This window comes from Sturnira hondurensis, unplaced genomic scaffold (genome assembly GCF_014824575.4).
Source record: "Sturnira hondurensis isolate 20B ecotype Veracruz unplaced genomic scaffold, ASM1482457v3 Scaffold0010276, whole genome shotgun sequence".
Classification (NCBI taxonomy): Eukaryota; Metazoa; Chordata; class Mammalia; order Chiroptera; family Phyllostomidae; genus Sturnira; species Sturnira hondurensis.
In genome coordinates this window covers 1-57,207 of record NW_028082907.1, presented here as the reverse complement: position 1 = coordinate 57,207, position 57,207 = coordinate 1, and the positions used below count along the sequence as shown (strand labels likewise).

General features: G+C 40.3%; 2 protein-coding genes across 2 annotated transcripts; both read left to right on the top strand.

The window, feature by feature from the left end:
* The first annotated feature begins 9,456 nt into the window (after nucleotides 1–9,456).
* LOC118995685 (spermatogenesis-associated protein 22-like) lies at nucleotides 9,457–28,689 on the top strand. The gene is made up of 7 exons (XM_037058805.1): nucleotides 9,457–9,572; nucleotides 17,185–17,245; nucleotides 17,376–17,471; nucleotides 20,603–20,945; nucleotides 23,003–23,132; nucleotides 25,291–25,388; nucleotides 28,444–28,689. The coding sequence occupies exons 1-7, from the start codon at nucleotides 9,530–9,532 to the stop codon at nucleotides 28,633–28,635; spliced, it is 963 nt and encodes a 320-aa protein (XP_036914700.1). The 5' UTR covers nucleotides 9,457–9,529; the 3' UTR covers nucleotides 28,636–28,689.
* Nucleotides 28,690–46,593: 17,904 nt separating this feature from the next.
* Nucleotides 46,594–47,586, top strand: LOC118995684 (olfactory receptor-like protein DTMT). The gene has a single exon (XM_037058803.1). It carries the CDS (start codon nucleotides 46,635–46,637, stop codon nucleotides 47,577–47,579), a length of 945 nt encoding a protein of 314 aa, XP_036914698.1. The 5' UTR covers nucleotides 46,594–46,634; the 3' UTR covers nucleotides 47,580–47,586.
* The last annotated feature ends 9,621 nt before the right edge of the window (nucleotides 47,587–57,207 follow it).

The window sequence follows — 57,207 nt, the reverse complement described above, 5'->3', positions numbered from 1 at the left end:
TACAAAGCTTTTAAGGAAGAGCTAAGCCCCATTCTTCACAGACTATTCCAAAATATCCAAACGGAGGAAAAACTCCCCAGCTCTTTTTATGAAGCCAGCATCACCCTAATTCCAAAGCCAGATAGAGACAAAACAAAGAAAGAAAACTAAAGGCCAGTATCACTGATGAACATAGATGCTAAAATCCTCAATAAAATATTGGCAAATCGCATGCAACAATACATCAAAAAGATCATACACCACCACCAAGTGGGATTCATCCCAGGGATGCAAGGATGGTTCAATATACACAAATCAATAAATGTAATACACCACATAAACAAAAGCAAACACAAAAACCACATGGTCATATCAATAGATGCGGAAAAACCTTTTGATAAGGTTCAACGCCCATTTATGATAAAGGTACTCAGCAAAGTGGGAATAGAGGGAGCATTCCTCAACATAATAAAGGCCATATATGAAAGACCTACAGCCAACATCATACTCAATGGACAAAAACTAAAAGCTTTTCCACTACTATCAGGAACCAGACAAGGTTGCCCACTTTCACCACTTCTATTTAACATAGTATTAGAAGTTCTAGCTATAGCAATCAGACAAGAAAAGGAAATAAAAGGCATCCAAATTGGAAAGGAGGAAACAAAACTGGCACTGTTTTCAGATGGCATGATAGTGTACATGGAAGAGCCTATAGCCTCTACCAAAAAACTGCTGGAACTAATAAATGAATTTGGCGTAACAGCGGGATACAAAGTCAATATCCAGAAATCAAAGGCATTTTTGTATACCAACAATGAAGCAGCAGAAGCAGAAATCAAGAAAAAAATCCCATTCACTATAGCAAAAACAAAAATAAAATATCTGGGAATAAACCTAACCAAGGAGGTAAAATTTCTGTATGCGGAAAACTACACAACACTGAAGAAAGAAATCAAGGAAGATACAAATAAATGGAAACATATACCGTTTTCATAGATTGGAAGAATAAACATCATAAAAATGTCCATACTACCCAAAGCAATTTACAGATTCAATGCATTATCTATTAAAGTACCAATGGCATATTTCACAGACATAGAACAAACACTTCAAACATTTATATGGAACCAGAAAAGACCCTGAATATAAGTTGCAATTTTGAAAAAGAAGAACAAAGTAGGAGGGATCACAATACCTGATATCAAACTGTATTACAAGGCCACTGTAATCAAAACAGCCTGGTACTGGCACAAAAACAGGCACATAGACCAGTGGAATAGAACAGAGAGCCCAGAAATAAACCCAACTCTCAATTAATATTCGACAAAGGGGGCAATAACATAAACTGGAGTAAAGACAGCCTTTTCAACAAATGGTGTTGGGAGAACTGGATAGCTACATGCAAAAAAATGAAACCTGAGCACCAACTTACACCATAAACGAAAATAAATTCAACGTGGATAAAAAACTTAAGTATAAGCTGTGAAACCATTAAAGCCCTAGAGGAGAACATTGGCAGGAAAATCTCAGATATTCCACGCAGCAAGATTTTTACTGATACATCCTCTAGAGCAAGGGATATAAAGGAAAGAAGAAACAAATGGGATCTCATCAAAATTAAGAGCTTCTGCATGGCTAGGGAAAACAGTATCAAGATAAAAAGACAACCAACTGTATGGGAAAACATATTTGTTAATGATACCTCAGATAAGGGTTTAATCTCCAAAATATACAAAGAACTCACTAGACTCCACTCAAAGAAGACAAGCAACCCGATCAAAAAATGGGCAGAGGACTTGAACAGACATTTCTCCAAGGAGGACATACAGAGGATCCAGAGTCACATGAAAAGATGCTTGATATCGCTATCAGAGAGATGCAAATTAAAACCACAATGAGATACCACTTAACGCCAGTCAGAATGGCTATCATAAACAAAGAAACAAATAACAAGTGCAGGAGAGGTTGTGGGGAAGACGGGGCCCTAGTTCACTGTTGGTGGGATTGCAGACTGGTACAATCATTATGGAAAACAGTATGGAATTTTCTAAGAAAACTAAAAATCAATGTGCCTTTTGACCCAGCAATTCCACTGTTAGGAGTATATCCTAAGAACCCTGAATTACCAATCCAAAAGAACCTATGCACCTCGATGTTCATAGCAGCACAATTTATGATAGGCAAGAGTTGGAAGCAACCTAGATGCCCCTCAGTAAATGAATGGATCAAAAAAACTATGGTATATTTACACAATGGAATTCTATGCTGGAGAAGGGAAGAAGGAGCTCCTACCCTTTGCAACATCATGGATGGAACTGGAAAGCATTATGCTGAGTGAAATAAGCCAGGCAGTGAAAGACAAATAACATATGATATCACCTTTAACAGGAATCTAAACAACAAAACAAACAAGCAAGCAAAATATGACCAAAGACACTCAAATAGAGAACAGGCTGATAGGATCCAGAGGGGAGAGGGGAGAGAATCATAGGGGAAAAGGAAATGGACTCACACGAACAAGTATAAAGGACACATGTACAATAAGTAAGGTGCGGGGCAGAAATGGGTGGGAGGTGGGGAGCGCTGGGCGGGGGGCAGGGCTGGGAATATAAGACAGAAAACTCTACTTGAACAAGAATTAAATTTAAAAAAATTTTTAAAGGGGGGTGTTATTAGGGGAAACTAGCCAGAACATTAGGATGATTATATTCCTTTAGAGAAATGATTCTGAACCAAATCTGATTTGATTTCATGCACAATTGCTCAGAAAGTCAAATATGTACCAGTGCTGGAAACATTTTATGTACTAATCACAAAAGATTTTTTGGTACTGCTACAACAAGAGTAATTGATGACTGCATAGTAGTTTTATCCACAACGTTTTTCTGCACCTGTTATCTCAGTTGATTCACATATCCACTTTATAAGATAGGGTGTGTCAGGTATTGACATCCCCATTAGAGTGGTAAAGGAAAGTAACTTGATTAAGGTTTCTTAGCTATCAGGAGAAAAACTTCACCCTGGACCCAAGTTTTCCAATTTTAAGTTCAGTGTTTTTTACAGAACAATAGGGTGATCTGTTAATTTTCACCTTCCCCAAATTTCTAATTTTGCTCATTTAGAGTTCACATAATATCCCTACACAGCGTGCCCAAGAAACAAACAAGTATATGAAAGGTTTCCTTAGGCTCTGCTGAGGAGGAAATGCCAATCAGCCAAAAAGTTAGACAGTATAGAGCTTTATTGGGGTCTGTGCACCTGGGTGAGGTTCTCTGGTCCGCAGAGTGGGGCTGGGGAAGTCACAACCAAGCAGGGAATGTGGCGGGGTTTTATTTTGGTTGGCTCTCTTCATGGGAGCTGGGGATTGGTCCCCTTTGAACAAAGCGGCAATATATCATTGGTGGTTCTCCTCAAGCTCAGGTTGCTATGAGGATAAAGCCCAACCTTCCAGCTCTCTGGTTTGACGTCAGCTGTCTTTTCTGGGTTGTAATTCAACCACCATTTTGTCCTACCCCAACCATCCTAATATTCCAACCCCTTTGATAGGATAAGGGGTGTTGTGTTCAATCAGCCTACTTCCTGCTGTCAGGGGAGTCATAGAGGGGAAGGGCTAGAGGTTGGCCATTCCTGGTCTAGGAGGTGAGGAGGGTGATGATGGGCTGTAATCCGTTTAAGTTTGCATGGGAGATAGAAAATTGGAGTCAGGATGGGAAAATGTTGGGCTGTTTTAGGCGGATGACGACCAGGGGGCGATGAGAAGCCACTTTTGGGATAGAAGTGTCCCATGCTTTTGGGTTGACAAGAGAAGGAGAAATGGGCAGAGCTGGAGGAGGAATTAGATTTTCTAACAGCGGGAGGATAAGGGAGGAGGAAGGGGTCTGGTTTTGTGTGGTCTGAAGAGTGGCGCCTAATAATTGGAGAACATCCCGTCCTAGAAGTGGAATAGGGCAGAAGGGTATGACAAGGAATGAATGGGAAAAGGGAAAGCCATCCGAACTGCAGCTAAGCAGGGGGGCTCACCACAGGTGAGACAGGGTCCCATCAACCCCCATGACCAAGATCTGGGAAGTAGTAAAAGGTCCTGAAAAAGATGGTAAAACAAAGTAGGTAGCCCCCATGTCCACTAGGAAAGAGATAGACTTACACGCTACCTGCAGAGTTACCCTGGGCTCAGCGAGGGTGACGGGGGTCTTTGAGTTTGGGCTGCTTCAATCACCTAGGAGTCTGAGAAGTTCTGGTGCTGCTAGGGAAGAGTCCACACCTTGATCGGCTGGTCCCCCGTGTAAAGGTGCAGGGGATGAGCCTCTAAGAGGACAGGCATCCCTTCAGTGGCCAAGCTGTTGGCAATCTGGGCAAAGCTTCGTTGTTGGTCAAGGTTGAGGACACTGCAGGGCCCAGTCCCCTTCTTTGCCACACTTGAAACAGTTCCCCAGTGGGGTGTTCTTTGGCCCAGACTTAGGCTTCGCCCCCGGTGCCAGTGTTTTCCACCAGCCGCAGGGCCGCTAGCATGGCCTAGGTTTGCAGGGCTACCTTGTGCTGTAGGCAAGCCTGGTGGGCAGCCTCAGCCTCTGCTTCCTGGTCATTGAAAACCTTAAATGTACAATAGCCAAGAGTTGGAAGCAACCTAGGTGCCCATCAGTAAATGAATGGATCAAAAACTATGGTACATATACACAATGGAATTTTATGCTGCAGAAAGAAAGAAAGAGCTCCTACCTTTTGCAACATCATGGATGGAACTGGAAAGCATTATGCTGAGTGAAATAAGCCAGGTGTTGAAGGACAAATACCATACGATCTCACCTTTAACAGGAAGCTAAACAACAAAACAAACAAGCAAGCAAAATATAACCAAAGACACTGAAATAGAGAACAGGCTGACAGTGACCAGAGGGGAGAGGGGAGGGAATTTCAGGGGAAATAGGGGAGGGATTTAGAGGAACCTATATAAAGGATACATGGACAACAACTGAGAAGGGTGGAAATGGGAGGGAGGGGGGAGCACGGGGGGTGGGATGGGATGGGAGTAATAGACAGGAAACTGTACTTGAAAAATAATTAAATAAAAAAAATGGGAAAAAAAAGAAAACCTTAAATGCCATATTAACCAGATCTCAGATGGGGATTTGGGGGCCATCCTCAGTCTTTTTCAGTTTCCTTCTAATATCTGGGGCTGACTGGGAGATAAAGTGAGTAGCTAAGACAGTGGCCCCAGCATTAGAAGCCGGGTCAAAGCGGGTATGGAGCACCATTGCCTCCTTTAGTCTGTTGAGAAACAGCGCCAGATTTTCTCCAGGGCCTTGGGTGACCTCTCCGAGCTTATCATAATTGACTGCTTTCTGGGCAGATTTCTGCTATCAGACACTCGCCCATTTGGTCACGGCACCTCCGACCCGCCTATCCTACCTGGTAGTCCCAGTCTGGTTCCACCCCTGGCATGGCTTTAGCCCCTATTGGCATGAGGGGATTGGTGGCATGGGTTTGGTCTGCATGAACCCTAGCTGCAGTCCGGAAGCAGTTGCACTCGTCCGGGGTCATGGTGGAAGTTAAAATGATGTGCAGGTCATGCCATGTGAGGTCATAAGCCTGGACTAGGTACCAGAGTTCCCTGATAAAATTGGTAGGGTTAGTGGAAAACGAGCCTAGGCATTTTTCAATTGAAGAGAGGTCAGTTAGTGAAAAAGGGACATGGACCTGAACAACACCTTCTGCTCCTGCCACTTATGGGGGTGGGGGGCAAACACAGGAGTCTAGGGGCTCTAGATTCAGGCAGGAGAGAGTATGTGAGCTAACCAGGGAAGAAAGGTCTTCAGAGGGAGGGGGAGAATCCAGTTGAGAGGGAAGGGCCAGGGCTGGAGTAGCTGTTGGCAGGAGCTGATAAGGAGGAGGAGGTCTTCAGGGGAATCAGAGGAGGAGGGAGGTTCTGGGGCAGTAGGCTTAGGAGGCTGGACAGGTTCAGGGTTCCCTTGGGCGAGGAGAACTTGGGCTGTGGAGCATTGGGCCCACAGATCCAGGCAGGAGTGCAAGGCCCAAAAACCCTGAAAGTAGGGGAACTCAGACCATTTGCCAGTCCATCTGCAAAAATTATTTAGGTCAGTAAGGGTAATGAAATCAAAAGTGCTTTTAGGAGGCCAGGTTTCATGATTATTGAGCTGATATAATAGCCAGGCCATAGTAGATAGAAAAATCAGCTGTTTTTGCTTGAGGCCAAGATCAATTGTTGGCAAATTTTTCAGGAGGCACCCTAGAGGTGACTTAGGGTCTGGTTTGGACTCCTGCCCCCCCCCCCATTCCTGGTCCCACAAGGAGCAACAGATGGGAATCAGCATCCCTCAACCCAATCTACTGATGGGAATCAGCATCCCTCAACCCAATCTACTGATCTGGTCTGGTAAAAATGAGGATCTAGGCCCAGGGACATCTCCTCCAGTGCCTAGAGCCTCTCAGTGGAGGGAGAGCAGTCTCTCCTAGAAGGGTCACCCTGACGCAGCACTTCAGTTTGGTGGAGAGCAGTCTCTCCCAGCAGACAGGTGCCCAGAATCAGTGTTCGGGGACCAGCAACTTAAGGGCAACAGCACTTACGCTGGCTCTTTGTCCGAAATGGTGGGATGGCCACAAGGCCTCCTCGGGAGTAGGGAGAGGAGTGGTCTACAGCAAACTCCTCCTGGGTTTCGGCACCAAGTGAAAGGTTTTCTTTGGCTCTGCTGAGGAAGAAATGCCAATTAGTCACAAAGTTAGGCAGTATAGAGCTTTATTGGGGTTGGCGCATCCCTCAGAGTGGGGCCAGAGAAGTCGCGCCCAAGCAGAAAATGTGGCGGGGCTTTATTTTGGTAGGCTCTCTTTGTGGAGCTGGGGATTGTCCCCTTGAACAAAGCGGCAATATATCATTGGTGGTTCTCCTCGGGCTCAGGTTGCTATGCGGATAAAGCCCGCCTTTTCAGCTCTCTGGTTTGACGTCAGCCGTCTTTTCCGGGTTGTAGTTCAGCTGCCATTTTGTCCTACCATGCCCATCTTAACAGTATACAAACAAAATGCATGATAGAAATGGAAAATGTAAATACTTCAAAACATTTAATAAATCCATTCCTATGTTCTTCCTTTAAAAGATTATAATGTGTAGATAGAGAAAGCAATTAATAAAATCTAAATTTACATTAAAGTGACTGTCCTAAGTAAAAGCCCCAGTAGCCTTTGATTTTCTACCCACACGATGAACACTTGAACACTTCAGTGTAGAGACACTGAAAATGAGCATAAATACAAACAAACGATAGTCACATTGTTCAGGTACTTTGGTTTTAAGAGCAGTAACGATGGTGAATTATTAACACTTGATTATATTTTGTCTGCTGTTTTCCATCAATCTGTGGTTAGTCCTGTCCTTTGCCCCAGTCTTTCTGGAAATGCTGCTTCAGTTATTTACTCATAGCTGGCACAGATGGCTCGGATTTTGAAACTTGTTTTATGGAATTGTAACAGATCAGCACTTTGAAGCACATTTAACATTTGTAAGTAGTTTCCCTTAAATGCAAAGTAACTTTTTTGAGACCTAATAAATACCAGTAAATCTGTCCCATACTTACCTTTTTAAAATTGACCTGTGACCTGGTCTGTGAGGACTGTGACCCCTTTTAGGCATACTCGGATTGTCATCAGCCTCTTACAGACTGTTTAGAACCTAAGAAATGACCTCAGAGTGTGGATACGAGGTGGGCGACCATCTCTGGCACCCTTTTCTGACAAATCTGTGACAGAAAACGGCTGGACAGATCTGTCATCGCCTTGGCAGGGACAAGAACAGGATCTTCCTTCTCTGGGCAGAACTCAAGAGGTAGATCCATCTCTGTGCCTTGTATATCACAGTGTGAGGACACAAGAGGGAGGTGTTAACGTTAGGGGTCACGGGTAGTTCCCTTGTCAGCAGCAGAAGGAAGGTCATTGCGCCCTCTTCTTTGCGCCCATTTTACAAGGCGGTGGCCTCTGCGCCTGCGTGCTGGGTGGAGAGTTGGGGGCGTGGTTTGGTAGCATAGTCTGAAGCACGCCTGCCCAGGTTTAAGGCACGCCTGCGCACAGCTTGACTTCCCGCACTTTTTACGAGGTCCGCCATAACTGACTGGGCAGTCTCCTCCGTCGTTGACAGGCGGACTGTGGACTGAGGCGTGGGAATCTGAGAGTAAAAGTAGCATTATGGGGTTCATAGGAAAGCCAAGAAAGGAAAGACTATGCTGTTGCTAGTTCCCAAACTGGCCCATTCCCTGGGTGAGGAGAGAATCTTGGAAGAGAGGGAGAGCCCCAACCAGAACCCCCCACCTCTCCAAAAGTGGGCAAAATAGCCCCTCTAGGCCTCCACTTGAGGAGGTTGTGTTCGGGGGCGCTGTGTGTGCGTGTGCGCGTATGCGTGTGCGTGCGCGAGCGCTTGGATTTGTAAACTGAGCAAACTTTTGGCATCTTGACGGCGTCAACGACTACTTTAATGCCATTTGGGTCCAGAAGCAGGGCTGAGGGTCAACTCAGTTCCTGCCCCGGGGACAGTGGTGCAGGGGGAGGATGTCGCACTTTTGTGTGTTTTGTTTGCGTGATGCACAGAAACTTAATAGCCCTTGCAAGCTACTCCCATCCTCTGGGTTTAGGATGTGAGTTGCATTGGTATTTCTGTGCGGAGAGAAAGTATGAACCTCTGTTTCGGTTCCTAGAATGGCACGAAGAGTATTTTCTAACGGACCTACTAGATGCACCTTCAAGCCCAAGATATGAGACCGAGCAGAGGCAATCTTGGCAACTATTTGATAGAAATGGTTGTATTTCTTTCAAAGATACATGAAAATCAGTATTTACCTCAGTATGATTTGCATTGTTAACTTAGGTGTGTTCACGTCTATTGTAAAAGAAGAAAAAACAACAGGAATACTTGTTTCACTTGTAGAGGTTGTAGACCGTGAGTGGAAACATCATCTCCATTATTCTGGGTGTTAGGCGAGACCGTAGTCTTTGGCATCGCATGACCCAGAGATCTCAGACTAAGGGCTCCACAGACGACCTGCGCAGTGTCTTAAAGGGAGAGGCCGTGAGCTCTTGTGTGCTAGTCGGAGGTGCCCGTCGCCTGCGGGCCTTCGGAGCATGCAGGTTTGCCAGTGCTGTGGTGCCTCACCCTCTGCCTGCATGTGGGGTCTGGGTCGGAGCTGTTCTCCGTGTGTGGGTGGGGGGGGGCGCTAGTTCGAAGACAGATTACCTACATAGACCGTGTGAACTTCCCGCATGTTCAGGAGGCAGGGCCACAGCCACCCAGTCTCCTCAGCTTGTTTTGAAAAGAGCTGACAGTTTGTGTTGTTAGTTCTTACTCAGAAACGAGAGACTCTGCACCGTGTTAACATGATCACATTTGAAATTGTACTTTTAAATCTTGATTTCAGTAATTACTAGGCTCAGAATTTGATCTTGCTCAAGAGCAAATTCTTGAACAAGAATTCTCTTAAGATTTAGTCAGATGACTTCACGTTGTAAATTTGGAGTGTTGCAGAAAAAGTTATAGACTCTGATTTTGAAGGAAATGAAGAGAAATCTAAATGAAAGTTCAACTCGAAGTACAGCAGGTATTGTGCACCTTTTATTTTTAAATTTTCTATATTTTGTATATACCATGTAAAGCTTATTAAACTTACAGATAAAGCATTTTGGAAGGAATATTTGAAAAGATTGAACATGTAGTCTAGCCTCTTTACTATTTAGGTCCAAGGACATAAAATAACTGAAGACAAAACATTTAGTGGCAGAGGTGGGATTAAAACCAAACCTCTGGATTTATGAGTGTTCTTCCTACAAACCCTATGTGCTTGAGTTGTTCTGTGCTTTTAGGCTGAAAAGAAAAAAATGATTTATTTTTTATTTGTATTTGAGCCTTATTTAAAGTATTTTCAGATTCAATTCTGTCTCCCAAACACCTCCCTCTACCATTTCTGCTTCCCAGCTTATTGGTTAGAGGGCAAGATTGAAGAGAACCAGGGAAATGATGACCATGGACAATTAAGATAATAATAGTTATTATTTATGGTGGATGTACTATATTCTAGACATTTAATTATATGCAGCAATATATTTAATCCTTACACTGACCCTTTGAGATAGGCGTTATTATTGTTATCATCCTTGTCTTCCAGGTGAAAAACTAAGACACAAAGAGGTTGTTAAGTAAGTAACTTATGAAGTGGCAGAACCAAGATTTGAACCTAGGACTGTGTCTCTAGAGTCCAGACTCTTAATCACTGTATTACCCTGCCTCTTGGGATATGTCATACTGGCCCAATTAGTTTAAAGAAGTTGTTCAGGTTTATAATTTGAAGTTGTATGTAACTCAACCCTATTTTGAAGTTGTACTCCAAACTCAGGAAGTCTGACTCCAGAGACCACATCATTTCATCAGACAGTTGCCACAGACTCTACATTCTCCTATAGCACAGAAGTTTTAATGGACCAGCAGGAGTATGGCATAGTGGCAAGATATCTAAACTGAGATTTAGGAAGCTTGGGTCCTACCTAGCTTCTTCCACTGTAGCAGTGGAAAAGCTTTTAGGAACTTTTTTCCTCTGAGGTCCCTTCTAGTCTAATAAATTCTTATTTTTGGCTTGACTTGAGATCCCAGGTATCTTACCTAAAGGATATAGAGTAGTACATATTCTCATTTGAATTGGATATTATCACTCTAAGGCATTATCAAAGTCACTGAAAATATGCATTACAGATACCTGAAGTATCTGTAAAATTGCTTGTTAAAATTGCATTTTTGGCTTCCAAACCAAATCTATTGAAATCAAATCTGTAACAGTGGGGTCTAGGAACTGGCATGTTAAGCACAATTCCAGTTAAATCTTAGTCAAACTAAAGTTTGAGAACCATGGCCCTATAGGGTGTGCCAACATAGACCAAAGAGTGTTCAGGGTTTTGGAAAGGATGGGTCAAAGTCTGGTTCTCCCTCACCTCTTTTGTATGTGAAGGGTCCTCTCTAGTTGACATGATAATAGGAAAATATAGGTGGGAAATAAGGAAAACGAAAAGTAGATTTAGAAAGGGTTGGGGGATGAGGGAGGAGCTAGGAATTACTTCCCAACGAGAGGAATTAAGGCAGTGTTAAAATAGAACAAGAAAAGAATTCTTACAAAATAGAAACAGACATAAATACAGATAACAGATTGATGGTTGGCAGAGAGGAGGGGTTTTGGGGGGACTGGGTAAAAAGGTGAAGGTATTAAGAAGTACCAATTGGTGGTTACAAAATAGTCCCAGAGATGTAAAGTACAGCATAGGGAATATAGTCAGTAATATTGTAATTACTATGTATGGTGCCAGGTGGGTTCTTGAAATACCAGGGGGATCACTGTGTAAAGTATATGGTTGTTTAACCACCATGCTGTATGTTGCATCCACCAACCGCGAGAACAAATGTCGGAGACTTTCAGTGTTTCAAAGATGTTGCTTTATTGGCCAAGTTTAACCTGCACAGGGGTGAACTCTCAAAGTGTCCGGAGACACGGTGCCCACGGCTGCAGATGAGAGTCACGCACAGCACTTACAGCTAAGTCCTTATATAGAGGCAAGCAAGCAAGCATTACACAGAAGCAGATGTGGCGGTTAGCTATTGGCTTACAGAGCCCATGTGTGGGAACAGGGTGGGGTCTGACTCAACTGAAAGGAAAATTTTTAAACTAAACAGATGGCAGTCAACTTACAGGATGTTTGCTAGGGACACAGGCTCCTTGGAGCTGAGACTATTTTTCTTGTTCCCAACATTCCCCTGTTTTCTTGGGGGGAATGCCAAACCCTTGACTCTTCTTCATTTGGGATGATCAGGGGTCCTAGGACAAGGGCTAGGAAAGAGAGAAGAGTGTCCTGCCACTAGGAGGATGCTCCTGTCCTGGCCCTGGGCCATAGTCTGTCTTTAAGTCTATTTAAGTTTTCTTCAACTAAGCCACTTTCATTAACAAAATAGTCCTTTTTTCCTTCTGGAATCATATAAAGGACAATGGACGAAGGTCTCATCTTCTTATAACTACTTCAGGCTGGACATGGACGTCGTCCTACCTACCCTTGGGTCAGGGGTACCCTGAAAGAGGAGGAGGTGGGTGCAGCACAGAGGGAGTCCTTCCTGCAAGGGGTAGGACCTTACAGGGTCCTGGTCAGTTGGCTGTCACCAGGAAGTCGCAGGCTTGGTTTCCAAAGGCTGGCATTACTGGACTGTTGGCCTTCTGGTCAGGTCATATTCTGGAGGTGACAGATTAAGCAGGTCATAGGCATATGGCCTATGTAAACAGAAGAACACACAAGTTAATTCACACAATAATCCCAAACCAGTTGCTGTGCCTGTGAGACTGTGTTTTGGGATGACATTCCATTGCAAGATCCTTCCTGAAATGACATTTAACAGTGGCAATTTGACAGGTCCTTTGCACCTGTAAATTGTATATCTTTGGTGACATCACAAACCAGGTTTCAACTCTTAAATGAAAATAAGACAGTTTTAAGACAGTTAGCTGCGCCATTCTGATATGTAATACTGAGCATAGTGATTTTCCTAGAACTATAATTTTTTCTCCTTAAGATCACCTTCACTGTTATTACAGGGACTACTTTAGGTCTCACTTTTGATTTTGACTGTTCATTTGCATAAACACACCAAAAGCAGCCTGGATCACTTATGATCTTCAAGTCCGCTTTGCTGGAACTCACACAGGGAACCTTCAGATCGACTTCTCAGTCCACCCCTAGGGGCACAGAAGCAGAGCCACACATCTGCCATCTGGCTTCACCTGTACCAGTCATTTTACTCAAATCCTTGAGCCTCCATTGTGCCTATAGGTTCCTTTTAGCCATCTTTCAGGAAGGCAACCTTCATTCCTTCCCCAGAAAGACTGGCACGAATCGCACAACCAACCATCCAAAGTACCAGGCTTTTCTCATGGGCTTTTGCCAGCTTCACAGGTCAATCCCAGTTCCTCTGAGCTCTCTGGTAACGACCAGAACCCATACATGCCTCCTTCAGGTGTGACATTCTAGTCAAAGTCTTGGTTAACAAAACTACTATTAATGACTGATCTTATTGGTTTTATGCAAAGAAACCTTACGTTATCATTCATTCCTTCAGAATGCCAAATTCTGGAGGGATCAGGTAGGGAGAAAAACACAAAGCTTGAAGGAAAATCTTTCTCCTTCTAATACCCATCAAGATGCATCTCCATGCCTTATACCTTCTGTTACTAATACTACATAATTTCTTTCCATAACTTTCACATTTCCATTTATTTTTATAACTTCCCACAGACTTTCTACAGTATTCATAAACCTTCTATAGCCTTTTTACCTATCCAGATTTATCCATAATTCTCTTTTAATCCCTGTTCCTCTCCCACACTGGGAAGGACTATACTTTTAAACTCAGTATCTGGCAGCTAAAAGTCCCTAGATTTGCAGGGACATTTTTTCACCTTTCTGAAGCTTAAACCGTGCAAACACCCTATAAATCAGATGGTCAGCCTTGGACCTCAGTTTATGACCTTCAAAACCAGAGCTATTCCCATCAGAACCAGTTACACAGAGAATCTGACTGCTGCAGTGTCCGCACAGCAGCAGCACACAGCTAAGCAGGTTTACAGAAGCAAGAAAGCAGGGCTACTGATAAGGTAATGTTCTTTTGTTCTTACTTCTTAGTTACTTAGTTGTTTACTCCTCCTTATCTTAGTGGCTCAGCAAACGGACCCAGTCCCTCTGACTTGTCTGGGCTTGTCTAAACAGGTCTCTTGCTACATCTCCCCCCTTTATCTATTCTGAGGATAGGAGGAGGTCTCCTGAAGATTTAGGGGCATTCCTAATTCTAAGCAGTGCCAGCGGCAGCAAATCAGTCCAAGGTCATCCAGTCTCCTTCTCAGTGAATGATTTTAGATCTCTGGCCAGGGCCTCTCCGAGGGCCTCTCCGAGTGGGGGAGTTTCTGAAGCACTGTGGCAGTCTGGTCTGGGTCTAAGCCAGCTAGGCTGAGGACTGTAGGCACCTGTAACCCTGGTCTTTGTTGCCTGCAAGTGGGCTTTTTCTTTTTCCTTTTCAGAGCAGATACAGAACACCGATACAGATACAGAACACCACAGATACAGAACTCCGAGGTGCCCACGGAGGAGCATCTGGCACCGGCGTCGCTTCCCGGAGAGGCAAAATGGCAGCGCCTCCCATCCCTCCAGCAAGGGGGGCGGGTGTCACTCTTGCTCCATACGTTTTTCACCCGCGGAGCCACAAGCACAGTCACTCTTACAAATTCACAGACAAACATTCAAACAAATAACACAGTTCCACCAACACATGGACCATCAGATGCACCTGGCATACTATACTGAAACTAAACGCAACTCAGCGTGGTGCGGGGAAAGGAAAACCTAACATGACCGGTCACAATCCAAATTACCAAAACCAAATTTCAGAGGGCGGCGTCCCGCCTCTGAAAGTCCCTGGGTAGGTCACAGGTGGTGTCCCACCTAGTACCTCAGGGGTTATTGGCTCCAGAGCACCAAAACCGAAAGAGGATCCCCACCAAATACTTATTCAGCCCCGGCTGCTGTTCGGTCTCCGATCCGAAGCTCCGCCAAGGGAGAGCTTGCTGGGGCCTCCAAATGTTGCATTCACCAACCGCAAGAACAAATATCGGAGACTTTCAGGATTTCAAAGATGTTGCTTTATTGGCCAAGTTTAACCTTCGCAGAGGCGAACTCTCAAAGTGTCCAGAGACATGGTGCCCACAGGGGATGCAAAGGAGAGTCGTGCGCAACACTTACAGCTAAGTCCTTATATAGAGGCAAGCAAGCAAGCATTGCACAGAAGCAGATGTGGCGGTTAGCTATTGGCTTACAGAGCCCATGTGTGGGAACAGGGTGGGGTCTGACTCAACTGAAAGGAAAATTTTTAAACTAAACAGATGGCAATCAACTTACAGGATGTTTGCTAGGGATGCAGGCTCCTTGGGGCTGAGACTATTTTTCTTGTTCCCAACACTGTACACCTACACCTGAAACTTAGACAAGCTAGTGTTGAATATAAACTATAAATGAAAAATAAAAAATTTTAAAAAGAAAGGAGTATTTAGAGAAGCAAATGAGACTATTTAGGATCTTAAAAAGAATGTAAGAATCAATACAAAGATATAGAAGTATATTTATATTAAATATAAAATTAACATTTAGAAGTAGGCAAATTATTCTATAACTAGATCTATTTTCCTATTATATACTAATTCATTGGAACATTCAATTTAGGCTGTTTGCCTCTACTATTGTTCAATCAGAAAAAGAGGACTAGACAGCCATTAATTTCCAATCCACTTTAAAATGATCCAGGTATCAGTACTACTTCCGACAATTGTGATTTTCCTCCTCTACCAACAGGTAAGAAAATAAGGTGAAAACTTTGAGAAAATAGGAACTAAGATTATAGAAAATTACCATTTCTCTTTTATTATAATGGATATAAAAAGTTTGTTTTTCTTCTTTCCATTATCCATATATAGAGATTACTTGGCTCCTTCTGAACATTCCAGGACAGTAGTTTGAGTTTTCTTGTCTATAAGGGTGGTTTAGCATTTTAAATGGAGTTTCTTATCTGGGGCCTTTGTTCTAAGGAAGTGATAACCTGCATTGTAAAGAATTGTTGTCTTTTTCAAGATACATATTGATATTGTGACTTAGATATTTGGTGCTAAAAAATGAAGAAACTCAAGTTGTCTCAAAAATAAGTGTGCATGGGAACACAGGAAAAATGGAAAAAATAGATCTTAGGAAGATTAGAAGCTCAGTAATTTCTAGCATTTGACCTTAGTCTTTTTTCTCATATAGCATTTTTGCCTGTCTTTATTTGTTGGCTCTTTACTCCCTTATCCAGTTGGCTTTCTTATACTTTCACCTAGCAAATGCACTAAATTGCCCTTGATGGGAGTTAACTTAACCTTTTAGTTCTAGCTCTCAGAGCACATTATTGACTGACCTCTATATCTCCTGACTCAAATTCTAGAAAGAGAGAGTCTCTGATTCAGTTCATCTGTTTAAATGGGGTTATGAAAATAATGGTTTTATGTTTTAGTCCTCTTAGCTGTGGTAGTGGATGCTGGGAGATCTTAAAGTTTATTGACTTTTTACTTATCTTGGAAGAAGGCACGAACAGTAAGACATTCTGAAATATACTCAGTACATGCTAGTTATATACATTTGCAATTTTCTGGGCACATTTAAAAAATCTTTAATAGGATTTTTTTCCTCTCAATACTTGTATTGTTAAATTTATCCAGCATTTAACCACAGACCTTAATTTATTCCTAAATTTATACTTACTTTGTTTTCTTCAACATTTGAGGAATTTGAAGTAAAAATTTTCTCTCATTCCCATTTTTATGAATAAAAATTCACATGGATGTGCATAAATGGGCATTTTCTGGTCGCCTTCTGCCATTTAAAAAATTCTCCACCAGCTAAAATATTTTTATATGTAGCATAATGTTGACCTTGAAAAATAATAATTTGAGCTGCTCCAGAGAGAAATGTGCATCCTTCTGAACTACTGATTTCTATAGGCTCTGACTAGGATAACTGTCTGTCAAAATTATGATAAGATTCTTATATTGGGTAAGAGATAAGACTAGATCAGTATTTTTGAAATTTTGAGAGCTAGGTTGGGAAACAACCAATCTTAAAAAAAGGAAAAGAAACACAAGAGATCAAAGTAGAATAAAATAGAAAATATCAGACTATATTGCACACAGTAAGAATAAAAATTAATGGCAAAATTATATGTTTTTTCTTCCCCTCCCACAACACACATGCACACCACACATTTATATGTTCTACGTTATGATGTATTTCTTGCTGTAGGTTGGGATCAAAAAGTTAAGAAACATTGATTACACTTAATTCATATTACAGAGTACAAGGTATTATACTAGGATTGATTGTGGAAAAGAAATACAGATGAAACTATTACCTTTGCTTAAAACCCAGTGAGGAAGAAAGACATCTATAAAAATTAATGAGGCAGGCTGGGAGAAATTCCACAACAAAGTGCTATTGAAGAACAAGTCCATACCTTTAAATTCTTCAGGCTTTCAACTATCAAATTAAATATTTATGAAATACTGTTTTTTTAAAGTGCTACATTTTACTTTTTTCTCTACTACTTTATCTTTTGATATTGGGCCTGGGGAGCAGTGAATCCAGAGTTGCCTCCTTCGACGATGACAGTGAACCCAGGGTATGTGAAAAAATATACATTAATAAATGTGTGTCTGTTACTGACTGATGTTTTATCTTCTGTGTACATTTTACATTTCTGAACTTGGAAACAAACTATTAATACTTAATAGGATATGTTTCCTCAAAAGGCAAATACCACGTTCTGTTTCTCTTCCTTTGAGAAGTCAAGATTCTGTGTTTAAGTCTACTCAGTTGAGTACTGAGGGGAGCAAGAGTGGTTGGAGGTGAGTCTACTTAAGATTTCTTTCTTCTCCTTTCCGTCTCTTTCCCCTTCTCTTCTCCTCCATCTCCTTCTCCTTTCTTAGACAGAATTACATTTAGGAAATTTCTATAGTTGATAACAACTATATCCATATTAGCTACATTTAATAAAAGAAGTTAAGAGGACATTAGATAAATTTAGCAGTGATTATGTTTCCAAAGAACTCTCCATGTTAATGAAATTTCTGCCAATATTTATTATGATGAATTTATGATTTTGCTGTGGATTATTAATGATCTAACTGATAATAGGCAAAGAGTCAGGAATAACTGTGTCGTAAAGTTGGATATATTTAGAAATTGAGAACTAAATAGAATGCTCCATCTTATCCTACCTAGTAAGACAGTCTGTTCCAAGGTAAATGGAATGGGAATAAGAAAGAAAGATGGAAACAAATATTGAATACACACGCATTTGCAGTGGTAGGAGCTCAAGAAATGAAGAGGACTATCAAGGAAGATGGTGAGGGTACTTCTGGGTCATTGCCACAAGGATCTGAGTGTAAAGCCTAAATATTATGAAAAAATTGATAGAAAAAGGGACATGGATTTTTTTAGGTTGGATTTTAGTATTCTTGGTTAAGTGACAACTACTGAAGGGAATAGTTTGGGAACAAAATATTGGAAAAACAGCACCAAACATGTGTCATATATTTGTCATTGTTTAGTGCTTCAATATGTTATTTTAATAATCCTTATAATAACCCTGTGATGTTAATATTACCTTAACTTTCATTAAAGGTACCATATTTTTAAGGGGGGGAAATTTCAATAAAGTGGTTAATAAATTCATCAAAACAATATTTTTATTTTTAAAAAATAAATTTGGTTTTATTACTCTTGCTAGTTTCCTTAGGACCAGTCAGTTGCTTTTTTCAGGACCAGAGCTTGAAACTAAGCCTATTGATGGTTTTAAGGTGGTTTGTGGAGGTTTAGTTCCACCTGCAGGTACTAGGAGGAAACCTGTTCTGATAGGCATCAGACAGAGACTTAGGTAGCAGATTGTAATATGGACAGCCACCCTCTATTAGAGTCTAATTTGAAATAATAATCTGTTATGACAATTGGAAGATAACAACAGAAAACCCAGGAACAGAAAACATTTGGAAACCCAAGTAGGCAGTCTGTAATCTGCTGAAGATCTTTTGCCTGGTTCTATGCTTAGGTTCAGAATCTAGGCTTTTCCTTTACATACATCTGCCTCCAACAAGAGCCTGTTGGTGGGGTATCTTGTTGACCACCTGGACTCCATCTTTGTACCAAAGGAGAAGAATCTGAGTGGGACACTGCTCCCTGCCCTGCTCAGGGGTCACTACAGCTTAGGCCTCATGGTCTAGTTGGGAGAGCTGGATTGGCTGAAGCAGCACTGTGTGTGGGCATGATGTTCCAAAGCTTGTCCAGGGTAGGAGCACCTCCTGAGCAAAAAACTATTGGAGGAAATTGCAGATGTGCTGTTACCAGTAAGGAGTTGTGAAACTGAAAGAAACTTTTCTAAACTGAATAATAAAAGTAATTTCCACAGTCATGAGAGAGGGAAGACAAAATTTCTATTGTTTCTCTTGAAAATAAAATCACTGTTATACAAAGAGATGATCAGTGTACAAAAATATCTTAAAGAGGAGTATCAGACAGCGTAATTAATAATACTAATAATACTTTCTAGGATATTGTGATTTTTACTGACTCTCAAAGTTTTGAAATTATTTTGTATTTTTTCTCATTATTTTAATATATAATTGTATACCTAATTTACTTAAGAAGGCTCCCCAAAGTATACAAGCTTCAGGCCCCATACAATTTGTATTTGTTTCTGATCACTAGGGAACCTAGATCTTTTATTTTGGGGATTATTTTCTCTAACAAGGGATGAATTGTATTGCTTGCTCTTCTGTGACATTTTCAGGGAAATTATTCAGAAATAAGAATTTGTGACTTGCACTAGTTTTTCTCTGTGGTAGCCTTAATTAGAACGATCAGAAATTATACTTTCAATTTTGGCCTCATTACTACTATGTTCTGATCAGCTGATACAATTTGGCTTAATGTAGATAATAAAATGTTGCAACTGATTCATCAGTAGGGCTTTTAAGCTATGTAGTTAAAGTACAAAATTTCTAAGCAAATTTCTAGCTAACTTGCTTATATTTATTCTTGTGATTTAAAATCACTGACATGCAATTAGTTTAACTTAAAATTTTACTTAGTAGAAAATTTAAAAGTAAATGTATAAAGAAGTATGTGGAAGTTCTCGAGATCTTACTCTCATTCACATAAGAGAGTAACCACTGTTATGTGAAGGCTTGTATAGTTTAAAAATATGCTTTATATGGGAGACGAGGATTCTCTGTGTTCTGTATTGTCAGTAACTTTCTATTTGACTTTAGACAAGTTACTTCCTCCCTAAGGCTCAGTTTCCTCACCTGAAAAGAGAGGTATAGCATGTTGGACTCTCATTGTGATGTTGTATTTAGAATTTCTAACTAGACAGTATAAACCACAAATTGCCATATAAATACAAATTTTGATGATTAATTTTTTAATTAAGAAAAAGTATCCCGGTGTTCGTAGCAGCATTATTTACAATAGCCAAGTGCTGGAAATAGCCTAAGTGCCCATTAGTAAATGAGTGGATTGAAAAACTGTCGTACTTTTACACTATGGAATACTACGAAGCAGAAAGAAAGGAGCTCCTACCCTTCAGGACAGCATGGATGGAACTGGAGAACATTATGCTAAATGAAGTAAGCCAGATGGTGAAAGACAAATACCATAGGATCTCACCTCTAAGTGTAACCTAATCAACAATACAAATGAGCAAAAGAGTACCAGAGACTTGCAAATAAAGAACAAACTGACAGTGACCAGAGAGGTGGGGGGAAGGTAATAAAGGGAGAAAAAAGGGAAAGGGGCAAGTCAAGGAACATGAATAGAAGACTCATGGGCATAGACAGTGTGGGGGATTGACTGTAGGAGTTAGAGGGATGAGGTTGGGGTGAGCAAGGGGGAAAAAGACAGGACAACTGTAACTGAACAACAATAAATTAAGAAGTATATAGAAACAAAATCTAATACTAATTATTAAAAACGATTACAGCTACAGATATGGCAACAAAAATACCAGCTTGAAAACTTGGAATAGAAATGGTTTTAGGCCTCAGTACAGAAGAACCAACCTAGTGGCAAATGATGGAGTAAATTCTCATCCAGTGAACTTGGAAGTGCAAGAACAGAAACAATTAAGAGTATCTCAGCCTCCTAACTTACCTCACCAAAGACAAAGTGAAGTACTCAGACAAACACATTTGTCAGAAACATCTGGCTCCACAATGAGAGGTCTAGACAAAGACGGTGCATCACAGTCATTTATGTCCATTTTCCAACAAAATCAATTTAAGAAAAAAAAGTTAGATGATATTCCAGAAGAAAACTCTCTCAAGGTAAACTTTTAAATATGAATATTTGCATTTTTATGTTTAAGTGTAAGAAATGAGATAAGTATTCAGAAAATTATGAAGATAAGAACATTTGAAGTCAATCCCATGGCATGCATTACTTAATTAGCACAAATATTCAGGTCCATTTTTGACTGGGTGAATGTTAGTTTCCAAAATACTTCCCTAAAGGCTTGAATGGTTTCTCCTTTTAATAGTTGCTTTAGAGTGGCCTGCTGGGTTCTGAATTTCACTGTTTACTAATAATTGATGACAGTTTATCCATTGCTTAACAGAAATTCTCCAAGCTCTTCACATGTCAGTCTAAACTTTTTGTAACAAAGGTCAGCAAACTTTTTCTGATAAGGGCCAGATAGTAAATATTTTTGGCTTTATGGGCTACTATGTGGTCTCTCTTGCAACTAACTATTCAACTATACCACCCAACTCTGTCATTGTAGCTTAAATGCAGCCTTAGACAGTACATTAATGGATGGGTGTGGCATGCACCAGTAAAAGTTTACAAAAACAGAGCAGGTTAGATTTGGACCACAGGCTACCCTTTGCTGACCTTTGCTGTATAATCTGGTCTTATTTTACCTTTATAGCCTCATGTTCTATAGTCCACTAATTTTTTAATGCATTTACCATATTCAGACTATTCACAATTCTGTAAACATAACATGCATTCTAATATGATTCTGCTTCAGCTTGTATTTTTTCCTATATCTGTACTTCTTTCAGCCTCACTTCCTCTTTCCACTCCTCACTGTAATTGGTTTTTTTTTTTTTAAAAGTCTTGTATATAATATGCGTGCTGGTTGTTTGCTTAATCTCCCCTCCCTTGCCACCTGGCCCAATAGCTTGTTTATACTTTGCCCTTCTCTGTGCTCTGGGAGGCTGAATTGTGCTACACAGTGCATCATCCCTTAGCTGACTTCTGCTAGGAGTCAGCCAGTGGGAGTCACTGGCACGACATCAAAGGCTGGGCAGAGGGGTTGGGTTTTCCTGTGTCTTCCCTGTTTAATGTAGTGTCACAGGCAGTAGCTTCGAGTCCAGCTTCCACAGGTTTGGTACTTATTTCTTCCCTTTGTCCTTTCAACCTAGGAGTGGTAGAAGTTTCATATTGTCAGTTTTTGAGTGCTTAGGTGCCATAATATTTGTTCTGCCCAGGTCTGTAAGCAGTCTTTCCAGTAAGCCATCTGAGGTAAATTCTATTTTTTTCCTAGAAATCTGACTACAATAGCATGTTTCACAGTTGTTCTCAACCGTACATTTTCTTGTACATAAGGATGATGTGACATAGTCATCTTAATAACCGTGGCTCATTATGGCAGTTAGCTGTGCCTGCCTCAGTGGGAGGCATTCATATCTTGGTTAGGAGTGGGGAGAGGGAGGAAAGGTAATTATAGTTGGAAAACAATGTCCCAACAAGTGTCCTTAGATATGTCCTGCCTTCACAAAGGAAAGTGCCACCAGTACTCCCTAAAAATTAGTATCTTAAACACATTGTGTTTTCAGTTGATCTTTAAAAATGCCAAACACATTCCCATCTCAGGGCTTTTATACTTGCTGTTCCCTCAGTCCTCACTCAACAACCTGTTAGAAATAACTATTTCTGTGTCTCTTTATCCTCTTATCCTGTTTTTTAAATGCATAAGATATATCAATTCCTGACATTCTATTATATATGTTTGTTCATTTTCTGAATCCCCCATCGGATGGCAAAATCTGTGGGGGTATCTTGCCTGTTTTTCTCACTATTATTTCCTCCTTAGCTATGTTTAGCTCATGGTAGGTGGCTATAAGTACTTTTGGAATGAATGAATGAATGTGTCTGACTCTCCTAGAATATCGAGCGCATTAAGGAAAGGAATTCTGTTTTATTCACCTGTATTTATCACAGGTTTGGCACACAATACTTAAAATTTTTAATAGTTCTTTTACATATTTTACCCATGTGCCTATTATAAGGACCTGTATTTTTTACAAAGAATGTGGAAGAGTGTGATAAGAAATCTGAGGGTCTTTCCAATGCTATTATTTTATTTTTTCCAAAAAAGAATAACTCATTGTACCAGTTAAAGTTTAAGGAAAAAGAGAATTCTTTAAGAATTATATTTGCAGTTATCGAAAGCATGAAGTACTGGCGTGAACATGCCCCCAAAACTGTACTCCTTTTTCAAATTCTGGGTAGGTATAATACTTCAAAAATACTTAAGTAATACTATTTGGACAATAGTTTTGAATGTCAATGAGAAAATCTAAGAGATCTTAAAGAATAATAAAATTGTGCAAAAGGAGATTACAGTTAATTAGGATTTTCTTTAATTTCTGGGTCTGTCATTGATTTGTGTGACTTGAGATGTATTTGGTTATTTATAGTAGTACTCTTCTGGTTTGTAATGTTAAAACTGGAAAGATTCTTACAAAAAATCTAACTGAGCCCTTGAGTTATGTGAGAAAATGGGGCAAATAATTAAAATGGACTTGACTAAAATCACAAAACTAGTTAGCAGCAAAAATTGGTGTAGAATCTAAGTTCTTTAATCTCAATCTAGTGTTTTTCTACTATATTCAACTAAACCCAGTAGTAATTTTGTATATAAATTAAGTCATATTTAAGTACTCTGAAAGAACATTTGTAAGGAATCCTTTACTAATATGAGCACCCTACAATTAGTGTTTTCTAAACTAATATTTAGAAGGAGGAGAGTTTGTAGAATGTTTGTGGAATTTGATTTTACCTAACATGAAGAGATCAGTAAAAGTAGAGATTCAAAACATACTTTTTTCAGTAATTTAAGTAAAATAAATATTTAATTTAATTTAAATTAAGAAATACTCTAAACATACCAAAATATATTGAGAATTTAACATACACATACCCATGTTATAGGTGTCTTTGAAACCCTCATCCATTTATTTTCTCTAGAGATAATCACTGTGGTATCTTTCTTATCCATTCTTTTATAATTTTACTATATACATCTGACTTCATAAATGTATGTGGACTTTTAATGGTTTTTTGTGTTTTAAAATAACAGCTTGCATTTTCACTGACTATTATGTTTTTGAGGTTTACCCATTTTCTGTCCTGCCACAATATTGTCTTCATCCTGAAACTCCAACTGTGGTCTGCCCAGCAGCTTCTGACTCTTCCCTTTGGGTATTAAGATGGTTGTCAAAGTTCTCTATACCCACCCATCCTTGTACCACAATGTCACATTCTTTGATGGTTTCTTTTGATTGTTCTTTTCCAGAGGCTAGCAAATGACCCCTTGCATATCATTTCTGATTGGTTAATAAGTCCACCACCCAAACCCTGCCTGCATGCTGTAACTGGGGAATGGGATACACTAACTGGTTTAAGTCAATTTCAGGACACTCCTGCACCTGGGAGGTGGGAGAGATACAATTTCCCTTCAAATCTTATGGCTAAGAATGACATAGGAGAGGTTTTCTAAAGGAAAATTTGGGTATTATTAGGAGAAATGGAGGCTGACCTCAAAAAATAACAAATGCTCACTATCAGTACTCAGTAGATGGTATTTGAAGAAATAAGTAATGCTCTCATTTGGTAGTAATTTCTAGAAAAAAACATGAATTGTTATTTGCATTTTATAGATGAGACAGATTTGAAAGAGAAACAATTTGCTCAGTTTAGTAAGTTAAAGAACTAGAACTCAAATGCATAATTCAATGTTTATTTTTTTTCATTAAACCATGATGCTTATTAGTTGTTAGTTATATATGTTTATTTTATTATTATAAAGTAATAATAAATCCCCAGGGGTTGGGGATTTAACCACTCTATAGAATAAATTCTAAGAAAAAGGTTCAATGGTCAACTATTGTCTAGTGTATGAACTTGGGCATATAACTTGTTCCCAAGTTGGAGAGGGCCAGAAATTTTGTTTCCCTTAGTATAAAACAGTTTCAGAAATATCTTTCCCTCTTTGTTTTATTTTAATTAATTATTTATTTATTTTAAAAATCCTGACCTGAGGACATGGTTATTGATTTTAGAGAGAGAGAAAGAAGCATCAATGTGAGAAACATCTATCGGTTGCCTTTTGCATGTGCCCTGACTGGGGACTGAACCACAACCTAGGTATATTCCCTGACTGGGAATTGAACCTGTGGCCTTTGGTTTGCAGGATGATGCCCAACCAGCTGAGTCATGCTGGCCAGGGCTCTTTCCCTGTTTAGATGTCTTTTTATTAATGTGTAAATAAAACTATCAGAGAAACTTGTGTGGGAATAGTTGTTTAAATATCAGCTTCTCTTTATTACATTTCATTTGCATTTTACCAGCACTGATTTTTCCTTCTATTTTGATGTTGCTTAGCTGTCCTCGATTCAGCTGTTACATCTGGGCCATATTATTCTAAGACTTTTCTTGTGAGAGATGGGAAAAATACTCTGCCTTTTATATTCTATGAAATAGTAAGTATTTGTCTAAGTATTCTTTGCAAAGCCTATGCCAGCAAAACACAAATGCCGACTGTAATTTCATTGTAGTAGAAATTCTGTTTAACACTTTGGTAGTACTTTGAACATTTTGTTTGCTTTTAGTTTAATATTAAAGTTATCTGTTCAACTAATGTGGAGAACCTACTCTGTGCCAGGTGCTATGCAGTGGATACAAATTGAAATATAAACATGGCTCTCTCAAAGAGTTTATAATCTCAGGTAGAAAGAGAGTTGCATAAATGTCACATTGTCATATGATAAATTGTCTGATAGAGGTATGTACAGGGTGCTAGAGAGGTAGATAGGAAGGTCAGGGAAAGATCTGAAGAGTTGTAGTTACCTATCTTGTTTTAGATATTTAAGGATTAATAAACCAATTTGCGTGGGAGGGATGGGAAGCGGTAAGGAGGAATGCACGCTAAATTGAGAGAGCAGCATATTTAAAGACATGAAGCTAAGAGAGAGCCTGGATTGTGTAGGAAAATGCAGGTAGTTTATAATGACCAGAGTATAGAATTAGTAAGTGATGGGGGTAAGGATAGTGGTGCTGAAGTTGGGGGAAGGCATAGATGGAGATGGACTGTGATATAAGGAAGAGGCTTGATGATGAAGAGGGTTGGAGCCGACGCAGGAGGCTGGATGTCCCAAGGAAGTGTGGAGACCTTACAAGATTTACATACTTTGTAAAAGAATTTGGGATTAATTCTGAAATTGGCCATCATTCTGAAATCAGACATGGATTCTGGTTTTTATTCCACTATTTAATACCTTTATGACTTTGAGTTAGCTGTTTAAACTTTCTGAGCTTCAGGGTTTTTTTCTGTAAAATAGGGAGACTCCTACTTTGAAAGGTTGTTTGGAGATTAAAAAATAAAACATGAATGTACAGTGTCTGACACATAGTAGATGATCAAGAAATAGTTATTGTCAAGTTACTAATTTCTAAAATATCTTAATTGCTTATTTTTCTCTAGTCTTAAGACTTTTTAAAATAAAACACTTTACACAGCAAAGTGCATAAGTCATAACTGTATAATTCTGTGAAATATCACCCAGTGAACATTATCACAGTTAAGAACTAGAACATTGCTATTACTTTGTACATTCTTGTGCCTCCTCCCATTCACTATCTCCTGTCTCCTACCTAAAAGTAAACACTATTCTGACTTTTAATATCATAAATTAATTCTGCCTCTTTTTAAACTTTATATAAATGTTATCATATGGTATATTTTTTAGGTCTGATTCATTCAACACAATGTAAAATTCATCTGTGTTGTTGCATGTAGGTATAGTATTTATTTATATTTCTATATACAATTTTCTGTTGTCTGAATATATTTTACTATAGTTTAGTTTTCTAACCTGCTATTTGTGGGCATCTGGGTTATTTTTAGGTATTTTGCTATTACAAATAATGGTCTATGGATATTTTTACATGTGTCTCAGGCATATGCATGCAATTCTATTGGGTATATACCTAGAAGTAAAACTGCTGCATGCATGGTGCATGCATATGTTCTAATACAGTAGTTATTGCTCAATTTTCCAAAGAGTTGTACCAGTTCACACACACACACAGTCAGGATAGGTGAATATTTTTCTCTATGTTCTTATCAACACTCAGTACTGTCAGTGCTGTTATTTTAGCTCTTCTAAGTGGGTGTTTAGTGCTTCTCATTTCTCTACAGTTCCCTGGTTACTAATGAGATTGAGCACCTTATATGCATACTGGCCATTTAGATAACTTGTTTTGTAAAGTCTGTTCAGGCTTCATGTTATTTTTTCTATTATTGAATTATTTGTTTTTTTGTTATTGATTTATAGGAGGTTTTTAAAAAACTATTGTAGGTACAAGTTCTCTGTACATTATATGTATTGTAAATATTTTCTCATACTTCATGAGTTGCTTTTTGAGTTTTAATGGTGGCTCTTAAGGAACAAAAATTCTTCACTTTGACATAGTACTTTTAGCAATAGTCAATATTTTACCTTATAGTTAATGCTTTTTATGACCCTTTAGTGAAAGCAATCCCAAAATAATTTAAATTTGCTCATGATTGAGATCATTTGATACTGGCTGATCTTTTCCTGGTTTACTAGTCCCATTAGGGCATAGCCCTTTTGGGTCCCAATCCTGAGGCTGGGGTGGTGGATGGGGTGGTTACCAGAATCTTTTTCTTAGGGGCCTGTGATTCTTTTTCCCCTTCCAACTCTCTGAGCCTGTCAAAAGCTCTGCTCATTTTCTTTAGACTCTCAGCTACTTTGACTGTAACTGACAGATACCTCAGGGTGAAGCACCCCCAAATGTCAGGCCCCATTCTGGACTCCTCCTCTTTCTCAGACGGGGTCTCTGTAATTCCTCACTGCCTTGGTGTCTCTGAAATCTATGAGGAGATTTTTAAGTATTTCATCCAGCTATTCCAATTGTTCTTAGTTGGAGATTTGGTATGAAATACTTTTCTGCCATCTACTGAAAGAGGAACTCGGGCAGTTACAGAAGTGCCATTACACAAGTAGTCAACCTTTTAAGGCGCAGCAGCTTGCTAGCCTATAAGAAGCCTTTCCCAAGTGAAGGTCTTTCCTGTGTGACAGGGCACCCATATTTGCCTAGCTGTCATGGTCTGGTCAGCAGTGGGGGCCCTGAATCAGGTAAGGGAGTTACAGTATTTTGGAGTGATTCATATTTACTTGATCATATAATTAGTTTCAGAACATTGAAATTTAGATGAAGTAATGAATGGTTTTATTAATATTATTTTTTTAAAAAACAGGATCGTGAACTTCCAAGACCACTATNCTAGCCTATAAGAAGCCTTTCCCAAGTGAAGGTCTTTCCTGTGTGACAGGGCACCCATATTTGCCTAGCTGTCATGGTCTGGTCAGCAGTGGGGGCCCTGAATCAGGTAAGGGAGTTACAGTATTTTGGAGTGATTCATATTTACTTGATCATATAATTAGTTTCAGAACATTGACATTTAGATGAAGTAATGAATGGTTTTATTAATATTATTTTTTTAAAAAACAGGATCGTGAACTTCCAAGACTAATTAGAGATGGAGTTTATAGGTGTGTTGGAAACTATGACCAGAAAAAGAATATTTGCAAATGTGTTTCTGTTAGATCAGCATCTGTTTCTGAACAAAAAACTTTCCAAGCATTTGTCAAAATTGTAGATACTGAGATGAAGTATTATACCAATATAATGAATGAAATGTAAATAGTGATAAGTTTAAACACTATAACTTAAAGCATTAATTCTGTTATTGTTTAAATTACTATCTCCATGGTTTTCTGACTTTTGCTTTTCTGTATTTCACTTGCTGAACTAAAATATTTAAATTATTTTCAGTGTGTAAAGAATTTTTGAAAAATAATTTTACTGTCTGTATAAAAATGGTACATTTGCTAAAATTCAACCATTTCAAATAAAAATGCTCAATGTAATGGAGGTAGACCTTTATTTAACATGAGACAATAATACAAAGTATGAAAATCTCTGAACTTATGAAATTTATATTCTAGGGTCCAGAGAGACATTAGATAAAAGAAACATTTGAGGTATAAGGATTATTGCGTTGGCAGATGATATAATTGTATACATGGAAAACCTGAGAAAATTAACTGAGAAATTACTGCAAAAATGAGATAATTTAGTAAGATACTAGAATAGAAAACTTAATATGCAGAAATCATTAGTAGATGGTATTGAAATGACTCACAACCATTAGAATGTAAAATGGATAAAGATACCACTTAAAATAGAAAAAAACCTAGTAGAAATCAAGGCTAAATGATAAATAGAGAAAATATGTGAATGAAACCTTAAAATACTAATGAAATGTTAAAAAGAAGACTTGGACCAATCATTTTCTTGGATAGGAAAATAAAGATGTTGATTTTTCTCTAATTTGTAGCGTGTAATTTTTCTTTCTCTGTATACATGCACACACACCACCAAGCTGATACTAAAGGTTATGTAAAAAAATGAGAATTGTCAAGAAAACTAAAAAAAGGAACAATAGACCACAAATTCATTATACTCTTTATTATAAAGATTTTATAACATATAATAAAACTTTTGTATATTATATATTATGAAACTATATATGATATATTTTATATATCATATATAATAAAGCTATTGTGTATCCTAAAACTTTTTTTCCAATTTTTTTATTTTATTATTTTTCAAGTACAGTTTTCTGTCTATTACTCCCATACCATCCCACAGCCGTGCTCCCTCCTCCCTCGCATTTCCACCCTTCTCAGTTGTTGTCCATGTATCCTTTATATTTCTCCCTCTAAATCCCTCCCCTATTTCCGCTGAAATTCCCTCCCCTCTCCTCCCTGGTCACTGTCAGCCTGTTCTCTATTTCAGTGTCTTTGGTTATATTTTGCCTGCTTGTTCATTTTGTTGTTTAGCTTCCTGTCAAAGGTGAGATCATATGGTATTTGTCCTTCAACACCTGGCTTATTTCACTCAGCATAATGCTTTCCAGTTTCATCGATGATGTTGCAAAAAGTAGAAGCTCCTTCTTTCTCTCTGCTGATACACTTCCATTGTGTATATGTACCATAGTTCTTTGATCCATTGATTTACTGATGGGCACCTAGGTTGCTTCCATCTCTTGGCTATTGTAAATTGTGCTGCTATGAACATTGAGGAGCATAGGTTCTTTGGGATTGGTGGGGTCTTTTTGTTTTTTTTATATATTTTTTTTATTTTTTATTTTTTTAATATAATTNATATTCTTTTAGACTTCTTTTGTCTTGGAAGCTCTTTATTTGGCCTTCTATCTTGATTGAGAGCCTTGCTGGGTAAAGTAGCCTTGGTTGTAGGCCTCTGGTTCTCATTACTTGAAATATTTCTTGCCATTCTCTTCTTGCTTGGAGTGTTTCCATTGAGAAGTCAGTAGCTAACCTTATTGGGGCTCCCTTGTATGTTACTTCCTTTTTCTCCCTTGCTGCCTTTAGGATTCTCTCTTTGTCTTGAAATTTTGCCATTTTAATGATGATGTGTCTTGAAGTGGGCCTCTTTGGGTTCCTCTTGAATGGGACTCTCTGTGATTCCTGGATTCGTGTAACTTTTTCTCTCATCAAATTAGGAAAATTTTCCATCATTACTCTTTCAAATAGGTTTTCTATCCCTTGTTCTTCTTCCTCTCCTTCTGGTATCCCTATTATTCGGATATTATTACGTTTCATATTATCTTGCATTTCTCTTAAACCCTCATCATTCTTTCTGATTCTCTCTTCTATTACTTGGTCCATCTGGGAGATTCTTTCTACCCTGTCCTCTATCTCACTTATTCAGTCTTCCACCTCATCGATCCTACTTTTCAGATTTTCTACTGTGTTCTTCAGTTCAGAAATTGTAGTCTTCATTTCCTCTTGGCCTTTGCTGATAGTTTCTATTTCCATTTTCATGATGGTACAATTTGCGGAGAGTTCATTGTATCTCCCCTGTAGTTTCTGGTAGCTCATTGTAAGCTCTTTGAATTTCCTGATAAGTAGTGCTTTGAATTCAATATCTGATAGTTGACTTGCCTCTGTTTCATCTAACATTCTTTCTGAGACTTTCTCTTTTTCTTTCATTCAGGTATTGTTTCCTTGTCTTTTCATTGTTTGTGATCCCTTCTTGTTGGCACCAGCTTCTTAAATGGATCTGTTCTGTTTCCCTGGGTTTATGGTGTGAACTTCTGTGGTAGGATACCCGTGAAATTCAGTGGTGCAGTCTCCTGCAGGTATCTTGGTGTTCTCCACTTTCACCTACTCCTCTTGTTAGTTTCCAGCTGGTCAAACCTTTTCTTCTGGTCTCACTAGCTGCAGCAGCCTGAGGGACTATTAGTTTGGCCTTCCTCGCTTTTCGCTGAACTCAACTGGTCTCGCCTGTGCCCTCCCAAGATCCAGATGGCGCTGCTCTGAGAGTAGATTTTCCCCCAGGATTCCCAGTCCTGGCCTGGCATGAGGGCATGTGCTCCCAGCCAGGCTTTCCTGGTCTCACAGGCCTGGGCGTGGACCTTTCCCAGTGCTATGGCAGAACTCACAGGGCAACTCACAATTCTCCCAAGTCAGCAACCATGGCCTGACTCCCAGTGATTTTCAGTGTGCGCCGGCTGGGTATGGAGGGAGCTGATGACTGGCTCTCTTCCATGGGACTTGCTAGCAGCCCAGGCTCCTAGAGACTGTGGCAGATCCAGCTCAGACCCCATGCTGCACGGAACACACGAGCAACTGTCAGTATTCCCAAGCCAGCAACCACAGCCTGGGTCCACAGGTTAACAGAGCTCTCTGACTTGCTTCCTAATGCCCACTTTTCTCTCTGCCACTACAGACAAACCGATCTCTCCTGGTGTTTTCCAATCTGTGCCCTGCTGGATAGGGAGGGTGCTGATGACTGGCTCTCTCCCAGGTTCGGTTTTGCCTGCCCTCGACTCCCAGAGACCAAGAAAGACCTGCCTGGGCCCTGGCGCGACCTGGCAAAGGGCCTGCAGCCTCTGTGCTGTTCCCTCATACCTTGTTGAACCTGGGGGTCGTCTCCTCTCTTCAACCTCTGGTCATTCAGTGTCTGCTACACTTTCTGGAGTCCTACCTTCCTATCTGCTGTGTCCCTGTTGGCTATCCAACAGGGATATTGGCTATGCTCAATATCACTAGCTATCAGAGAGATGCAAATTAAAACCACAATGAGATACCACTTACTCCAGTCTGAATGGCTATGATAAACAAAGAAACAAACAACAAGTGCAAGAGAGGTTGTGGGGAAAAGGGGACCCTAGTTCACTGTTGGTGGGATTGCAGACTGGTAGAACCACTATGGAAAATAGCATGGCATTTTCTAAGAAAACTAAAAATGAACGTACCTTTTGACCCAGCAATTCCACTCTTGGGAGTATATCCTAAGAACCCTGAAACACCAGTCCAAAAGAACCTGTGCACCCCGATGTTCATAGCAGCACAATTCACGATAGCCAAGAGTTGGAAGCAACCTAGATGCTCATCGGTAAATGACTGGATCAAAAAGCTATGGTACATTTACACAATGGAATTCTATGCTGCAGAAAGGAAGAAGGAACTCCTACCCTTTGCAACATCATGGATGGTACTGGAAAGCATTATGCTGAGCAATATAAGCCAGGTGGTGAAAAACAAATACCATATGATATCGCCGTTAAAAGGAATCTAAACAACAAAACAAACAAGCAAGCAAAATATGACCAATGACACTCAAATATGGAACAGGCTGACAGGGTCGAGAGGGGAGAGGGGAGAGAACCATAGGGGAAAAGGGAATGGACTCACATGAACAAGTATAAAGGACACATGGACAATAACTAAGGGTGGGGGGCAGAAATGGGAGTGAGGCGGGGAGCATGGGGTGGGGGGTGGGCAGGGTTGGGAATATAAGACAGAAACCTGTACTTGAAGAAGAATTAAATAAAAACATTTTATTAAAAATACCAACTCCTGGATTCATTGATTCTTAGAATTGTGCTTTTAGTCTCTATGTTATTCAATTCTGCTCTGATCTTGGTTATTTCCTTCCTTCTACTTGCTCTGGGCTGTCTTTGTTGTTGTTCCTCCAGTTCTTGCAGGCCTCGGGTTAGGTTGTTTGTTTGATATATTTCTATCTTCTTTAGGTAAGCCTGTATTACTATGAACTCCCCTCTCAGGACTGCCTTCACTGTATCCCATAGGTTTTGGGTTGTTGTGAGTTCATTTTCATTTGTTTCCAGAAGCTTTCTGACTTCTTCCCTAATTTCAATCTTGACCATTTGTTGTTTAATAGCATACCATTCACTCTACATGCTTTTGGGTGTTTTGGTTTTTTTTCCTGTGGGGTTGGTTTCCAATTTCAGTTCCTTGTGGTCAGAGAAAATGCTTGGTGTGATTTCTATTTTCCTGAATTTATTGAGACTTGTTTTGTGTCCTATCTAGTGGTCTATCTTTGAAAATCTTCCATGTGTATTTGAAAAGAATGTGTATTTAGCTTCTTTGGGGTGGAGGGTTCTATATATATCAATTAGGTCCATTTCATCTAGGATGTCATTTAATGCTGCAATATCTTTGTTGATATTTTGTTTGGAAGATGTGTCCATTTTAGACAGTGGGATGTTAAAATCCCCTACTATAATTGTGTTGCTGTCAATATCTTTCTTGAGGTCCTCCAGAATTTTCTTTATATATTTGGGTGCTCCTATGTTGGGTGCATATATATTTACGATGTTAATGTCTTCTTGGTGGATTCTCTCCCTGAGTATTATGAAGTAACCTTCTGGGTCTCGCTTTATGGCCCTTTTATTGAAGTCTATTTTGTCTGATATGAGGATTGCTACCCTAGCCTTTTTTTTTTTTTTGACCAATTGCCTGGAAAATTTGTTTGCATCCTTTCACTTTTAGTCTATGGTGGTCTTTTGACGTAAGGTGTGTCTCTTGTAGGCAGCATATGTGTGGGTCATGCTTTTTTTCACCATTCAGCTCTTCTATGTCTTTTAATTGGTGCATTTAATCCATTTGCGTTTAAGCTTATTTGTGAAAGGTACTTATTCATTGCCATTTGTGTACCTGTTGTCCTCTCTATCTCTCTCTTTTCCTTCCTTTCCTAAGGCAGCCCTTGTAGTAATTCCTGTAGAGGTGGTTTGGTGGAGGCATATTCTTTTAGACTTCTTTTGTCTTGGAAGCTCTTTATTTGGCCTTCTATCTTGATTGAGAGCCTTGCTGGGTACAGTAGCCTTGGTTGTAGGCCTCTGTTTCTCATTACTTGGAATATTTCTTGCCATTCTCTTCTTGCTTGGAGTGTTTCCATTGAGAAGTCAGTAGCCAACCTTATTGGGACTCCCTTGTATGTTACTTCCTTTTTCTCCCTTGCTGCCTTTAGGATTTTCTCTTTGTCTTGGAGGTTTGCCATTTTAATGATGATGTGTCTTGCAGTAGGTGTCTTTGGGTTCCACCTGGTTGGGACTCTCTGTGATTCCTAAATCCATGTGACTTTCTCTCTCCTCAACTTAGGAAAATTTCTGTTATTACTTTTTCAAGTAGATTTCCTATCCCTTGTTCTTCTTCCTCTCCTTCTGGTATTCCTATTATTCGGGTATTATTACGTTTCATGTTGTTTTGCATTTCTCTTAAATTCTCCTCATTTTTTCTGATTCTCTTTTCCATTATTTGGTCTGTCTGGGAGATTCTTTCTATCCTGTCTTCTATCTCACTTATGCGATCTTCCACCATATCTATTCTATTTTTCATACCTTCTACTGTGTTCTTCAGTTCAGAAATTGTATTCTTCATTTCCTCTTGGCCTTTACTGATGGTTTCTATTTCCTTTTTCATGTTGGTATAGTTTGCAGAGAGTTTATTGTAGCTCCCCTGTAGTTTCTGGTAGCTCGTTTTAAGCTCTTTGAATTTCCTGATAACCAGTGCTATGAATTCAATATCTGATATTTGTCTTGCTTCTCTTTCATCTAACATTCTTTCTGAGACTTCCTCCTTTTCTTTTATTTGGGGATTGTTTCTTTGTCTTCCCATTGTTTGTGTTGCTTTTCTTGTTGGCCTCAGCTTCTTAAAGTGATCTGGTCTGGTTCCCTGTGTTTATGGTGTGAACTTCTGTGGTAGGATGCCTGTGAGATTCAGTGGTGCAGTCTCCTGCAGGTATCTTGGTGTTCTCCACTTTCACCTACTCCTCTTGTTGGTTTCCAGCTGGTCAAACCTTTTCCTCTGGTCTCCCTAGCTGCAGCAATCTGAGGGGCTATTAGTGTGGCCTTTCTCTCCTCTTGGTGAACTTAGCTGGTCTTGCCAGTGCCCTCCCAAGATCCAGACTGGCGCCGCTCTCCCGTGCCCCGCTGAGAGCAGGATTTTCCCCAGGCTTCCCAGCCCTGACCTGGCATGAGGGCGCGCACTCCCAGCCTGGCTTTCCTGGTCTCACAGGCTTGGGCTTGGACCTTTCCCAGTGCTGTGGCTGCACACACAGGGCGACTCACAATTCTTCCAAGTTGGCAGCCACAGCCTGACTCCCGGTGCTTCTCAGTCTGAGCCCAGCTGGGTAGGGATGGAGCTGGGTAGGGATGGAGCTGGCGCTCTTTCAGGGGCCCTGCCAGTAGCCCCCAGCCCCCTGAGGCTGTGGGAACCCAGGTTCAAGTCCCGCGTTCTCAGTTCCCCAAGCCGGCAATAACAGCCTGACTCCTGGTGCTACTCAGCCTGTCAGTAGTCCACAGCTCTCCGAGACTGTGGGAGCTCCGGCTCGAGTCCCCTGCTATCGGGAATTCGCACCACCTGGAATGCACGGCAACTCCTAGATCTCCAAGCCAGTAACCACAATCGGACTCCCAGTGCTTCTCAGTCTGTGCCCAGCTCGGTAGGGAGGGAGCTGGTGACTGGCGCTCTTCCAGGGGCACTGCCAGTATCCCGAAGCTCCCCGAGACTGTGGGAATGCTGGCTCAGGCTACTGGGAATGCCAGGGCCGCTCAGTTCGGCAAACCGGCAACCACAGCCTGACTCCACCGGTTATCAGAGCTCCCTGGTTTGCTTCCCAATGCCCACTCCTCTCTCTGCCACTACAGGCAAACCGATCTCTCCTGGTGTTTTCCAATCTGTGCCCTGCTGGTTAGAGAGGGCGCCGGTGACTAGTTCTTTCCCTGAGTTGTTGTTGCCCACCCTCGGCTCTTAGAGACCAGGGCGACCGAGCCACGGACCTGGCGCGGCCCAGCAGCGGGCCTGCAGCCTCTGTGCTGTTCCCTCGTACCTTGTTGATCTGCAGTCCATCTCCTCTCCTCAACCTCTGGTAATTCATTGTCCACTATACTTTCTGGGGTCCTGCCTTCCTATATGCTGGGTCCCTGTTAGGTGTTCACTGTGCTCCTCTGCAGAGCAGCCCGTTTTTTCTCCGGCGCGTGAAGGGAAACAAAATCCTTTGTCCTACTCCGCTGCCACCTTCTAAAGTCTTTAAGGTTATTATTGAAAGGTACTTATTCACTGCCATTTTTGTACCACAGTTCCTCTCTGTCTCTCTCTTTTCCTTCCTTTCCTTAAAGGAGCCCTTTTAGTAATTCTTCTAGAGGTGGTTTGGTGGAGGCATATTCTTTTAGACTCCTTTTGTCTTGGAAGCTTTTTATTTGGCCTTCTATCTTGATTGAGAGCCTTGCTGGGTAAAGTTGCCTTGGCTGTAGACCTCTGTTTCTCATTACTTGGAATATTTCTTGCCATTCTCTTCTTGCTTGGACTGTTTCCATTGAGAAGTCAGTAGCTAACCTTATTGGAGCTCCCTTGTATGTTACTTCCTTTTTCTCCCTTGCTGCCTTTAAGATTCTCTCTTTGTCTTGGAATTTTGCCAGTTTAATGATGATGTGCCTTGAAGTGGGCCTCTTTGGGTTCCTCTTGAATGGGACTCTCTCTGATTCCTGGATTCGTGTTACTTTTTCTCTCATCAAATTAGGAAAATTTTCCATCATTACTCTTTCAAATAGGTTTTCTCTCCCTTGTTCTTCTTCTTCTCCTTCTGGTATTCCTATTATTCGGATATTATTATGTTTCATATTATCTTGCATTTCTCTTAGTACCTCTTCATTCTTTTTGAGCCTCTTTTTCCTTTCTTGCTCTTTCTGGGAGATTCTTTGTTCTGCGTCCTCCAACTCACTGATCCGATCTTCTGCCTCATCGGTCCTGCTTTTCATTCCTTCTACTGTGTTCTTCAGTTCCATAATTGTATTCTTCATTTCTTCTTGTCCTTCGCTGATAGTTTCTATTTCCTTTTTCATGTTCATATAGCTTGCAGAGAGCTCATTGTAGCTCCCCTCTAGTTTCTGGTAGCTCATTGTGAGCTCTTTGAATTTCCTGATAACTAGTGCTTTGAATTCAGTATCTGATAGCTTACTTGCCTCTCTTTCATCTGACATTATTTCTGAGACTTCCACCTTTTCTTTCATTTGGGCATTGTGTCTTTGTCTTCCCATTGCTTATCAGACTCTTCTTGTTAGCTTCAGCTTCTTACATTGATCTGTTCTGACTCCCTAGGTTTATGGTGTGAACTTCTGTCGTAGAATACCTGTGATATTCAGTGGTGCAGTCACCTGCAGGTATCTTGATATTCTCCGCTTCCACCTACTCCTTTCTTTGTGTGTGTGTGATCACCTGGAGGGGGAGGCAAAAGGTTTATGACAGCAGGAGAGTACTTTATGATATTTACAGTCACAGCTGGCAGAGAAGAGATAGAAGATCTTTAGGCTCTATATAGTGTTAACTGTAATCTTCAACCCAATTTGCCACCTCTAGGAAAGGATAGACCAAAGATCAGTCTCTTGTTTGGGATGGAGGCTTGTGAGTTGTATCTAGAAAGCAGTGAGGTTGCAGGTGGTCAGATTTTGAGGTCAGGTGAGAGTAAAGAATAGTAAATAGACATAGCATGTGAGCAAGTAGAGTTAATCACTACAGTAATAGAATTCAGGAACCTGTAAAGTGGGCTAAGACCTGAGAGATGTGTTGTGAAGTATTTACAGTTCTATAGAAAGCAACAAACAAACAACCAAACGTTTAAAAAAAGGGCAGGAGAAGGGAGGAAAAAGCGATAAGTTTGGGATGAAAGGAAGAAAGGACTAAAACAGGAAAAAGGAAAGGAGAGGAACAGAGTACTGAAAGATACAGCAAGAATAAAATTTAAAAAAATATACGATTACTGAAAAAAGTTTTTTAAAAAAGTAAAAAACAAAACAAAACAAAACAAAAACCTAAAAACCTCCTTCCTTGTTGGTTTCAAACTGTCCAATTCGGTTTTTCTGGTTCTGGCAGGACCCTCTGTGGGCTGGGTTGTAGGCCCAGGCACACACCTGCCCGCCAGCCAGGCTACCAGACTGGGGTGTGGGCGCCTGCCCACCCGACAGTCTGCCTGGGTCCCACGGGATCTGGTACTGGTCCTTCCCAGTCCTGTGGCTGGGTGAGAAGCAAGTCAAGCTGCCTTCACGGGAGAACACCTCAGTCCACTTTCCAGTAAAAACTTCTCCAGAAAGCGTGCCTCTCAGCCCAGCCCAATCCCCAACCTGACTGGTTAGAACAATGCTCCTCTCAAATTTCCTGGGCTGGCAGGCTGGTGGGCTGGCGACCACACAGATCACAACTGAACATGGCCCCCTGTCCTTGCCACCCTCCCTGCACACCTAGGCAGACAGGTCTCTGCCACCCAGCCCCGCCTAAATGATGAGGGGAGGAACCAGCTCTTCCAAAGACCCCGCGGCCAGCCCAATGCTCCACTAGGTGCTGGGCTCCCTATGAGTCCTCCATGGCACTGGCTGCAGATGGAAGAAGCCTCTACACCCCTAACGCGGCGGCAGCAGCGGCTCCGAGGCGTTTCGGGCTGGTGGAGGGCAGCCGGCCCTGCTGCTGCCGCTGCCGCTTTTCTCTTTACTCACAGGTGCTGGGCTCCCAGTGAGTCCTTTGTAGCAGACACCCCTGTCGCTGGTCGCAGGTTTTGGCCTCTGGGCCCTGGAAGCTGCGGCAGCAGCAGATCCGAGGTCTTTACGCGCCAATGGCTGCTGGTCCCGCCGCTGCTGCTTTTGACTACTCTGGGGTGCCTGGCACCCTAGGGCAGCCAGCCCTCCCGAGGGCAGCCGGCCCTGCCGCTGCTGCTTTTGTCTTTACTCACAGGTGCTAGGCTCCTGATGAGTCCTCTGTGGCAGACACCCCTGTTGCTGGTCACAGGCATTGGCCTCTGGGCCCCGACCACTGTGGCAGCCACGGCTCCAAGGTCTTTACGCGCCAGCCAATGGCTGCCGTCCAGCCGCCGCCGCCACCACCGCCGCCACCGCCGCCGCTGCCCTTGACTTTACTCAGGGTTCCCGGGCTCCTGATGAGTTCTCCGTGTCAGAGGACCCTGTCGCTGGGCACAGACAGAAGGAAGCTTCTGGGCTCCGATGGCTCCGGCAGCCGTGGCTCTGAGGTCTTTACACGCTGGCCAATGGCTGCCGCCGGCCTGGCTGCCTCCGTCCTTACTCCTGTCCCTGAGACCCCAACGACCTGTAGCTGTCTGGTCTGTCACTATCTCTGGTCTCTTATTTTCATAAATGCTGGGGAATTGTTGGTTGGGGAATTGATTGCGCTGTTCTTCAGTAAATCTGCCAGGATTTTCTCCCAGGGGTACGAGAACTGGAGTTGCTCCATCCTACTCCACTGACATTTTCCTCTCCTCAGCCTCATAAAACTTTTAATATATTATCTATTTCTACATAGCCAATTATCCCCCACCCCCAAATTAGTGGCTTAAAACAATAAGCATTTATTATCTCTCACACTGTCAGTGGGCCAGGATTTCAGGAGTAACTTGGCTAGGAACACACTTCAAGGTGGCTCGTGCAAATGACTGCCAAATGGACGCTTTTTGTTGAGAGGTGGCCTGTTTCTTCAAGGCAGGCCTTTACAAAGGGCTGCCTGAGTGTCCTCATGACATGGTAGCTGGCTTTCCCTAGAGTGAGAAATCTAATACTGAGGTATCCAGGTGGAAGCTGTCCATTTTATGACCCAGCCTTGGAAGTCACATCACTATACTACAGTGAATCATTATGTATGGCCCACATACAGGAAGAGGGGAATTAGCCTCCACCATTTGAAGAAAAGAGTGCCAAAGAAATGGCAGACATATTTTAAAACCAGCATGTTTTTTGAAAGCATATTTATTCACATACAGTATGGTATTGGCTAATGAATAGGCAGGTTACTAGACCAATTTAAATAGAAAAATAGACTCAAGTATATAGAGAACTTAGTGATAAAGGTAACATATGAAATCAGTGGGGAAGAAAAGCTATTTAGTAAGTGGTACTGGAACCACTGGGAAGCATTTGGGAAAAAACACACTTAGAATTTAATTTTATGCTTTTTTAACACTTTTTCTTTTTGTCTGTTTTTTATTAATTTTTTAATTTAATTATTGTTCAAGTACAGTTTTCTGTCTTTCACTCCCATCCCAGGACACCCCCCCAAGTGCTCCCCACCTCCCTCCCCTTTCCACCCCCCCTTAGTTGTTGTCCTTGTGTCCTTTATACTTGTTCCTGTGAATCCTTCCCCTTTTCCCCCTAAAATTTTCTCCCCTCTCCCCTATGGTCCCTGTCAAACTGTTTTCTATTTCAGTATCTTTGGTTATATTTTGTTTGCTTGTTTGTTTTGTTGTCTAGGTTCCTGTTAAAGGTGAGATCATATGGTATTTGTCTTTCACCACCTGGCTTATTTCATTCAGCATAATGCTTTCCACTTCCATCCATGCTGTTGCAAAGGGTAGGAGATCCTTTCGTTCTGCTGCGTAGTATTCCATTGTGTAAATGTACCATAGTTTTTGGATCCATTCATCATTCATTTGCTGATGGGCACCTAGGTTGCTTCCATCTCTTGGCTATTGTAAATTGTGCTGCTATGAACATTGGTGTGCATAGGTTCTTTTGGATTGGTTTTTCAGGGTTCTTAGGATATGCTCCTAGCAGTGAAATTGCTGAATCAAAAGGCAGATCTATTTTTAGTTTTCTGAGAAAATTTTATGCTCTTATCCATAGTGGCTATACCAGTCTGCAATTCCACCAACAGTGCACTAGTGTCCCCTTTTCTCCACAGCCTCTCCAGCACTTGTTGTTTGTTTCTTTCTTTACAATAGCCATTCTGACTGGTGTAAAGTGGTATCTCATTGTGGTTTTAATTTGCATCTCTCTGATACCTAGTGATATTGAACATCTTTTCATGTGTCTCTGGATCCTGTGTATGTCCTCCTCGGAGAAGAGTCTGTTCAAGTCCTTTGCCCATTTTTTAATTGGGTTGCTTATCTTCTTAGAGTGGGGTCGTGTGAGTTCTTTGTATATTTTGGAGATTAAACCTTTGTCTGAGGTATCACTGGTAAGTATGTTTTCCCATACAGTTGGTTCTCTTTTTATCTTAATACTGTTTTCTTTAGCCATGCAGAAGCTTTTAATTTTGATGAGATCCCATTTGTTCATTCTTTCCTTTATATTCCTTGCTCTAGGGGACATATCAGTAAAAATGTTGCTGCATGAAATATCTGAGGTTTCCCTGCCAATGTGCTTTTCTAGGATTTTAACTTTTAAAACTTTTTGAAAAGATTTTAAAACTATTTTATTGTTATTCTATTAGTTGTCTCAATTTTTTACCCTTTGCACTCCTCCGTCCACCCCATCCCCTGCTCCCATAGTCAGCTCCCAGTCAACTTTACTGATGCCCATGTCTGTAGTAAGCCAGTCAGTGAAAGACAAATACCATATGATCTCACCTCTAAGAGGAGTCTAATGAACAAGATAAACTAACAAACAAAATAGAACTACAAGCATGGAAACATGAAACAGACTGCCAGTGACCAGAGGGCAGTAGGGAGGGGAATGATGGTGGGAAGAAGGGGAAGGAACTAGAAAACATGTATGCTAAGGTTTTTAAGTATTTTTTGTATCCTTTTGTAATTCTCTCTTATATATTTACTTTTTTGATCCATTTAGAAGTTACCTTTATGTAGATTGCAAGACACTGAGGTTTAACATTATTTTTACTTCTCAAATAGGTAGCTAATTATTTCAATACCATCTCTTGAATAGCACATCATTTTCATATTGATTTAAAATACTATGTTTACTATAAAGTCAAATGTACAAACAGGCATGAATGAATATATGGAACAGACTGACAGCTGTCAGAGGGGAGGGGGAACTGGATGAAAGAAGGTGAAGGGATCAGCCAAAGAACACATGTGCATAATTCATAGACAAAGACAACAGTGTGATGATGGCCAGAGGGAAGGGGGGATGGGGCCTGGGTGGAGGTGGGCAAAGGGCAGGGGGGAATGGGGACATCTGTAATAATGTCAACAATGAAAATAAAGTTAAAAATAGAAAAATTTTAAAAATACATAAAAAAGAAAATAATCCACTTGGACACCATGTATTTGACCTCTTTACCCTTTTCTACTCTCTACCCCTTTTTCTTCTGGTAATCAGCATACTGTTGTCTGTGTCTATGAGTTTGTCTGTCTTGTTCATTTGTTACTTGCAGTTTTATATCCCACGTATGAGTGAAATCATATGGTTCTTCACTATTTCCAACTTATTTTGCTTAGCCCGATATTCTCAAGATCCATCCTTGTCGTTGAAAATGACAATATTTCATCTTCTTCAGAGTAGTAGTCCATCATATGTATGTCCCACATCATCTTTATCCAATGATAGAAGAAGATTTGACTTTGGGTGGTGCACACACAATGCAATATACGGATGGTGTATTACAGAACTGTACACTTGAAACCCATACAATCTTATTAACCAATGTCACCCCAATGAGTTTAATTAAAAAATAAACAAAAAATTCTATTGGAGTATTTTTTCTTTTTTAAAATATATTTTATTCATTATGCTATTACATTTGTCCCATTTTCCCCCTTCACTCCCCTCCGCCCTGCACACCCCCTCCCACTCACACTCACATTCCCCACCTTTAGTTCATGTCCACAAGTCATACGTGTAAGTTCTTTGGCTTCTACATTTCCTGTACTATTCTTACCTCCCCCTTTCTATTTTCTACCTGCCATCTATGCTACTTATTCTCTGTACCTTTCCCCCCTCTCTCCTCCTCCCTGTCCCCTGTTGATAATCCTCCATGTGATCTCCATTTCTGTGGTTCTGTTCTAGTTGTTTGCTTAGTTTGCTTTTGTTTTTGTTTTATGTGTGGTTATTAATGATTGTGAGTTTGCTGTCATTGCACTGTTCATATTTTTTATCTTGTCTTTCTTAGATAAATCCCTTGAACATTTCATATAATAAGGGCTTGGTGATGATGAGCTCCTTTAACTTGACCTTATCTGAGAAGCACTTTATCTGCCCTGATGTAGTTCCCAAGGGAGGACGACTGGTTTGCCTCAATGGTTCTGTTCTGCTGGACGCTGAGACAGACACTTGGCCATTTTGTGTACTGAACCAACAGGCAAATTAAGGAGTTACCATAGAAAACTGGGTTCCTCTACACAGTGAGGAAAGACTGTGCTGGCTATCTAGGATATTCTTTGGGGTACCACTTAGTAAAAGTAAATAGAAAACTATAACAACTCAATAAAGGCAATAACACTGAGGATTCAGACTCCCAAAGAATGAAGGTTGAATGTAAATAACCCCCTCCAGTTGAAGTGATGAAGAAACAAGAACTGGGTGTGGAAGAAGGCCATAATGTTAGCTATGGCCTTGTGCTCAATTTCAGAGTAAGGAGGAGCTGGAGACTAGGAGTTATTCTGACACATCTGTAGAGAGGTAGAGATAATGGTGGTGGCAGGGTGATGTTACGGTTTTCTTGGAGAGGTAAGAAGCTAGATGTACCTTAATAAAATGCAAATCTGGGTTTCTTTTCTATCTTGGTCTGAGGAAGGTTGAACATGATCTGGGGGATTGTGTCTTTTATTCTTGTCCTTTCCATATGTCTGCATATGGTTAGGTCATAGAAGTCAAATCCTTGTTAGCTGCAGGTTTCTCTCTCCTGGGTGTGTTTATGTGGAATTAAGTTGTAGTGAGAGATTCTGCCACCCTGGGAATATTTCCAACATGTATCTTTCATGGTAGTACCCCGATGGCTTCTCGTTGCCCAGAGGCTAAATGCCTAAACTACACTTGAAGTGATTTTAGGATATTCACAGTCTTGCCCATGCTTGCTTTTGTGGCTTCTACAACCATCCTGTTTCACCTGCAAAAGGTAGGCCCCAGTCTCATAGGACCACCATCCATTAAGTAGACAGTGTTTAAGCATCTGTACATGAGCTTCTCTCCAACCCCACCCCCCAAAGTATAGTTAGGCGTGACCTGTGACTAATCAATCACTGCCTAAGGACTCTGAGAGCATTTGTCCTGAGAAATCCTGGATAATGACTTTGTCTTCCAGGAGTTCCTCCGGGATCTAGCCTCCTCTGGGATCCGGGGCCCCTTAGGCCCAAGAATGTGTAGAATTGGAGATGTGAGAAGGGATGTTATAGATACAGGTGATGACTCCAGTGGTTGTTCCTTCACACACCTTAGTGAATGAAAGGGAGCATAATCTCGGGCCAGGATCCTGGAATCACCATCAGATAGACTGGGTAAGTTGGGTAGAAGAAAAATGAGCTAGTCTTTTAGGGTCCTTCCAACCGGAGGATCTCATGTGCTATTCTGCAGCACAATTTTTCAGGTATAAGAATCCTCTTCTCTACCTCTCAGCTTCCCAAGATTTCTTCACATTCTAGAAATATTTTGACTGATGTTCACCAGTTTTTAATGGTAGCATTCATAAGTATTACTAGGTAATGTATGTCTCGAGATTGTATCATTTCAACAAAAGGCATCTGTGTGAGGCAGGCATTCAATACAGATTAACCTTTGACTATATGTTTGAATTACATGAGGAGCTTTCAAATATTTTGGATGGGCTGTCCCTCTCCAGAGAGGCTGATTACATTTATTGGGGGAGGGTACAGTAATCTTTTTTTAAAAACGTGTTGCATGTTCTTACTGCTCAAAATGTTGCCCACAGATCAGCAGAGTTGCATTACAAAATGTAAAATTTGTGCAGACTGACAACTACTGATTCACCAGGTTAAGATGAAGCATCCATAATTGAGCAGCTGAAGCCCATAAGCCTGATCTGGGGCTGGGGTCTGATGCAAGTGCAGCTGGCTCTGGTTTGTGATTCCTAGTGAAAGTCTTGACTAGGAGATGGGTCCCACTTACTTCCCAGGGGAGAAAAATTCTGAGAAAGTAGGTATGCGAAACCTCATTTGATGCTTCTCTCTACTGAAAATCCAACCCATTATGTCCACATGTAAAAAATTATTAACATGGCTCAATTAAATAGCATCAACAGGATGGAAACCCCAGCAGTTGGACTCAGTTATGTTTCTTTAAGGAAGGAACTTCCCACCTCTCTTTGGGCTCCTCCTTAGCATTCTTCGTCAGGTCTGAGGCACACTCTGAGGTATGGATATCTGGAGAACAGCTAGAGGAAGAAGGTAGAATTTATCTTTATTCCTTCCTTTTTCTCCCCTCATCAGCAAACCTCCCCATCAGGTTTATTTTTCACAGCAATATCGTCATATCCTGTGGGTATCCACACAAGCAGAGAGCGACAGTGTGGATGTATATACTGGGTTGTCTATTCATGATAAAGAGTAGTGTGGTTGAAGTAGTGTGGTATTTTCTAGAAGTCTGAGGTTACATCCAGGAATTATGTAATAAAGCATCAAAAACTAGTAAGTTCTTGTTCTGACAATATTTAGTAGATGTAGATATTGTAACTTAACAGGAGTTTTCTGTCTTTCAGTTGGAGGAATGCATGTCTAAGCCTGAAATACAGCCAATAATTGTTCACAAAACATCAGCTACTTGGAGGCACTGTGCCAGGTGCTTGTCTTGCTGCAGCTGCGGCCTTTCTTGCATGGAATTGACAATCCAGTAGGGAAGAGAGTGATGAACAAATAATCCCAATGGGACTAGGTACTGTGGGAACAAGCACAGGATGCTGTGGAAACATAGCAGTGGGTTCTCACCTGCTCTGGGGAGAGAGAAGGGTTATGACTTGAGCCTGGGTTTCTTTTACTGAGATGAGAGAAACTGGAGGAGTGGATTGGGAGAGGGGCAGGGTGAGATTATGAGTTTCATGTGGGCATCTGTTGAGCTGAAGATGCTTATAATATTACATGGGGGGATAATCACTAAGTAATTGATGGGACAGTTCTGAAAGTAATGGAGTTTCATCCATGAGATAAATGTATATGGTAATTGATACCATGGGAATATGCAGGCTTTTTAGGGCTGGACACAGAAAATTATAAGAAAATAGTGTCTAAGAAAAAGCCCAAAGAAGCACCAATATATATGATACTGTTAGAGAGAAACCAGTCACAGTTACTGAGAATAAATTCTCAGGGAAGTATAAGGAGAACCTGTATAAGGGATCCCCAGTATAAGGGATCACACTGAAGATAACAGATGAGAGTGTTTTAGAGGGGTGGGAAGAGTCAGTATTGTTACAAGCTAATTAATAAACAATGAGAAAATAAGTCTGAAAGGTGGCTTGGATTTAGTGATATATTTGTGGTGACAGAAAGTACTGTTATAAATAATGAGTAAAACCAATTATTGAAGAGCAACTAACAGACCACATATCACAGAAATGTGTTTATTTTTATTCAGATTTTTAATGGACACTGTGATTTTTCTCTTAAGACACTGGAAACAGAACATGACTGGAAGAAATCAAACTATCATCACATACTTCCTCCTTCAGGGCCTGACAGTTGAGCCAGAGCAGCAAAACCTGTTCTATGCCCTGTTCCTGGTCATGTATCTTACCACCATCCTGGGGAACCTCATCATCATCGTGCTTATTCACCTGGACTCTCGCCTCCACACACCCATGTATTTCTTTCTCAGTAATTTGTCTTTCTGTGACCTCTGCTTTTCCTCTGTCACAATGCCCAAGTTGCTTCAGAACATGCAGAGTCAAGTCCAATCCATCCCCTATGCAGGCTGTTTGGCCCAGATGTATTTCTTTCTGTTTTTTGGAGACCTGGAGAGCCTCCTGCTTGTGGCCATGGCCTATGACCGCTATGTGGCCATCTGCTCCCCACTGCACTACACCACCATCATGAGCCCCAGGCTCTGTATTTCCCTGGTGGTGCTGTCCTTGGTCCTGACCACGGTGAATGCCCTGTTACACACGTTTCTTGTGGCTAGACTGTGTTTTTGTGCTGACAACAAGATCCCCCACTTTTTCTGTGACATGTCTGCTCTGCTGAAGCTGTCCTGCTCTGACACTGGAGTTAATGAGTTGATGATATTTATCATGGGAGGGCTCATTGTTGTCATCCCATTCCTATTCATCATCATGTCCTATGCACGAATTGTGTCCTCCATCCTCAAGGTCCCTTCTGCTAGAGGCATATGCAAGGCCTTCTCCACCTGTGGCTCCCACCTGTCTGTGGTGTCTCTATCCTATGGGACAGTTATTGGTCTCTATTTATGCCCATCAGCGGATAACTCTACTGTTAAGGAGACAGTCATGGCTATGATGTACACTGTGGTGAGCCCCATGCTGAACCCCTTCATCTATAGCCTGAGGAACAGAGACATGAAGGGATCCCTGGGAAGAGTCTTTCTCAAAAAGAAAACTCCCTTGTCTGTGTGATGGTAAAGATTGGAGGTTTTTTATTTATTCCTTTTTTAAATCCTCACCCGAGGATGTATTTATTGATCTTAGAGAAGAGTGGGAGGGTGGAGAGAGAGAATGGCAAACATCAATATGAGAGAGAAACATCAGTTGGTTGCCTCCTATAAGCTTCCTGATGGGGTGAAACCCACATCCCAGGCATGTGCCCTGACTGGGGATTGAACTGGCAAACTTGGTGTATGGCACAACACTCGAACCAAATTAGTTACCAATCAGTGCTATTTATTAAATTTATTGGGGTGATGGATAATTAGATTATGTAGTTTTCAAGTGTACATTTCTACAATGCATGAGAAAAGATTAAATACTGCCATTTGCGACAATGTAGATGGGCTTTGAGAATATCATGCTAAGTGAAATATGTCAGAAAGAAAAAGAACGATGTGTTTTCACTCATATGTGGCATATAAAATGGAATTTTTGGCCTTGGCTTGTGTGGCTCAGTTTGTTGGAGCATTGTCCCATAAACCAAAAGGTTGTGGGTTCAATTCTCAGTCAGGGCATATAAAGAGGTTGCAGATTTGATTCTGGTCTAGTGCATACAGGAGGCAATTGATTGATGTTTCTTTCACATCAGTATTTCTCTCTCTCCCTTCTCTCTGGAATAAAAAAAAAAAACTTTATAGTGGAATTTTTGCATAATTTTATATACTAGATATATTGATACTAGTATTGGGCTATTAACCACACTTCTTTTCTCAGTATTGGTCTTTTAAAATTGCATACTAAACAATTGTATAATAAGTAAAAGAAATGAAGTGGAAGTATGTTGTTGAACTTGGAAAGGGAATCTCAATGACTTGCTAGCAAGGTCTTCCTCTTTGTTATTCCCTAGTGACCCTGAAAAGCATCCTATAAACTTTTAACTGATCTTTCTGTCTTCAGTTGTGAAGCCACTAGTTTATTGTGTTATTTCACTTAATTAAAACTTTGTTTTAGCCCTGGCTGATGTAGCTCAGTGGAGTGAGCACGGGCCTGTGAAGCAAAGGGTCGCCGGTTCGATTCCCAGTCAGCGCCCATGCCTGGGTTGCAGGCCAGGTCCCCAGTAGGGGACACATGAGAGGGAACCACATGCTGATGCTTCTCTCCCACTCTTTCTCCTTCACTTTCCCTCTCTCTAAATAAATAAAGTAAAAGTATTTTTTAAAAACTTGGTTTTAAAAAATACTGTGTCCTCAGTTAATATTGACTGAAAATCAAACATCTCACTCTACTTAATACCTCTGTTAAACTGGACTATTTATTGTTGAATACAATTTTCTTCTGGAAGGAAAAGTTTTATTTCTTTTCAGCATAGAAATGGCAAACTGGAGAAAAGGTGTGGGGGTAGAGGTGTTTATATTTGGAGGGGTTTGACCCTGTTGAGTAGAATGTCTGCATCTGCTCATTAAACATATTTTTACTCTTACTTCCTTTCTTATTAAATATTTTACTGTTATTCCATTATAGTAATCCCAATTTTCCCCTTTTGCCCTCCTCCAGCCCAGCCCACCTCCTGCTCGCCCAGTCATTCCCTACAGTGTTGTCCATGTCCACGAGTCAGTCATACATGTTCCTTAACCTTTCTCTTCCTGAGAAAGTGCTCACAACATTCTGTCTCTCAACATTTTATCCTTTGATTTATTTTCATATTTACATTCTCTTTAAATTTTTTTATTGTTGTTCAGTTACAGTTGTCCCCATTTTTGCCCCTATTACTCTCTCCTGCCCCATCCAACCCCTGCTCCCAAAGACAATCTCCACCCATTATCCTTGTTCATAGGTCCTTTGTACAGAAAGATCCATGATTTGAACTGAGCCTAAAGTATAATTTCTATCTTCTTTACTATAATAGTTTAGTTTGTCTTTATGTAGGAACTAATTCATTCTTTGGATCCTAAACATTCCTCCCTCTGGTACAGAAAAGAAAGCCAAAGTCTGCTTAACAACTTCACTTAGAATGTTTTTAATTTAATTTAAATTATTTTATTGTTGTTCAATTACAGTTATTTGTATTTTCTCCCCACCCCTCCCCCTCACACCCCCAACCCACCTGCCTCCCTTGCTTCCACTTTCCCCCTTGGTTTTGTCCATGTGTCCTTTATAGCAGTTGCTGAAAATCTTCTCCCTACTGTTGTTGCCCCCCTCCCCTCTGGCTATTGTTACATTGTACTTAATGTCAGAGTCTGTGGTTATATTTTGTATGTTTTTTTCTTTTGATGATTATATTCCAGTTAAAGGTGAGATCATATGGTATTTGTCCCTCGTCGCCTGGCTTATTTCACTTAGCATGATGCTCTCCAGTTCCATCCATGCTGTTGCAAAGGGTGTAAGCTCCTTCTTTCTCTCTGCTGCATTGAATTCAATTGTGTAAATGTACCAGAGTTTTTGGATCCACTCATTTACTGATAGGCACTTAGGTTGTTTCTAGCACGTGGTTATTGTAAATTTTGCTGCTATGAACATTGGTGTGCATAGGTTTTTTGGATTGGTGTTTCACTGCTCTAAGGGTATAATCCCAGCAGTGAATTGCTGGGTCAAAATGCAGTTCTATTTTTAGTTTTCTGAGGAAATTCCATATTGTTTTCCACAGTGGCTGCAGCAGCCTGCATTCCCACCAACAGTGCACTAGGGATCCCTTTTCTTCACATGCTGTTCAACAATTATTTGTAGATTTGTTTATGGTGGCCATTCTGACTGGTGTGAGATGGTATCTCATTGTGGTTTTTATTTGCATCTCTCTGATGGCTAGTGATGCTAAGCATCTTTTCATGTGTCTCTGGGCCCTCTGTATGTCCACCTTGGAGAAGTGTCTGTTCAAGTCTTTTGCCCATTTTTTAATTGAGGCTTTTGTCTCCCTGGAGTGGAGTCATGTGAGTTATTTATATATTTTTGGAGATCAAGCCCTTGTTCCTGATGTCATTAGCAAATATGTTTTCCCATACTGTTGGCTCTCTTTTCATTTTAATGCTGTTTTCTTAAAAAAAATAAAAAATTGTATTGATCATGCTCTTCCAGTTGTCCCATGTGCCCCCTTTTATTCCCCTCCACCCTGCACCCCCTCCCCCAGCTGCATTCCTTCTCTACTTAGTTCATGTCCATGGGTCATATATATAAGTTCTTTGGCTTCTCCATTTCCTATACAATTCTTAATCTCCCCCTGTCTATTTTGTACCTACCATTTCTGCCTCTTATCCCCGTACCTTTTTCCCTATTCTATCCCTTCCAGTTCCCTATTGATAACCACATATGAGATCTCCATTTCTCTGATTCTGTTTCTATTCTAGCTGTTTGCTTAGTTTGTTTTTGTCTTTCTAGGTTCGGTTGTTGATAGTTGTAAGTTTTCCATGGACAACTATGAACGTTTTACTTCTTTTTCTTAGATAAGTCCATTTAAAATCTCATACAATAAGGGCTTAGTGATAATGAGTTCCTTTAACTTGACCTTATCTGGGAAGCACTTTATCTGCCCTTCCATTCTAAATGATAGCTTTGCTGGACAGAGTAATCTTTATTATTATTATTATTTATTTCAATTGTTGTTCAAGTACAGTTTTTCTGTCTTTTACTTCCATTCCAGCCCACTCCCCCAAAGCTCCCCACCTGTTCCCCATTTCCACCCACCTTAGTTTTTATCCAGGTGTCCTCTATACTTGTTCCTATAAACCCTTCCCTTTTCCCTCTCTCCCCTGGTCCATGTCAGCCTATTCTCTATTTCAGTGTCTTTGGTTATATTTTGCTTGCTTGTTTGTTTTCTTGCTTAGCTCCCTTTAAAGGTGAGATCATATGGTATTTGTCTTTCATCGCCTGGCTTATTTCACTCAGCATAATGCTTTCCAATTTCATCCATGCTGTTGGAAAGTGTAGGAGCTCCTTCTTTCTTTGTGCTGCATACTATTCTCTTGTGTAAATGTAGCAGAGTTTTTGGATCCATTCATTTACTGATGGGTACCTAGGTTGCTTCCAGCACTGGGCTATTATAAATTGTGCTGCTATGAACATTGGGGTGCATAGGTTCTTTTGGATTGGTGTTTCAGGACTCTTGGGTATAATCCTAGCAGTGAAATTGCTGAATCAAAAGGCAGATCTATTTTTAGTTTTCTGTGAAACTTCCATGCTCTTATTCATAGTGGTTGTACCAGTCTGCAATCCCACCAACAGTGAACTAGGGTCCCCTTTTCCCCACAGCCTCTCCAACACTTGTTGTTTGTTGCTTTGTTTATGATGGCCATTCTGACTGGTGTAAAGTGGTATCTCATTGTGGTTCTAATTTGCATCTTTCTGATAGCTAGTGATATTGTGCATCTTTTCCTTTGTCTCTGGATCCTCTGCATGTCCTCCTTGGAGAGATATCTGTTCAGGTCCTTTGCAGAGTTTTTAATTGGGTTGCTTGTCTTCTTAGAGTGAAGTCGTGTAAGTCCTTTGTATATTTTGGCGATTTAACCCTTGTCTGAGGTATCATTGGCAACTATGTTTTTCCATACAGTTGATTCTCTTTTTATTTTAATACTGTTTTCTTTAGCCATGCAGAAGCTTTTACTTTTGATGAGATCCCATTTCTTTATTCTTTCCTTTATGTCCCTTGCTCTAGGGAACATATCAGTAAAAATGTTGCTGTGTGAAATATCTGAGATTTCCTGTCAATATTCTCCTCTAGGACTTTAATGGTGTCATGGCTTATATTTAAGTCTTTTACCCACCTTGAATTTATTTTGGTATATGATGTAAGTTGGTGCTCAAGTTTCCTTTTTTTTTTTCATGTAGCTGTCCAGTTCTCCCAACACCATTTGTTGAAGAGGCCATTTTTACTCCATTTTATGTTGCTGCCCCATTTATTGAAAATTAATTGTCCAAAAGGACTTGGGTTTATGTCTGGGATCTCTGTTCTTTGCCACTGGTCCATGTGCCTGTTTTTATGCCAGTACCAGGCTGTTTTGATTACAATGGCCTTGTAATACAGTTTGGTATCAGGTATTGTGATCCTGCCTACTTTGCACTTCTTTCTCAAAATTGCAGCAGCTATTCAGTGTGGTTTCTGGTTCCATGTAAATTTATGAAATGTTTGTTCTATATCTGTGAAATATGCCATTGGTACTTTAATAGGTATTGCATTGAATCTGTAAATTGCTTTGAGTAGTAAAGACATTTTGATTATGTTAATTCTTCTGATCCATGAACACAGTATATGTTTCCACTTGTTTGTGTCTTCCTTGATTTCTTTCTTCAGTCTTGTGTAGTTTTCTGCATACAGGCCTTTTACCTCCTTGATTAGGTTTATTCCCAGATTTTTTCTTTTTTGCTATGTCAAGTGGGATTTTTTCTTGATTTCTGCTTCTGGTGTTTCATTGTTGGTATACAAAAATGCCTTTGATTTCTGTGTATTGACTTTGTACCCACAGTTTTGCCAAATTCATTTATCAGGTCGAGCAGCATTTTTGTGGAGTATATAGGATTTTCTAAGTACACTATCATGTCATCTGTAAACAATGAGAGTTTTATTTTACCTTTTCCTATTTGGATGCCTTTTATTTCCTTTTCATGTCCGATCCCTGTGGCTAACACTTCCGATATTATATTGAATAGAAGTGGTAAAAGTGGACAACCTTCTCTTGTTCCTGATATTAGTGGAAAAGCTTTTAGTTTTTGCCCATTGAGTATGATGTTGGCTGTAGGTCTTTCATATATGGTCTTTATGATGTTCAGGAACGCTCCATCTATTCCCACTTTGCTGAGTATTTTTCATATGAATCGGTGCTTTAACTTATCAAATGCTTTTTCCACATCTATTGATACAATCATGTGATATTTGTGTTTGCTTTTGTTTATGTGATGTATTACATTTGCTGATTTGTGAACAGTGAACCATCATTGCATCCCTGGGATGAATCCCACTTGGTCGTGGTGTATGATCTTTTTAATGTGTTGTTGGATGCAGTTTGCCAATATTTTATTGAGGATATTAGTGTCATCAGCCATATTGGCCTGAAGTTTTCTCTTTGTTGTGTCTCTATCTGGCTTTGGAATTAGGATGATGCTGGCTTCATAAAAAGAGTTGGGGAGTTTTCCCTCCTTTTGGATGTTTTGAAATAGTCTGTGAAGAATAGGGGTTAGCTCTTCCTTAAAAGCTTTGTAGGATTCTCGTGTGAAACAATCTGGTCCAGGGTTTTTGTGTGATGGGAGTTTTTTGATTACTGCTTCAATTTCATCTGCTGTTATTGCTCTGTTCATGCTTTCTGCTTCTTCTTCATTGAGTTTTGAAAAATTATATTTTTCTAGAAATTGATTCATTTCACCTAGGTTTTCAAATTTCTTGGCATACAGTTCTTCATAGTAATTTCTTATAATCCTTTGTATTTCTATGATGTCGGTTGTAATCTCTTCTCTTTCATTTCTGATTGTGTTTATTTGTGTCCTCTCTCTTCTTTTCTTGATGAGCCTGCCTAAAGGCTTGTCAATTTTGTTTATGTTTTCAAAAAAACCAGCTCCTGGATTCATTGATCCTTAGAATTGTGCTTTTAGTCTCTATGTCATTGAATTCTGCTCTGAGCTTGGTTTTCTTCCTTCCTTCTACTTACTCTGGGCTGTCTTTGTTGTTGTTCCTTGAGTTCTTGCAGGCGTAGGTTTAGGTTTTTTCCAATGTTTGTTCAAATTATCTCAGTAACATTTGTAGTCTTCAGCAGAGTTCTTTGACGTCTTTTTCTGATTTATCCTTATATATTTAATGCTTTTAAAATGCTATGGCAATTATATCCTAAAAACGCTGAAACACCAATTGAAAAGAACCTATACACCCCGATGTTCATAGCAGCACAATTTACAATAACCAAGTGCTGGAAGCAGCATAAATGCCCATTAGTAAATGAATGGCTCAAAAAACAATGGTACATTTACACAATGGAATACTATGCAGCAGAAAGAAAGAAGGAGCTCCTATCCTTGGCAACAGTATGAATGGAACTGGAGAGCATTATGCTAAGTGAAATAAACCAGGTGGTGAGGGACAAATACCATATGATCTCACCTTTAAGTGGAACCTAATCAACAAAACAAACAAGCAAGCAAAATATAACCAAAGACATTGAAATTAAGAACAATCTGACAGACGGGATAATCGTGGGAGGTGGGAGGGGATAATCGTGGGAGGGGGGAAGGGTTTTCAGGAACAACTATAAAGGACACACGGACAAAACCAAGGGGGTGGATGAAAGCAGGGGAGAGAGGTGGGGACAGCAAGGGTTGCGGGGGAGTGGTAGGGGGTAAATGCAGACAACTGTACTTGAACAAGAATAAAATAATTAAAAAATTAAAAGCCTATGGTAATTGATGACATTTTAAAGATTTTGTTTTCTACTCGTTTGCTACTCATAGGTAGCGATAAAATTGATTTTTTCTTATTGAGGTTGTATCTGGTGATCTTATTAGGGACACCAATGATTCCATTTGTTTGTAGATACTTTTGTATTTTTTATGTTTGTACTTAGGATTTTGAATACTGACATTTTTTTCTTACTTTCCAATCCCTATGGTGTTTTTTTTTTAAATTTCTTTTTCTTTGCTTAGAGCAGAGGTGTCAAACTCATTTTCACCAGGGGCCACATTAGCTTCGTGGTTGCCTTTAAAGGGCTGAATGTAATTTCAACTCCTTAACTGTTAAGGAGTAGTTACATTTATACAGTCCTAAAATTGTTTTGGCCCTTTGAAGGAAAGTGCAAGCCTGATGTGGCCCCTGGGGAAAATGAGTTTGACACCCTTGTCTTAGAGCATTAACTAGGTCATTCAGTACAATGTTAAAAAATATTTGGTGATAAATGACTCTTGTTTCCTCACTGATCTTTAAGGAAAGCTTTAAATATTTCATAATTGTGTATGCTTCCTTTGAATTAGAGGGTCGACAAAGTACACTTTGTGAGTAAATAAATTTGTTCTTGTAAATAAATTTGATTGGAACACAGCCTGGTTCATTCATTTACTTATGATTGCTCCTATGCTACAATGACAGTTGTACAAATGTTTATTTATTTACTTACATGTGTACACCATGTTAATGATTTTTAAGTGCACAGTTCCACGGTATTAAATACATTCACATTGTTGTGCAACCATCACCACCATCACCACCATCACCACCGGTAACTCTTTTCCTCTTTTAAATCTGAACCTCTATGCTAAGCAGTAACTCCCCATCTTCCCTGCCCCCAAGCCCCTGGTAACTACCATTTACTTTCCGACTTTATGATTTTAAGTACTCTAAGCACCTCATATAAGTGGAATCACGCAGTATTTATCTTTTTGTGAACAGGTTATTTCACTTAGCATATAGGATGATGTCCTCAAAGTTGGTCCATGTTGTAGAACATTGCAGAATTTACTTCCTTTAAAAGTAAAAAAGGGTTGTATAATAGCCCATTGCATGAATATACCACACTTTGGTAATCCTTTTGTTGGATGATTGACACTTGGGTTCCTTCCACGTTCCAGTTATTGTGAATACTGCTATGAACATAGATGTACAAATACTGCTTTGAGACCCTGATTTCAATTCCTTGGGGGTGTATACTCAGAAGTGGCATTGCTATGTCATATTATAATTCTATTTTTAATTTTTTTAGAAATTTCCACACTGTTTTCCACAGTGGCTATACCTTTTAAATTGTCAACAGTGCACAATTTCCAATTTCCCCATATCTTTAGCCATACTTGTTGCTTTCCTTTTTTTTTTACTAATAGTCATCCTAATGAGAGTGAAGTGGTGTCTCATTATAGCTTTGATTTACATTTCCCTAATGGTTAGCGATGTTGAACACCTTTTCATGTGCTTATTGGCCATTTGTATGTCTTTGAACAAATGTTTTTTGCCCATTTTTGAATTAGCTTGTTTGTTTTTGTTGTGCAATGTTAGGAGTTCTCTCTATATTCTGGTTATTAATCGCTTATTAGAGACATGATCTAAAATATTTTCTCCTTTTATTTTTATCTTTTTGTATTTACTGTAGGTTTTTCTTTGTTGTGACTATGAGGCTTGATGAAAACGTGTTATACATATAATGTGTCTTTAAAGCTGATAAAATATAACTTCAACCGTATGCAATGACTCTCACTTGTACTTCCTCCCCACACTTTGTTATTGTTGTCAGAATTTACTTCTTTTTAAATGATGTAACCACTAGCAAATTTTTGCAGTTATCCTGAACACTTTTGTCTTTTAATTTTTATAGTACGGTTATATGTGACTTTTGTATCACTATTACAGTATTATATTATTTCGTATATGTTTACATATTTAACTTTAACAGTGAGATTTATAGTTTATATACTTTGGAGTGCTGTTTAATATCCTTATATTTAACTTGAACTTCCTTAAGCATTTCTTGAAAGGCAAGTCTAGTGGTGATTAACTTCCCCAGCTTTTGTTTGCCTGGAAAAGACTGTATTGATCCTTTCTCTTTTTTTAAACCTGACAATTGGTTTATTGACTGAGAAAGAGAAAGAGAGATTGATGTGAGCAGGAAACATTGATCGATTGCCTCCGGTATGCATGCCAACCAAAGATTGAACGCACAACCTAGGTATATGCCCTGCCTGGGAATTGAACTTCGGGTATGGGACA

Bases quoted from the DNA above. Each gene is read 5' to 3' on its own strand.
- LOC118995685 (XM_037058805.1), top strand. From the start codon at position 9,530: ATGAAGAGAAATCTAAATGAAAGTTCAACTCGAAGTACAGCAG. The intron at 9,573-17,184 runs GTATTGTGCACC...TTATCTTTTGAT, and splicing joins TTCAACTCGAAGTACAGCAG to ATTGGGCCTGGGGAGCAGTG. The intron at 23,133-25,290 runs GTAGGTATAATA...GATGTTGCTTAG, and splicing joins ACTCCTTTTTCAAATTCTGG to CTGTCCTCGATTCAGCTGTT.
- LOC118995684 (XM_037058803.1), top strand. From the start codon at position 46,635: ATGACTGGAAGAAATCAAACTATCATCACATACTTCCTCCTTCAGGGC.